The sequence below is a fragment of the Bos mutus genome, chromosome 18, assembly GCF_027580195.1.
Source record: "Bos mutus isolate GX-2022 chromosome 18, NWIPB_WYAK_1.1, whole genome shotgun sequence".
Lineage (NCBI taxonomy): Eukaryota > Metazoa > Chordata > Mammalia > Artiodactyla > Bovidae > Bos > Bos mutus.
This window is the reverse complement of record NC_091634.1, coordinates 13,953,793-14,016,768: the sequence shown is the minus strand read 5'-3', so window position 1 is coordinate 14,016,768 and position 62,976 is coordinate 13,953,793. Positions and strand designations below refer to the sequence as shown.

The following is a 62,976-nucleotide window of genomic DNA, read 5'->3' as shown; positions in this document are numbered from 1 at the left end:
CTGTCAATATGAAATGGTTGGGGCTGACCACATCCTCCATTACAGTCACATAACGGAGGCCAGCCACTCCAGATAACAATGTGACTTAGCATGAAGTATGGAATATGAATTGATCTGGAGGTTAACACATGATAAAGCCCTAGTAAAAACTTGGGTGAGGGCTTCCCTGGCGGCTCAGTGTGTAAGGAACCAGCTTGCCAATGTAGGAGACAGGGGCTTGCTCCCTGATCCAGGAAAAGCCCACATGCCACAGAGGCACTGAGCCCGTGCACCACAGCTACTGAGCCTGAGCGCTAGACCCTGTGCCCTGCAACAAGAGAAAGCCACCACAATGAGAAGCCCGTGCACTGCAACTAGGGAGTAACCCCTGCTCGCCACCGCTAGAGAAGTCTCGTACAGCAGCAAAGGCCCAGCAGACCCTATAAATAAGTAAATAATACAATAAAATAAAAACTCAGGGACTTCCCTGGTGGTCCATTGGCTAAGACTCTGGATTCTTAAGTGGGGGCGGGCGGGTTTGATCCCTGGTCAGGGAACTAGATCCTACATGCCAGCCCGTCATGGTGGAATTAAGACCCAGCACAGTAAAGCAAATAGATATTTTTTTAAAAACCCACTCTTCTCTACAGCTTTTTCTCCACTGAAACAACTGGCTTTGTGGCTGATATATAACCCTGTCTTATGAAGATAGGGAAATGCAGGCATCACTGTGACTTGCCCAAGGCCACAAAGCCAGGAAGCTGGGATTTGAGTGTGAGAGGTCTGGTTCCAGAATCTGACCTCTTAGACAACTCTTCTATCTTGTCCCCTCCTGAACCAAGGAGCATCTCATTTACAGACAAGACTTAGTTGGAAAAAAAAAAAAAAAGACTTAGTTGGACCCAAATCCTCTGCTAGGATCCAACCAGGCATCTTCCAATCCAGGTCCCTTTGGGGGCTGAGAGAGGGTTCAGGGAGAGGATGTTGCTAAGTGCTAAAGCTCTGATGGTGATGAAGTCATTTACCTTCCTGCTTATCTAAGGGGCTGTTAAGAGACCTACATGAAGTCACCCAAACCAAGGCCAATGCTCAGCTAAAGGGCTGTTTTTGTCACCACACTCACCAGTCGGAGACACAGATCTCAATGTTTCCACTATCCAGGAGTTCCCGCCACAGACCCTCCTTCTCCAGGTCCAACACCTGCTTCTGTTGACACCACCTAGGAAAGAGGGAGCAAGGTCAATGAGAACCAAACAAGTACTGGACAACCGCCCTGACCCTGGGGAACTAGGGACATCACCTGTAGGTAGACAGGAACCATCTCTGTCTATAGGCCATCAGCGGGCCCACCCTTGCGTTTTCCTCTGCACCCCGGGCAGCCCCTGCGGTCAGCACCATCCGGTTCAAGAATCCTTCCATTAAAAAAAAAAAAAAAGGTTGGTGACTGAGTTCCCCGCCAGCCCACTCGTCCAGGTACAGGCCTCTCGTCTTTCCCATGCCTGCCCCGTTCGCATCCTCCAACGTGCTCCCACAAGGACCCTTCCCTGGGCTCCCACCTAGGCCTCGAGAGCTCTGAGAGTCCCTGAGGAGGTTGCGTCCTATGGGTCTGCGCTCGCAGAAGCGGCCCAGGATGCAGGGCCCGGGGTCGTCAGCAGGGGGCAGGCAGGTGCGGATGACGGGCCACAGGTCGGGGTGTTTCCAGGGCAGGATGCTCCGCCACAGGTCCCAGCCGTCCACCACGTCTCGCCAGCGCCGGCACACTGGGCGGCATTGCTGGAGCAGCGTGCTTGGGGGCAGGTAGCTCAGCACCTCCTGGAGCAGCTCGTTAGGCAGTCGGTTCAGGTCCAACACCTCCTCGGGTTCCATGTCCGGAGTGGCAACACTGGCAGGCAGGCCCCCAGAGGCCCACAGGTCGTCCTCACCAGGCCAGGCTGCCGCTGCTGGAGACCCGGTGTCAAGACGTCAGAGTTTCCATGACCTCCAGCCTCCACCAGCCCCACCCCTACCAGCCACACCCCAAGGCTGTCACTCCCCCAAACCCCATCAGCTGCCTCCCTATCTTCATCACCCCCAGCCCCGTCCTCAAGTCCCCAGACTCCCAAGCTGTCCTTGCCAGGCTCCCATCTCCTCCACTCTCCACCGTGCGCCCCACAGCCGCCCCCCACCCAGTCCCCTCTGGGGCCGTGCAGCCCCGGAGCCCCACCCTGTATCTCACTCATTGCTCCTTGCAGGCAGCCAAGCTTCAGGTACCCCCATCTCTACATCTGCCCTTTTTATTTTCTGGCCCCTCCTTTCTTCCTACCCAGCACCACCCTTCACCACCCACTCCCACTCCCTTTCTGATTCCACATTCTCTGCCTGCCCCTCCCTTCTCACTGTCCTGCCCCTCCTCCCTCTGCTTGTACTTACAAGCCTGCCCCTCCCTTTCCTCCCTGGGTGATCTCCAGAAAATCCCTCCATTGGGCTGTATTGGGACCACCACTCAACTGAAGAAAAGCCTTGGAGGAGGGAGGGGTTGGCTGAAGTAGTCAGTCTTGTCATTGTCATCCCCACCAGTGACCCCTTGGAGTGTCCCTAACCAGGTTGCAGGACTTCCCCAGTGGTCCAGTGGTTATGAATACACCTACCAATGCAGGCGACACCGATTTGATCCCTGGTCTAGAAAGATCCCACACGCCTAAGCGCAACTAAGCCTGAGCACTACTACTACTGAGCCCACATGTAGTCACTACTCAGGTCTTCGTGTGCCCTAGAGCCCACACACCCTAACAAGAGAAACCACCGAGATGAGGAAGCTGGAAGACTGAAACTAGAGAAAGCCCATGCACAGCAGCGAAGAAGCAGCACCGCCAAAAATAAATGAATAAATTGTTGTTGTTCAGTTGTGTCCAACTCTTTGCGACCCCATGAACTGCCAGGCTTCCCTGTCCTTCACTATCTCCCTGAGTTTGAATCCTTGCTTTTAATCTGTATATCAACTCTATCCAGTGTATGTTGGCAATTTGATCTCTGATTCTTCTGCCTTTTCTAAATCCAGTTTGTACATTTGGAAGTTCTTGGTTCATGTACTGCTGAAGCTTAGGTTGAAGGACTTGAGCATAATCTTGCTGGCATGTGCAACTGTATGGTAATTTGAGCATTCTTTGGCATTGCCTTTCTTTGGGATTGGAATGAAAAACTGACTTTTTCCAGTCCTGTGGCCACTGCTGAGTTTTCCAAATTTGCTGACATAATGAGTGCAGCACTTTAACAGCATCATCTTTTAGGATTTGAAATAGCTCAGCTGGAATTCCATCACTTTCACTAACTTTGTTCATAGTAATGCTTTCTAAGGCCCACTTTACTTCACACTTGAGGATGTCTGGCTCAAGGTGAGGGACCACATCATCATGGTTATCTGGGTCATTAAGAGCTTTTTTGTAACATTCTTCTGTGTATTTTTGCCATCTCTTCTTAATTTCTTCTGCTTCTGGGTCTTTGCCATTAAAAAGAAAAAGAAGGCCTTTGGTGCTGAGCAATTGCTGTTATTTGGGTCAGACATCTCAGTCGGAGGCTTCCTATTCATTAGGTCGCATAAAATTCTTATCACCTTTAAGTACCCAATATCACTAACTCAGATCACATTGCACAGGAGAAAACAGGCTCCAGCAGGAAGCAAATGCATTTCCATCTGACTCCCTAAATAAGGGCTGTTGTTGTTGTTTAGTCATGTTGTAAGTCGTATCCGACTCTTCTGTGACCTCATGGACTACAGCCTGCCAGGTTCCTCTGTCCATGGGATTTCCCAGGCAAGAATACTGAAGTGGGCCACCATTCCTTTCTCCAGGGGAATCTTCTCGACCCAGGAATGGAACCTATGTCTCCTGGTTGGCACGTGGATTCTTTACCACTGAGCCACTGGGGAAGCCCCAGTCCACCTTCATGGAGTCTTTTATTACCAATCAGGGTAATAGTAGATATGGCTATGTCCTTACTTCACTCAGCTCAGAAAACTGAGGCCAAGTGACCTGCCCAAGGTCACACGGCTGGCAGGTGGCAGAGCTGGGATTTGAACCTAACCAGGTACCTCAGAGGACTTCCCTGGTAGCTCAGCTGGTAAAGAATCCGCCTGCAATGCAGGACACTTTGGTTCAATTCCTGGGTCAGGAAGATCTGCTGGAGAAGGGATAGGCTACCCACTCCAGTATTCTTGGGTTTCCATGGTGGCTCAGCTGGTAAAGAATCCACCCACAATGCAGGACACCTGGGTTCAGTCCCTGGGTTGGGAAGACCTCCTGGAGAAGGGAACGGCTCCAGTATTCTTGCCTGGAGAATTCCATGGACTATACAGTCCATGGAGTCACAAGCAGTCAGACATGACTGAGCGACTTTCACTCAGGCTGGCTCAAGAATCTTTAGTTTTAATCTGTATACTGACTCTATCCAATAAAAATAAAAGGGGAGTTACATATATAATTTCAATATCAGCAAGTAGAACTAGACCTGGATTCTTGCCCACATGGAACTTACCTTCTAGGGAGAGACATGGTAAGTAGGAGGCATGATAAGCAAATTAGATACTATTGGGAAATCAGTAAAAAATAAAATCCCCTGGGATTTCCCTGGCAGTCCAGGGGTTAAGACTCTGAGCTTCTGCTATAGCGGGGGGTGAGATTGATCCCTGGTCAGGAAATTAAGATCCCTGCATGCCAAGGATTGTGACCAATAAACCACCCCCCCGCCCTCCCCCACTGCTACCCTTCCCCTCCAATCCTCTCCACAAATGTGCTGCTGCTGCTGCTGCTAAGTCGCTTCAGTCGTGTCTGACTCTGTGCGACCCCATGATCTGCAGCCTACCAGGCTCCCCAGTCCCTGGGATTCTCCAGGCAAGAACACTGGAGTGGGTTGCCATTTCCTTCCAATGTATGAAAGGGAAAAGTGAAAGTGAAGTCGCTCAGTCGTGTCCGACTCTTCGAGACCCCATGGTCTGCAGCCTACCAGGCTCCTCCGTCCATGGAATTTTCCAGGCAAGAGTACTGGAGTGGGGTGCCATTGCCTTCTCCACTCCACAAATGTAGAAGAGAATAAAACATTTTTAACAAATGAAATAAGCATGAAATCAGACTGTGATTCACATGGGCCATCATGAACATAGACTTAACATGGAAATGACCTTGTACGTTGGAAGGTGGTCAGTGCTATGGGAAATCGAGCAGGAAAGGGGAAAGGAGGCCATCAGCAGTCTGGGTGGGAGACCCTGAATTCTGAGACATGGATTGACTCTTACACAGGACAAATTTCTTTTCAAAGTGTACACTTTCAATGCGACTTTTACTGCCGAGGTTCTCTAACATGTCCCAAATTGGAAGAATGGAAGGAGCACCCTGCTCCAACAGTTCACTCCTGGCCAATCTGTTTTCATCTCTATACCCTCTCACTTGCTCCCCCCGAGCAATTTGAAGCAAATCTTAGAAACCACCTCAGTCCCCAGGGTCGCAAAGAGTTGGACACGGCCAAACAACTCACTCTTTCACACTTTAGAAACAACACCCTTCTGTCCATCAGTTCAGTTCAGTCGCTCAGTCGTGTCCAACTCTTTGTGACCCCATGGATTGCAGCATGCCAGGCTTCCCTGTCTGTCACCAACTCCCAGAGTTCACTCAGACTCATGTCCATCGAGTCAGTGATGCCATCCAGCCATCTCATCCTCTGTTGTCCCCTTCTCCTCCTGCCCCCAATCCCTCCCAGCATTAGAGTCTTTTCGAATGAGTCAACTCTTTGCATTAGGTGGCCAAAGTACTGGAGTTTCAGCTCTAGCATCATTCCTTCCAAAGAAATCCCAGGGCTGATCTCCTTCAGAATGGACTGGTCTGATTTCCTTGCAGTCCAAGGGACTCTCAAGAGTCTTCTCCAACACCACAGTTCAAAAGCATCAATTCAGCTTTCTTCACAGTCCAACTCTCACATCCATACATGACCATTGGAAAAACCATAGCCTTGACTAGACGGACCTTTCTTGGCAAAGTAATGTCTCTGCTTTTCAATATGCTATCTAGGTTGGTCATAACTTTTCTTCCAAGGAGTAAGCGTCTTTTAATTTCATGGCTGCAGTCACCAACTGCAGTGATTTTGGAGTCCCCAAAAATAAAGTCTGACACTGTTTCCACTGTTTCCTCATCTATTTCCCATGAAGTGATGGGACCAGATGCCATGATCTTCATCTTCTGAATGTTGAGCTTTAAGCCAACTTTTTCACTCTCCACTTTCACTTTCATCAAGAGGCTTTTTAGTTCCTTTTCACTTTCTGCCATAAGGGTGTTGTCATCTGCATATCTGAGGTTATTGATCTTTCTCCTGGCAATCTTGATTCCAGCTTGTGCTTCTTCCAGCCCAGCGTTTCTCATGATGTACTCTGCATAGAAGTTAAATAAGCAGGGTGACAATATACAGCCTTGACGTACTCCTTTTCCTGTTTGGAACCAGTCTGTTGTTCCATGTCCAGTTCTAACTGTTGCTTCCTGACCTGCATATAGGTTTCTCAAGAGGCAGGTCAGGTGGTCTGGTATTCCCATCTCTTTCAGAATTTTCCACAGTTTATTGTGATCCACACAGTCAAAGGCTTTGGCATAGTCAATAAAGCAGAAATAGATGTTTTTCTGGAACTCTCTTGCTTTTTCCATGATCCGGAGGATGTTGGCAATTTGATCTCTGGTTCCTCTGCCTTTTCTAAAACCAGCTTGAACATCTGGAAGTTCATGGTTCATGTATTGCTGAAGCTTGGCTTGAAGAATTTTGAGCATTATTTTACTAGCATGTGAGATGAGTGTAATTGTGCGGTAGTTTGAGCATTCTTTGGCATTGCCTTTCTTTGGGATTAGAATGAAAACTGACCGTTTCCAGTCCTGTGGCCACTGCTGAGTTTTTCAAATTTGCTGGCATATTGAGTGCAGCACTTTCACAGCATCACCTTCCACGATTTGAAATAGCTCAACTGGAATTCCATCACCTCCATTAGCTTTGTTCGTAGTGATGCTTTCTAAGGCCCACTTGACTTCACATTCCAGGATATCTGGCTCTAGGTGAGTGATCACACCATTGTGATTATCTGGGTCGTGAAGATCTTTTCTGTACTGTTCTTCTGTGTATTCTTGCCACCTCTTCTTAATATCTTCTGCTTCTGTTAGGTCCATACCATTTCTGTCCTTTATCGAGCCCATCTTTGCATGAAACATTCCCTTGGTATCTCTAATTTTCTTGAACAGATCTCTAGTCTTTCCCATTCTGTTGTTTTCCTCTATTTCTTTGCATTGATTGCTGAGGGAGGCTTTCTTATCTCTCCTTGCTATTCTTTGAAACTCTGCATTCAGATGCTTATATCTTTCCTTTTTTCCTTTGCTTTTCGTTTCTCTTCTTTTCACAGCAATTTGTAAGGCCTCCTCAGACAGCCATTTTGTTTTTTTGCATTTCTTTTCCATGGGGATGGTCTTGATCCCTGTCTCCTGTACAATGTCACGAACCTCCGTCCATAGTTCATCAGGCAGTCTATCAGATCTAGTCCCTTAAATCTGTTTCTCACTTCCACTGTATAATCATAAGGGATTTGATTTAGGTCATACCTGAATGGTCTAGTGGTTTTCCCTACTGTCTTCAATTTAAGTCTGAATTTGGCAATAAGGAGTTCATATTGCTTCTGTCCATAGCAATACATTATTTTTTTGATGTAATCTGTTTGCTAATGAGATTATGAAAATTGATTGGATCCAATCAGAGGTTTAAAAAGTGGTTTAAAAAATAGGTAAAAAAAAATCTTCAAGTAAAGCTCAAAGGGAAAATACTGACAAGCAAGTTTGCATCTCCATTCTTCAATTTCCTCCTGAGAGACAATCACTGTTAATTTTTGGAATCATATCCCATGGAGTATGCTGATTAAGAAGAAAAACAAATATAACTGGGTTCCAAAAGGGCTTTCCACCTAGAAGATAATGATTTTAGAGTAATGGCTTCCAGGAGGGGAAGGTGTATAAGGCACCCCAGGGGCCTTTTGAAAAAGTTAGGGCTCCATTTTTGATGTCACAGTAATGGGAGTGCTTTTCAGAAGCCGTGCACGGGACAGCGCCCCCTAGGGGAGAGCCGTCCTGGATTCCTCCTTCTGGTCAATGTTGTGCGTGCTTTCCGATAGGAGGAAAGCTCCCAGATGGGCAGTCACTCCAACTCCATCTGGCTTCATGTACATTTGGAACAGAGCCAGTGCTCGTGAACACTTATCTTAACTCTTAAATGGCCAGGAGGGAGCTTTTTTGACATTTAGAGAAAGTCAGCTTGATAAAACACCTTTTCAAAATTCTGACCCTGAGAGAGTAAACGATCTCCTAGGAGAAACCTTAAAGTTATAACTCTTGGTATGTCCTTGAAAGGTAAAACAGCCCACATCATCTGAGACTACAGCCTTAGCTCAATAAGTGGAGTTTAAAACAGAAAGGGAGAGAAAAAAGTGGGAGAGGGACAGAGGCTTTCTGAAACTTAAGCAGTGAAGGTATGAGATCTCTGTCTGTGCCTATCTAGATGTATGTATGTATGTATTAGTCACTCAGTCGTATCTGACTCTTTGCGACCTCCTGGATTTAGCCCACCAGGCTCCTCTGTGCATGGGATTCTCCAGGCAAGAATACTGGAGAGGGTTGCCATGCCTTTCTCCAGGGGATCTTCCTAACCCAGGTATTGAACCCAGGTCTCCTGCATTGTCAGGCAGATTTTTTACCGTCTGAGCCACCAGGGAAGCCCAATGTCTGTGTGTACATTAAAAATATATGTCCTTATCTCTGGATGGTGCTATCAAAATATTACAACATTAATACTGTTAACAATATTCATTTTTTCCCATCTAAAAGTATGGGATATCTTTCCATTTCTTTGAATCACCTTCAATTTCCTTTATCAATATTTTATAGTTCTCAGCATATAAGATTTTCACCTCCTTTGTCAAATTTATTTCTAAGGTATTTATTTTTTGATGGAATTTTTTGTTTGTTTAAATATTTATGTATTTGGCTGTGTTGGGTCTTAGCTGTGGCATGCAGAATCTCTGCTGTGGCTTTCTAATTGTGGCTCACAGGCTCCGGAGTGTGAGGGCTCAGTACTTGTGTGTGGGCTTAGTTACTCTGAGGTATGTGGGATCTTAGTTCCCTGACCAGGGATCGGACCCTTGTCCCCTGCATTGCAAGGTGAATTCTTAACCACTGGATCACAAGGGATGTCTGTGTTGAAATTTTAAAAGGGCTTTTTTTTTTCACTTTTTGATATTTCATTGTCAGGGTAAAGAAATGCAACAGATTTCTGTGTGTTAATCTTGTATTCTGCTACCTCACTGAATTTGTTTGTCAGTTCCAGTATTTTTGTGTAAAGTCTTTAATGCTTTTTCTATATATTAGCATGTCATCTGCATTTAAGGCAGCTTCACCTCTTCTCTTCCAATTTGGATGTCTTTTATTTCCTTTCTTGTCTCATCCTGGTTGCTAGGACTCCCAATATAATATAGTATAGAAGTGGTGGGAGTGGGCCTCTACGTCTTGTTTCAGATTAGTGGGAAGGCTTTCAGTTTTTCACTGTTGTGCATTATGTTGACTGTAGATTTGTCATAAGTAGCTATAATTATGTTGAGATGTGATCCCTCTATACTCACTTTGACATGAGTTTTTATTGTGGGTGGATGTTGGATTTTATCAAATGCTTTTTCTGCATCTATTGAGATGATCACGTGGTTTCTGTCCTTTGTTGATGTGATGTATCATGTCGATTGACTTGCATATGTTGAATCATCCTTGTGATGCTGGGATGAATCCAGCTTGATAAAGGTGTGTGCTCTTTGTTGGATTTGGTTTACTAGTGTTTTGTTGAGAATTTTTGCATCTATATTCATCAAAGATATTGGTCCGTAGTTTTCCTTTTTGGAGTGGTTTTATCTGGTTTTGGTATCAGGGTGATGGTGGCTCATAGAATGACTTTGCGAGTGTTCTCTCCTTCAGTTATTTGGAAGAGTGTGAGAGCAATCAGTAAAGGTTCTCCTTACGTTTGGTAGAATTCCCCAGTGAAGCCATCAGTCCTGGACTTTTGTTTGCAGGGAGTTTTAAAATTGCAAAATCGATTTCACTTCTAGTGATAGGTTTATTCAAATTATCTATTTCTTCCTGATTCAGTTTTGTTGTATGGGTTGTATGTTTCTAGAAACTTGTCTATTTCTTCTAGGTTGTCTAAAATGTTGGCATATAATTGTTCATAGTATTCTCTTAATTTTTTAAAAATGCCTGTAATATCCATTGCTATTTCTCCTCTTTGGAAGTTTGTTCACTTTATTTTTTGGCTGAGCTGGGTCCTAGCTGCTGTGCCGGGTCCTAGCTGCTATGCCCAGGCTTTGTCTAGTTTTGGAGAGCAGGAGCTACTCTTGTGTGCAGTGTGTGGGCTTCTCACAGCGGTGGCTTCTCTTGATGCGGAGCGTGGGCGCCAGGCAGGAGGCTTTAGAAGTTGCAGCACATGGACTTAGTAGTTGAGGTTCATGGGCTTGGACGCTCCGTGGCATGTGGGATCTTCCTGGACTAGGGGTTGAATCTATGTTCTCTGCATTAGCAGATGGATTCTTAACCACTGGGTCACCAGGGAAGTCCAGCATGTGGGATCTTAGTACCTGGACCAGGAATTGAACTGGTGCCCCTGAAACGGAAGCAGAGTTCTAACCGCTGGACCATGAGGGAATTCCCATTTTTTCCCCATTTCTTCTTGTTGAATTCTTATATTATTTATTTGGGTCCTCTCACTTTTCTCCTTGGAGAGCAGGCCAGAGCTTTGTCTATTTTGTTTACTCTTTCAAAAAACTGGCTCTTGATTTTATTATTCTTTGAAAAAGTGTATGTTATTTTTTTCCTTCTGCTGACTTTAGGCTTTCTTTAGTCTTCCTTTTTCTTAATTCTTTAGGTGCTAGGTTAGGTTGTTTATGTCAGGGCTTGTTGGTTGTTTGTTTTTTGGGAAAGCCTGTGTCACTATGAATGCTCCTCTTAGAACTGCTTTTGCTGCATCCCATAGATTTGCATGGTTATGTTTTCAATGTGATTTGTCTCAAGATAGTTTTAAATTTCCTCTTTGATTTCATCATTGACCCATCGTTTTTTTTTAACTAGCATGTTGTTTAGCTTCCATGGAACAATTATTTTTCCAGTAGTTTTCTAGGTTTCATGCTGTTGTGGCCTAAAAAGGTATATATATACACACACCCATATATATACATACACCTACACACATGCATATATATATGTATATAGTGTGTGTATACATACACACACACACACACACACACACACCTACATATATGGGTGTGTGCTAAGTCATTTCAGTTGTGTCTGACTCTGTGAGTAGCCAATGGACTGTAGCCCAAATGGCTCCTCTCTCTGTGGGATTCTTCAGGCAAGAATACTGGAGTAAGTTGCCATGCCATCCTGCAGGTGATCTTCCAGACCCAGGGATTGAACCTGAGTCTTATTTGCATTGGCAGGTGGGTTCTTTCCCACTAGTGCCACCTGGGAAGCCCGTACATACTTACACATATGCATATATGGACAATAAAAATAGAAGTGTATTTATATGTCCAAATTAAATTCTATGGTTGCCTTTCCTTTTTCTTGTTCGTCGGTTTTGTCTGTACTGGGTCTTTGTTGCTCTGTGCGGGTTTTCTCTAGCTGTGGTACGTGGGCTTCTCACTATGGTGGCTTCTCTTGTGGAGCACAGGTTCTAGAGCATGTGCTCACTGGTTGTGGCCACGGACTTAGTTGCTCCTCTGCATGAGGAATCTTCCTGGAGCAGGGATCGAACCCATGTCCCCTGCATTGGTAGGCAGACTCTTAACACTGGACCAGTGATTACTTTTTCTTTAGGGCAATTGTCTCCACCTTTAATTTTCTGTAAACGCCTGATTCATATTCCTCATATCCAAATTCCTCCAGATGACCCCAAAATATTCTCCAGAGCTAAGTTGTCCTAACTATGACCCACGCCAGAGCAATAGAGCTCATTAGAGCAAGAGGAAGGACCACACAGGATCCTTCAGGACCCACATTACATGTGGTCACAACTCTTAGGTCTGTTTCAACCTGTCAACTCCCCTTTGGATGAAACTGACAAAATACTCCCTCAGGGTGTGTCCCATCTTCTACTGCAGGTGGGGGGGACAGTTCAGGGTAGACACATCAAAGGCAGCAGCGGCTTCATCTGCTTTCCATCCGGAGACCTGGAGCTCCTTAGGGATCCTGCAGCAGGGAGGGGGCAGCCATGACCCCTGGACTGCGGTGGGGACAGCTGGATCCTGCCGTTGCATGGCTCTCTCACCCTTGTGGCCAGAATGTCACAAATGTGGTGTCCCTGTGACACGGTGCCCAGGTCCACCATAGGCCTAAGTCTTTTAATGCTGCTTGATAACCTTTGACCCCATGATTTCCTTAGGGCTTGGGAAATAGGGTTCTGACTCTTCCATTCTCTCCACTGGAGAACACCTTCTCCTGATGCTTTCTTCTGCACAGTTTTTCCTCAACTGAAACAACTCCTTACTCTGAACCAAGTAGTCACCAAGGCAGTAACAATGTATTTCTATTAAAAAAGAGCTGAGACACTTTTGGCAAAATTATATGTATTACCTATGATTTAAAAGATGTTCCTTAATTATCCTCTCCATATTTGAAAATAATTTCAAAATTACAAAGTAATTTTACATACAATACAATCCAGGGTAGAGTTAGGCTCAGGGGACGACTTCATTGTTCACAGGGTGGGCAGAACCCTCTGTCTGTCTCCAAACAGTTTTTGAGGTAGTTTGACTTTCTGCTCTGAGTCCTGGTCCCAGTCTTGAAACCCCACGAGGTTAAGCTCACCACCAGTGGTGGCTGGAATTTTCTCAGCCATGGGGATGAGCTTCTAGATATGAGGAGAGGGCTTCCTACATGGGACCAATAAAACTTCTGATGCAGAACGAGGAGGAGACAAGGGCAGAGGGCATGTGGGTTGAACCAGAGGTGCCTGGCGTTGGGGGAGGGTGAGGAGCCTTGTCCCGCTACAGCATTTCACGGGTTCACTGTTCTCCTGTGGTAGAACAGGAGTTGTCTTAGAGTAGCAGCAGCCAATAAGTCTGATGGAAGAGCTTTCTTCTTGTAGCTTCCGGAATTTAAAGACAGGGCCCAGTAGAAGCTTTGACTGGATTCATGAGGTTCCCAGAGGCCAGGCAGCTACAAGTCCCCGAGTACTGAGATGGCTCAGCCACTGGTCCCAGCTCCTGGAAGGAAGGTCAGGTGGTCTTCAAGGACAGCCCTTGATTAGGGTAGACAGACCCGCACGAAGACAGTGGAGTTCATCAGACACACTCCATACTGCTCATTTCTGAACTCCAAGTCCCAGATGTGGCGTTCAAAAGACACAAAGCGAACGCCCTTCTTGATGTTGGAGAACACGTGGCTGGCCTGTAGACAGAAAAAGAGGTTAACTCTCAGTGTGTTTTCAAAAGCTGAGTTAGAGCTTCTGGCAGGTGGTGTTTTCCCTTGATGGCTGCAACAATGTCTCCACTTCCCCATGTCCTTCTAGAATCATGCCTCTGCTCACCCAGGGGTGGAGTCTAATTCCCACCCCCTTGAATCTGGGAGGGTTTCACTGTAACCAAGAGTGTGGTGGGAGTGATGCTGAGTGATTTTCACCAAGTGACTTCCATTGCGGGGTCAGAGGCAATGCAGCTTCTGCTAGTTTCTCCAGCAGCCTCATGGAGCCCAGAGCCACCAGGAAGCAGCTGCCTGCCCTGAAGCCGCCATGCTGGGAGGAAGCCCCAGCTAGAGCAAACAGGGAGATCCCAAGGCCAAGCTCTGAGACTAAACCCAGAGCTGCCTGGCCAGCCACCAGCTGCTGTGTACACACTCACAGCCCACCTTGCCCTTTGGCTCCAGCCAGTGTCTGAAGGGAACTACACGAGACACCAGAGCCAGAAACTCCCAGAAGAGCCCTCCTCATAGAAACCATGAAACGTGATGAAATGAGTGCTGTTGTTATTAAGTCACTAATTTGAGGGCAATTTGTTATACAGCCGTAGATCATCATAAGCCCCACTGTGCTTTCCCACACCCCTGCAGAGACTTACCCGAGAAGAGACACTGTTTCTACCACGCCGGATGGGAAAAGGCAGTGGAGAGAAATGGTCCAGGATGGCCTGGTTGGCATCTAGAAGATGGACAGTTAGCTGATATATGCAGTCAATTCCTTGTCGGTCGTTCCGCCTGTGGGAGAAGGGAAAACCTGAAGGTTAAACTTGCCTTCCCATCTCGCTGGGGGTCTACCTGCTTCATCTGAATGGCCTTCTCATGCATGCAAGTGCAAAATAGTTCTGTGGTCCCCAGGACTTCTACCATCAGTGTCATGTTGGAGCTCAGCCCCTCTGCATCCCCAATGAATCAGTCTACACTAAAGAAGCTCCCCAGCCACTCTGCATGCACATTCATTTCCGAAGTAATGAACTAGAGCCATGCTCTTCAAGGTACTTCCTCCCATATTATTTCTTATCCTGTGTTCCACTGGCGGTAAAAGATGTGACTTCCAATGTGAACAATGGTGGTGTTTTTAAGATACAATTTTCTTTCCTATCATTTAAACAGATCCAGGGAAATCTACTGGAGAAGAGCATGGCAATCCACTCTAGTATTCTTGCCTGGAGAATTCCGTGGACAGAGGAGCCTGGTGGGCTACAGTCCATGGGGTCACAACTGAAGTGACTGAGCACAGCACAGCATAGAGAAATCTACATAAATTAGTGATGGGATATCCAACAAGATTCAAAGACAGAACATCCCATGTCCTTCAGTGGTAAATGGATAAATTATGGTATATTCCCGTAATGGATATTATAAACCAGTGAAAGTAAAGTTACAGCAGCTCCATACAATTATGGATGAATTTACAAACATGTTATTGGTTAAAAGAAGACCATATACTATATACTGTACAACTCCATATATATTAAATGTCCAAATGAACAAAACTGATCTATGGCAACAGAATTCAGGATGGTACTACCCTTGGGTTGAAAGTGATGGGGAACAGAGCATGAGGCATATGGGGGTGGGGTTTGCTAGCAATGTCCTGTTCTTGATTGAAATGAATGTGTTCACTTTGTGATAATTCACTGCACTGCACAACCAAGATACGTGCTTTTTTGGTGATTGAAATTAAAAATGTAAAAATAAGAGTAATAACTGGTGTAAATACACAGTTATCTCGTTTTACAGAGACTTCCCATAGCCCCACTTCTTTAGACATAGAAGTCCATTCTACTTCTCCCAGAGAATTTTGTCCTAATGTATTCATGCATTTTTATATTCTTCTGATTTGCCATTCATACTGTTCTGTGCCAACCCCACACAGGTACATACAAGGAATATAATTAGAAATTTAAAAAATTTCAAGCCAAGATCAGCGATCAGCCAAAGGGCCGTTTTTGTCATGACACTCACCAGTCAGAGACACAGATCTCAATGTTTCCACTATCCAGGAGTTCGCGCCACAGACCCTCCTTCTCCAGGTCCAACACCTGCTTCTTGTGATACCTCCTAGGAAAGATGGGGAAAGGTCAATGAGAACCGGGCAAGTACTCAACAACCGCCCTGGCCCTTGCGGAAGAGGGACGTTCACCTGTAGGAAGACAGGAAGCTGGTTTGCATATAGGCCCTTGGCATGACCTCCAAGTTTTCCTTCTCCTCCGTCCAGTCATCTTCACGGCTCAGCACGGTCCATTTCTGGGAGCCTCCTGTTAAATGAAAACAGTTAGTGCCCAAGTTCCTTGCCAACCCACCCGCCCAGGGATAAGTCTCCCCGGGGGTTTCCCTTGGGGAAACTCCCACTCTTCTCTTGGGATCCAGTTCCACCCGGTTCACGGAGTCCAAGCGCCCCATGCGTCTGGTGCCTCCCACGTTCTCCCTGGAGTAAGACCTCTTTCCTGGGCTCCCCACCTAGGCCACGAGGGCTCCGGAGGAGGTTGCGTCCTATGGGTCTGCGCTCGCAGAAGCGGCCCAGGATGCAGGGCCCTGGGTTGTCAGCAGGGGGCAAGCAGGTGCGGATGACGGGCCACAGGTTGGGGTGTTTCCAGGGCAGGATGCTCCGCCACAGGTCCCAGTCATCCACCACGTCTCGCCAGCGCCGGCACACCAGGCGGCAGTGACGGATCAGCATGCGTGGAGGCAGGTAGCTCAGCACCTCCCGGAGCATCTCGATGGGCAGTTGGTTCGGGCCCGGCGTCTCTTTGGGTTCAGGCTTCAGAGAGCAAACACCGACTAGCCAGTTTCTGGAAGCTGAGGTACACATGGTCTCCTCTCCAGGCTTGGTTGCCGCTGCGGGCGAGTCAGTGTCCAAATGTTAGGGACCTGCAGCTCCGACGGCCAGACCCCGCCAGCTGCCCTCCAAGAGTGCCATTCCCAAACCCTGCCAGCTGCCTGTCCATCCTCACCACCCCCACCAGGCCCATCCTCAAGTCCCCAAACTCTCAACCCATGCTTTGCCAGCCGACTACTGCAGACCCTCTCCTCCACAGGAAGCACAGCACAGCACAGCCGACCCCCACCCAGCACACCCCCGTGGCCTCGCAGACCCCAGAGTCATACCCTGCATCGCAGCCAGTGCTCCTGGTGGACTAGCCGGTCACCTTGTCTTCTGCGCCTCCAGCGCCAAGTCTGCCCTTTTTATAGGCCACCCCATCCCTAATACGAGCACCGCCCACCACGCCCCGCCCCTTGCCCCACCTTCCCACTGACAATCCAATCTACCCCTCTGCTCCCTTCTCACTGTCAGGCCCACTCCTCCCTCGGCCTTGAACCAATTTACTAGCCAGCCCCTCTGGCCCCGCCCCTCATATTCTCCAGAACCCCTTCATCAGCTTGTACTCAGACTAGGGGAATTAATATGGAGCCAAATGTGACATGGACAATGTTGTCGGACGTTTATTAATACACATGTTCTAGAAGTTCCCCAAATTTTAAGTATTCCAAGATACAGTCATGTTTATAGCTATTGCTGCTGCTGCTGCTGCTGCTGCTGCTGCTGCTAAGTCGCTCCAGTCGTGTCCGACTCTGTGTGATCCCATACACGGCAGCCCACCAGGCTCCTCCGTCCATGGGAGTTTCCAGGCAAGAGTACTGGAGTGGGTTGCCATTGCCTTCTCCCTTCTAGCTATTATTAATATCTTAAAATTTGTATGTCACAGAAATAGCCAAATTTCTTTGACGATTGCATTGTTATCAGGTCTTTAACCACGCGTAAGTCTTTTGCCCTTGTAGACAGACGGTTATTGTCTTACTCCAATGCTTTTACAAAAATGCTTGTCGATGACTTGCTTTTATGCTACAAAACTAAATTAGACTTGGTAGCAAAGGGACTTTCACTTTGTGTGATGGTTATTTCAGAAACGACTCTCTTATGGAAGGCTACTGAAGAAGTAGTAATGGGGTCTCCTTTAACTATGTCTTACAGTCTCTTCTATACTTTCAAAACACGCCACACAATTCTATAAGCCAACAGACTTCTTATGAAGTATTGTTGCTTTAATACTCTGGTTTTTGTGGGTTTGTTTTGTTTTGTTTTTTTGGCCACGTGGTATAGCTTACAGGATCTTAGTTCTCTGACCAGGGATCAGACCTGGATGCCCCACAGTGAAAGCACCAAGTCCTGACCACTGGGTGGCCAGGGAATTCCCAGTACTACTCTGGCTTGATCTACTCTAGTCTTGCAACTTCCAGCATCACAACAGAAAAAAAAAATGATTGCATTTTGTTAACAGATTGGATTAACTTCTTGCTCCCAGGAATGACCTGTTAACACAAGAAACCCCTATTGATAATACTGATATAATTAGTTTATGGATGTGTCCTACGTAAAGGATGAGCAGGGACATTATTGAGCTGGATATGCAATGACACCCACAGTGGACATAATTTGAAAGCTCTTATTTACCAGAAACAAAGGTAGCACAACATGCTAAATTAATTGCCTTAATTTTTTAGCTTGTCAATTAAAGACCAGGTAACAAATATTTATACTGACAGTCATTATGTTTTTGGAGTGGTACACAACTTTGGAATGCCATGAAAACAATGAGTACTTTTAAGAAATTATTTATTTGATTGTGCCCAATCTAGGTTTTGGCAATTGGGATTTTCGATCTTCATTGCTGTATGTGGGATCTAGTTCCCTGACCAGGGATCGAACCCAGCATGTGGAGTCTTAGCCACTGGATCACCAGGGATATCCCAACAATAAAGTTTTTAACATCTTCAGGGCAACCTACCAAAAAAAAAAAAAATAGAAAACCGATTGACAAGTTATTAATTGCTATACAACTGCCAAAGCAGCTATCAATTATTAAAACACCAGGCATTCCAAATCTGACACTATGGAAGCTGAAAGGAATCACTTGCTGATGCTGCAGGCCAACAGGCAGCTTTAAATATTTATTCTGTCCAGCTGTGAAAATGTCCACTTTTCTCCATTAACCCTGCTAACCCAATATAAGGTTTTTTCCTATGGGTTCAAGAAATTGCTACTAATGAAGAGAAACAGATACAGCAACAAAAAGGAGGAATTTTGACCCCAGCACACAAATATGGTTTAGCTCTAATAAAACCAAACCAAACCAAACATTAGTGTCTGTTGAAACCCAATTGTTGATACTTCATCATGTATATTGGACATCTGAGAAAGTAGTTTTATGGGGAAAACAGTGTTTTGAAAATTTTCACCCAAGATGGCTCAAAGGAAACACATTACATTATTGAGATACTTTTAAAAAATTGGGAACTACTTTTACAAAGAGCTCCCAGGAGATGGGGAGGATCATGGATTACAATCCAGAGATTTTGTTTATTGGAAAGGACATTAAAAAATGATTCTTTGCAGCCATTATAGAAAGAAACTTATAAGATATTATTACCAACCTATGCACTGACAAACTGAGAGACATTAATTCATGGATTCACATCTCTCATTCTCCACCTGAAGGGACTCTGATGGCTATTTCTAGCATTTAATTTAAACTAAGACAAGCATCACCAAGCTCAGAAGAGAAGAAAATGACAAGAGTAGCAGGCAGTTGACTGAAGAGTCTGGGCCACACCTGAAAGACACGTTGCACCAGTTCAAATGTGCTGTTACCAAATGTCTGTCTTGCAGTCAAAATTAAAATTTATTAAACTCTTCAGTGACACCATCACTACTGAGGGCAGTGACTGCTGCTGCTGCTGCTAAGTCACTTCCGTCGTGTCCGACTCTGTGCGACCCCCGAGACGGCAGCCCACCAGGCTCCCCCGTCCCTGGGATTCTCCAGGCAAGAACACTTTAGTGACTATCACTACTGCGGGCAATGACTACTGGGGGCAATTTAACCAATCACTGGATTTTGTCATCAAATTCATCGGTCAATAAGACTCATAGGAGCCCCTTGTAATTCTCATCACTGACTTTTGAGATGTTCCTACTCGCTATTAAAGTATTCCCATTGGCATATAGCCCATGTTTGTTTATTACAGTCAATTAATTTATACGATTCTGAAGTTTCTATGATGAAAAGCTGATGCTGCAAAGCCAAATGGCTCTTGATTTTTAAAACTACTTTGCAGGGACAAACTTGTGTGGTAATTCAGACAATGTTGTATTTTCACATCAGATGAGTCCTCTAACATAAACATCTAATGACTCACATACAAAGTAAAAAGTCCTTCAAAGGACACACTTTTTAGTCTAAATGAAATCTTTGGTAAATGGTTCAGTTCTGGTTGGCTTAAATATCTGCTTCTGATTTTGTTATTGTTGTTGGCTCTGTTGATTTTATTCTATATCATTTGTAGAGTAATAAAGTCTTGCACATTGCAGTGTATATTCAAAACTCCAATTAAATAAGGATGTCTAAACGACCTGAAACTATCGATTTTATCTATTGTTCTCTATAAAGGCCATGCATAAGGCACATACAGGATGAAGTTGGCATAAGTCCTATTGGAGAACCTAGAATCGATTATCAGTCCTTGTGAAATATTCTCTAGCATAACCCCCTAAAAGGAAAGGAAAAACTGGGCTCTTAAGACTGGCATCAAAGAACATGATGACTTCAGGGCAGGTGAGCAAGCACCCTGGCATTGGGGGCCAGATCACCTAATGTTTTCTATTGAAATAATAATACTCGAAAGAGGGAAATGATGAAATAAAATTTATATTTGAAACAGGAAGAGAAAAAAAATTAAGCATAAGGGACTTCCTTGGTGGTCTGCTGGGTAAGAATCTGCCTTGCAATCCAGGGGACCTGGATTTGATCCCTGGTTAGGGAACTAAGATCCCACATGCTGTGGCGCGACTAAGCCTGCATCACAACTCCAGAGCCCAGGAGCTCTGGAGCCTGCACACCACAGCTTGAGAGCTGCAAAGAAAGATTCTGTGTGACCCAGCAAGGATCCCACAAGCTGCAACCAAGATGTGACACCACCCTGGAGGCACAAGAGGCCAGGTCTGATTTCTTAGCCATTAGCTGGTTACAGATGGGCTTAGATTGCACTTCTCTGTGCATATCTTATAATTTCAGTACAAACTTAAAACATAACACAAGAAGTGAGCTTGATAACAGTTGAATCTGGGTGATGGGATATGAGGTTTTATTATGCTATGTTCTCTTCCTTTTGTGTGTATGTGTGAAAGCTCAAAGTTAAAAAAAAATTAATTCCATAAATGATCCAGTAATTCCACTTCTGGATAAATACCCCAAAGAACTGAAAGCAGAGTCTTGAGGAGATATTTTTACACCCCTGTTTATAGAAATATTCACAACAGCCATAGGTGGAAGTAAGCCACGTGTCCCTTGACAGATGACTGGATAAGCAGAATGTGGTGTTTTTAAGGCTGGGAATGTTATTCAGCCTTAAAAAAGAAATTCTGATACATGCTACAACATGACCTTTGAGGACATTACTCTAGGGAAATAAGCCAGACACAAAAAGACAAAAACTGTATGAAGCCACTTAGACAAGGTCCCTAGAGTAGGGAAATTCAAGGGACCAAGTGGAATGGTGGTTGCTGGGGGTGAGGTGGAGAGAATGGAGGATTGTTGATTAATGGGTAAAAAGTTTCAGTTTTACAAGATGGAAAGTGTTCTGGAAATTGGCCCCACCACAGCGTGAATACGCTTAACATTTCGTGCACACTAAGTTGCTTCAGTCGTGTCCGACTCTGTGCGACCCTGTGGGTAGCCCATACTTAATATTACTGAATGTAGAGAAGGTAAAGATGGTAGTTTCGGTAATTAAGAATTATTTTGTTAAACAAATTTTAGGGACGTCCCTGGTGCTCCAATGGTTAAGAATCCACCTGCCAACGCAGGGGACATGGGTTCTATCCCTTGTCTGGGAAGATCCCACATGCCTCGGCGCAACAAAGCCCATGTTCCACAACTACCGAGGCCCGAGCACTGCAGAGCTCCTGATCTGTGACAAGAGAAGCCGCCACAGCGAGAAGACTGAGCGCTGAGCAGTCTCTGCTCGCCACAAGTAGAGAAAACCTGTGCGCGGCAATGAAGTCCAGCACAACCAAGAATAAATATAGAAAATTAAAGATTTTAAAGTCCGTTTACAAAAGCCTAAGGTAGCTCAGAAGAAATGTAACAAAAAATATGCAGTATTCTATAAAAAATTTATGAAACGTTATTGAAGGGCACTTAAAAAAGAGTTAAATACTGACACACAAAAGGACAAGATCTCTAGGTAATAATATGGACTAATTCAAAAGCAGGTCCTCAGAGTAAACATGAAGTTGTGGGTTGGTGAGTACAATATTTCCACGTAACTTAAAAACAGAACAATGCTGTATGATAATTGTGGGACAAACATAGGTAGAAAAAGGAGAAAGTAACCCAAAGTGTGTACCTTCCCAGGATAGTAATTGGAAATGGGAAGTGGGACTGGAGGGATGGGACAGATACGGAGTATCTAGTTTGTCACAGCTGGAATTTGAAACCTGGCAGTCTTGGCTTCCCTGGCGGCTCAGATGGTAAAGAATCCACTTGCAATGCAGGAGACCTGGGTTTGATCCCCAGGTTGGGAAGATCCCCTGGAGGAGAGCATGGCAACCCACTCCAGTATTCTTGCCTGGAGAATCCCCATGGACAGAGGAGCCTGGTGGGCTACAGTCCATGGGCTCGCAAAGAGCTGGACATGACTGAGAGGCTAAGCACAGTTTTGGCTTCAGAAGTGATGCTAACGATTCCTCTAGGCTCTATGCCAAGTTCATGGATGGCAGGTGCAGAAGGGTCATGGACTTAGACACCTGCCTCCACTCCCACCCTAGTCACTGCTGGATCAGACATTCCGCTCATAACTGTCACCATTCAGCACATGCAGAAGAATCCAGACCCTTGAATGGACCCAGGAGATCCCAGGAGGCCAGGGAGCTACAAGTCACTGATTACTGAGATGACCCAGCCAGTGGTCCCAGCTCCTGGAAGGTACGGTCAGGTAGGGTAGTCTTCAAGGTCAGCCCTGGACTAGGGCAGATGAACCTGCCTAGCGACACTGGAGTGAAATCATGGAGTCCTAACCACTGGACCACCAGGGAAGTCCCCTTTCAATCAAGGCACACACTGAAGTTGGAGAGCACATGGCTGACCTACAGAAAGGAAGAAGTGATTCTCCTTGAGCCTTCAGAAGCTGAGTTGAGGGCCTTCGGGCAGGCGATATTTTCCACAGATGGCTGCCATAATGTCTCCAGTTCTACATCCTTCTAGAATTGTGCCACTCCTTACCCAGGGGTGGGGTCTTATTCCCACCCCCTTGAATCTGGGCGGGTTGATTCATTGCAACCAAGAGTGTGGTGGGAGTGATGCTGAGTGACTTTCACCAAGTGACTTCCATGGTGGGGTCACAGAGGCAATGCAGCTTCTGCTGGTTTCTCCAGCAGCCTCATGGTAGAGCCCTGAGCCACCAGGAAGCAGCTGCCTGCCCCGAAGCCGCCATGCTGTGAGGAAGCCCCAGCTAGAGCAAACAGGGAGATTCCAAGGCCAAGCTCTGAGACTGAACCAAGAGCTGCCTGGCCAGCCACCAGCTGCTGTGTACACACTCACAGCCCACTCTGCCCTTTAGCTCCGGCCAGTGTCTGAAGGGAACTACCTGAGAGACCAGAGCCAGAAACTCCCAGCAGAGCCCTCCTCATAGAAACCATGAGAGGAGATAAAATGAGTGCTGTTGATACTGAGCCAGTAAATTTGGGGGTAATTTGTTATGTAACATTAGTTCATCAGAAACTCCACCATCCTTTCCCTTCACCCCTGTCAGAGACTCACCACCTAGGAGACACTGTCCACTGCCGATGGGAACAGGCATAACATAGAAATCACCCAGGATGGACTGGTTGGCATTTAGAAGTTGGACAATGAGATGATACAAATTGTCAGAGCCACGTCGGCTGGTCCACCTATGTGATAAGGGAGACCTTGAAGGCTGAACTTGCTGCTTCATCTTTTTGGATGTCTGCCCGTTTCACGTGTATCGCCTCTGCATGTATGCAAATCCAAAATGTGGTCCCCAGGCCAAGCACCATCAGGGTTCCTTGGCAGCTTGGATCTTGCCTATACCCAACAAATCCCAATGAATTGCATTAAATAAGCTCCCCAGGGACTTTCCTGGCAGTCCAGACCCCATGGTCCCAATTCAACAGGAATGGGTTTGATCCCTGAAGAGGGAACTAAGATCCCACAATGAGCCCATTAAAAAAAAAAGCAGCCAGCTGGTCTTCACGCACATTCATTTCAGGTAATTAATTGGAGTCACGGGCTTCAAGGTACCTCCACCCACTGTTGTTGTTTAGTTGCTAAATCATGTCTTGACTCTTTTTTTGCGACCCCATGGACTGTAGCCCGCCAGGCTCCTCTATCCATGGGATTTCTCAGGCAAGAATACTGGCGTGGGTTGCCATCCCCCTTGCCAGGGGATCTTCCTGACCCAGGGATCAAACCTGAGTCTCTGGCATTGGCAGGCGAATTCTCTACCACTGAGCCACTTGGGAAGCACCTCCTCCCATAGGCAGGTCCCAACGTATGGTCTTTGCTCTCTGCTTCTGGGATGTAATCTCTGGACCCTTAGGATTTTATGTCTGACAGGAGTAACCTTGTTTGCCTGGGGACAGCCTGCCACTGTGATTGTCGAGTGCTGGCCATGTCCACATGGATAGTCTATAATGGGGGCTGGTCACTCCAGGAAGACCAGCAATGTGACTTAGATGCTTCAGGCAATATTAGCTGACCTGGAGGCTGAGATTAAACACATGATAAAGCCCCTATAAACTCAGGTGAGCTTCCTGGTTGGCATTACTCCCTGTATACTGTCACCCATGAAGGCCAGGGCAATTGTACATCCTGACTCCATGGGGAGGAGAGGGCAATGGAAGTCTGGTGTTGGATACTTCTCCTGGATGCTTCCCTGTGATCATCCCCTTGGCTAATTTTATCTGTACTTTTTTCTCTTTAATAAACTAATTGTAGAGAGTTTTCATTCAAGTCTATGTCTTTCTAGTCAATTACTGAGGCTGAGGGTGGCTTTGAGAATCCCCCTACCTGGCAGTTGAAAGGTGCTCTTGACATTGTGACCTCTAACCTTGCAGTAGGCTCTAAACTTCAAAGATCTTGACACCTGGCTCTCTCATCCTAGACACTCCTGTTTACTTGGTATGGAGTGTGACCCAGGCATTGGGAGTTTTCAGGGTTGCTGGGTGATGTATGGCAAAACTGAGGCTGCTGCTGCTAAGGTACTTCAGTCGTGTCCGACTCTGTGCGACCCCAGAGACGGCAGCCCACCAGGCTCCCCCGTCCCTGGAATTCTCCAGGCAAGAACACTGGAGTGGGTTACCATTTCCTTCTCCAATGCATGAAAGTGAAAAGTCAAAGTGAAGTCTCTCAGTTGTGTCCAACTCTTTGTGACCCCATGAACTGCAGCCTACCAGGCTCTGTCCATGGGATTTTCCAGGCAAGAGTACTGGAATGGGTTGCCATTGTCTTCTCTGAAGGAGTTACTGATTATTACAATCAACTGGTACACTATTGCTCAAAGCCATACAAATATGCTACAATAGTTTGATAAAGAATTAAAAACAGAAGTTGACTGTAAATACATCTTCTAATGAGATGGATTTGCAGAGGGGGCAGTTTATGGTGCCTTGATTGAAAGTAAGTTTGGGGGACTTCCCTGGTGGTCTTGTGGTTAAGACTCCATGATTCCACCGCAGGGGGCATAGATTCCATGCCTGGTGGGGGAACTAAGATATTTATATTTTGGTGCAGCACAGCCAAAAAATTTAAAAAGGAAAAAAATGAAATAAGCACAGGACTTCCCTGGTGGTCCAGTGGCTAAGACTCTGCACTCCCAGTGTAGGGGGCTGGGGTTTGATCCCTGATCAGGGCACTAGATCCCATGTGCCATACCTGAGGGTTCACATGCTGCAAAGTCAAAGATCCCGCATGCTGGAAACTAAGACCCAGTGCAGTCAAAAAAACAAAAGCCCTTGAGTTTCCGAAATCCCCAACCTTCATCATCAGGCTGTGCACAGAATGGACCATTAAAAAAAAAAAAAAGGAAATTTGGTAAGGCCAAAATTTCAGCTGATCACTCTGCTTATCTCTCAAGTAGTCTTTACATCTGGGGACCATATAACACAATAAGGGGCTTTCTTTTTCTGTAAAACTGGAGGATTATGAGATAGCAATTGGGAAGAATAACTATATGATGCTCCCACCATAGATGTGATCTGTAGCTGAGTTATTTAAAACAGAGAACAAAGATGCGGAGGTTTGGAATTTGCCTTCCTTGAAATTGTCTGAGGCAGGTATCCCATGGAAGGTGCTCACGGACCATCATGGTTTCAAAACCATCATACAGAGCACAAGCTCTGGAGTCAGCAAGCATGAGCCTAATGCCAGGTTCTCCTTTGCCACTAGGGGAAGTCATCTCCCCTTTCTGAACTACTCAGTTTGAGACTTCAAAACACACACTAACCCACAGGATCAAGGATCATGAAGGGCGATGAAACAGGTCACACTTCAAAGCACTGGCTCTGTGGCTGATGTGGAACCCTGTCTTGCACCTGTGACTTCCCCAAGGCCACAAAACCAGGAAGCCACGGTTTGAGTGTGGGAGGTCTGGCTCCAGAATCTGATCTCTTAGCCAACTCTATCTTGCCTCCTCCTGAACCAAGTCCTCTGTATAGGATCTAATCGGGCATCTTCCCATCCAGGTCCGTTTTGGGGGTTGGGCGAGGGTTCAGGGAGTGGACACCGCTAAGTACTAAAGCCCTGGTGGTGGTGAAGTCATTTCCCTTCCTGCTTAATCTAAGAGGTTGTTGGGAGGCCTATATGCTTTGTCACCCATGCCAAGGTCAGCTTTGTTTTTAAAGCTGTTTTTGTCACACTCACCAGTCAGAGACATAAATCTCAATCTTTCCACCATCCAGGAGTTCTGGCCACAGACCCTCCCCTCCTCCAGGTCCAACACTTGTTTCTTTTTATGACACCACCTAAGAAAGCAGAACATAAATCAATGAGAACCCATAACAAGAACTCAACACTGTCCTGGCCCTTGGGGAATAGGGATATTCATTGGTAGGCACCCTGGAAGCTCATCTGAGAAGGGCCCTAGGCATGACCCTCTATTGCCAAGGGGTCCCAACTTTGCTGAACCATGGATTTCTGGAGGTCTTGTGTAAAATGAAAAAGGTGTGTGATGCGGGCGGGGAAAGGGATAGTTAGGGAGTTTGGGGTAGGCATGTATACACTGCTATATTTAAAATGGATAACCAACAAGGACTGATTGTATGGAACTCTGCTCAATAGGTGGCAGCCTGGATGGGAGGGGGTTTGGAGGGGTGGGGGATGAATACACGGATATGTATGACAGTCCCTTCGCTGTTCCCCTGAAACTATCACAACATTGTTAATCTGCTATACCTACAAAATAAAAAAGTTAAAAAAAAGAGAGATTTGTGACCAAGTTCCCGACCAGCCCTCCAGCCCACGGAGAAGTTCCATAGGTTTCCCATGAGGCTACACCTCTCAAGACCCTCCCATCCGCATCCTTGAGTACCCCTTTCCTGGGCTCCCCACCTAGGCCACGAGAGTTCTGAGAGTTCCGGAGGAGCTTGCGTCCTATGGGTCTGAGCTCGCAGAAGCGGCCCAGGGTGCAGGGCCCCGGGTCGTCAGCAGGGGGCAGGCAGGTGCGGATGACGGGCCACAGGTCGGGGTGTTTCCAGGGCAGGATGCTCCGCCACAGGTCCCAGCCGTCCACCACGTCTCGCCAGCGCCGGCACACCGGGCGGCAGTGCCGGAGCAGCGTGCCTGGGGGCAGGTAGCTCAGCACCTCCTGGAGCAGCTCGTTTGGCAGTTGGTCCACGTTCACTGCCTCCCGGGTTTGGGATCTGGAGGCGGGACCCAGGCGGGCAGGCCCCACCGGAGGCCGAGCTATCCATTCTCGTTTTACCAGGCTGGGCTACCACTGCGAGAAAACCAGGGTCATACTTCAGGGTTTCGGGGGCCTGAAACCTCCGCCAGCCCCACCCCTGCCAGCCATACCCCGAGACTTTCAGCCCCTAAATCCCGCCAGCTGTCTCTCCATCCTCACCACCCCCAGTCCCGTCCTCAAAACCCCAGACTCTGCATCCACCCTCGCCAGCAAACTCCTCCTGTCCCTCCTCCGCGTGCAGCACAGCCCCCGCAGCCAACCCCTTGGGACTCTGCAGCCCCCCGAGTCCTACCTTGCGTCTCAGGCATTGCTCTGCAAGCTTTCACCTAGCTAGCTTCAGGCGCCCGCTTTTTATTCCCCGGCCCCTCCCTTCTTAATACCCAGCACCACCCGGAGACACCCCCACTCTCTTCCCTACGTCACATTCTCTGCCCACCCTTCCCTTCTCGCTGGCCTTCTCCTCCTCCCTCTGCCTCGACTTACTAGTCCTTCCCTCCCATCTCCACCTCCAGTGATCTCCAGAAACCCTCTCTATTTGCGGCTGTATTGAGACCTTGGAGGTAGCTGCTCAATTGAGCCGAAACTTCAGAAGAGGGAGAGGTTGGTGGAAGTATTCAGTCTTGTCACCTGCCATCCTCACCAGTGACCTCTGGGAGTGTCCCTAACCAGGCTCTGAGTTCAGTTGGTGCTAAACACTTGCTGTTGTTCAGTCAGCCATTTGGGTGGGAAGCCTCATATCCTTTAGCTCCTGTAACAATTCTCATCACCTTGGAGGATCCAACCTCACTATTCCAGAGATCATTGCACAGGAGAAATCAGGCTGCAACAGGAGCCAAATGCTCTTTTTTAATTTTTAATATTTAATATTTATTTATGTATTAGGTTGTGCTGGGTCTTAGTTGCAGCACTCCAAGTCTTCAGTCTTTGTTGGGGAATCTTTAGTTGTGGCTTGTGGGATTTAGTTCCCTGACCAAGGATCAAACCCGGGCCCCCTGCATCCGGAATGTGGAATCTTAGCCACTGGACCACCAGGGAAGTCTCCCAAGTGCACTTCTATTTGACTCCCTAAAAGAGTGCTGTAACCTCTAATAAACCCAGCCAACCTTCATGGAGCGTTTTACTACCAGTCAGAGGAGCATCACTGACTCAATGGACATGAGTTTGAGCAAATTCCAGGAGACAGCGAAGGACAGGGAAGCCCATCGTGCTGCAGTTCATGGGGTTGCAGAGTTGGACACGACTTAGCTACTGAACAACAACAGGAGCGACCCACTAAGATTGGGGCTATGTCTCCACTTCACAGGTTGGAAACTGAGGCCAAGTGACCTGACCAAGGTCACACAGCTAGTAGGTGACAGAGATGGGATTTGAACCTAGCCTGGTGGGCTCTAGAATTCTTGCTTTTAACCTCTGTACCAACTCTATCCAAGAAAAATGAAATGCAAGCTACACATTTAATTTTAAATATCAGCAAGTAAAACCATCATGGATTTTTGCCCACGTGGAACTTAGGAGAGCGATATGGTGAGCAGGAGACTGAATAAGCAAATTAGATACTTTTGGGAAATCTCCTGTCAGCTCCCCAACATCTTCTTCACAATTGTAGAAAAACTGTTTGATTATGGAGTAATCGTTAAATCAGACTGTGATTCACATGGGCCATGATGAGCAGTAGACGTGACATGTGAATGACATCTGTGTTGGAAGGTGATCCATGCTGTGGGAAATAGAGAAGGGAAAGGGAAAGGGAGCCATAGCAGTTTGTGCAGGGAGACCTTGAATTTTAAGAGGTGGACTGACTATAATACACGGCACATTTCTTTTCAATGTGTATATTTTTCAATGCAGTTTTTCCCAAAGTGCAAGAGTCGAAGGAACACCACTAACAGTTAGCTCTAACAGTTAACTCCTAACTAATCCGGTTTCATCTCTACTCCCACACACTTGCTCCCTCAGGCAATTTGAAGCAAATCTTAGAAATCACACCCTTCTGTCCAAAGCAATACATTATTTTTTGATGTAATGTTTAAACTGTGGGACTCTGTTTAATAATGAGATTATGAAAATCAATTAGGATCCAAACATGAGTTTGGGCTTCCCAGATGGCACTAGTGGTAAACAATCCGCCTACCAATGGAGGAGACATAAGAGTTGTGGGTTCGATCCCTGGGTCGGGAAGATCCCCTGGAGGAGGGCACAGCAACCCACTCCAGTGTTCTTGCCTGGAGAATCCCATGGACAGAGGAGCCTGGTTGGGCTACTGTCCAGAGGGTCGCAAAGCGTTGGACACGACTGAAGCAACTTAGCACCCATGCACACATGAGTTCAAAAAGTGGTTTAAAAAACAGTCTAAAAGTTTCAAGTAGCATAAAAGGGCAGAAACTGACAAGTCTGTTTCCATTCATCAGTTTTTCCTCAGACACCATCTCTGTTAATTCCTGGAATTACTCTCCATGATGTACTCCAGTTAAACAGAAAAAAATCATTGGATTCCAGGAGCCTGCTGCCTGGAAGGTAATGATTAGAGCATAATAGCTCCCAGGAGAGGAGGGTGTACAAAGCACCCCAGGGGCCTTTGGGGAAATTATGGGTGCATTTTGGTGTCACAATACAGGACAGCACCCCTTAAGGGAGAACTGTCCTGGATTCTTCCTCCTTTTAGTCAATGTCCTAGGTGTTTTCTTGCAGGAGGAAAGCCTGTTAAGCTGAGCCTAGAACCTAATTCCAGTTTGTCTGTAAATGTAGAGTGTGTAAATAGACCCTGAAAGGTCCAGGAGTTCAACTGCTGGGTCAATTGGAAGAATATTCTTGGCATTGTGGGCACTTTACTAGTTATTATGCTCCAATTCAGAAAAGGGCAAAATCTCTTCATCTAGGCAGTGCCAGCTGTGGGTGTTATGAAACCTTGCCTGCCCTGCATGCTCAGCTGCTTCAGTCATGTCCAACTCTTTGGAACCCTGTGGACTGTAGCTCTCCAGGCTCCTTTGTCTATGGGATTCTTACCAGATTCTCCAGGCAAGAACACTGGAGTAGGTTGCCATTTCTTCCTCCAGGGGATCTTCCTCACTCAGGGATTGAACCCATGTCTTTTACATCTCCTGCATTGGCAGGCAGGTTCTTTTCCACTAGCGCCACTTGGCAAGTGCAGGTTATGGAGCCCACTCCAGTATTCTTGCCTGGAGAATCTCCATGGACAGAGGAGCCTGGTGGGCTACAGTCCACAGGGTCACAAAGAGTTGGACACGACTGAGTGACTGAGCACACCCACACAAGAAGTCTGTATACCCTGGGGATTTTTCACATATCCTGCAGAGGTTTTAAAATCTGACTCTGAATGAGGTCTGCACTTGTAACAAATTCCCAAGGGGTGCTGATGGCTGTCCTCCATGGACTGTACTTTGAGTAGCTGAAACTTACTGGAATCAAGTTCAGGTATCATTTGCATATTGAAATATGTATTCTTTTACTCATGAATTTCTCTCCTTTTATTTCAGCTTTCCACTATACATAAATACTTTGGGATATTTTATTAACATTTAAAGAATTCTCAGTGGAGGTAGGTTTCATTATCTAGGTATTTCATTTCTTTTTTTAAAAAAATTAATCATTTTTATTGCTCTGGGTCTTCATTGCTGTACTCTGGCTTTCTCCAGTTGTGGCAAGCTGGGGCTACTCTTCACTGCGGTGCTTGGGCTTCTCATTGCTGTGGCTTCTCTTGTTGAGGAGCATGGGCTCCAGGCACACAGGCTTCGGTAATTGCAGCACGTGGTCCATGGGCTTAGTTATTCAGCAGCATGTGGAATCTTCTCAGGCCAGGGATCGAACCCATGACCCCTGCACTGGCGGATTCTTATCCACTGTGCCACCAGGGAAGTCCCTAAGTATTTCATCTCAAGGTGATAAAGGCTGCATGAGAAGCTATTTGCTATAAATGCAGGGAGGTTGTGGTGGGCTCTGACCCAGTGAAGCCACAAGGATGGGCAGGGAAGTGTTGAGTAGGGACCGAGGTGCATCTCTGGAGGTATGCTTGGGAAGTGGGAGGTAGGGACCTGCCAGTCTGGTTTGCAGAAGTAGAAAATTCCTGAACCTTGGAGGAGCACCAGCAGGCTTGCTACATGAATATAATGAAGGCATTAAAACCTCCGTCAACTTGGCTTCCCTGGCCCTGGTTCTCCTATCTTGTTAACAGGAATAGAGTGGTGAGCTGGGAGGTATTTTGATTCCAGGGAAGGAACTGAACTGGGAATGGGCCCTTTTGTGTGGATGGAGGGTCCCAGGGATCCTAGGAGGAAGTGGGTAAGTAGTTAACAAAATCTCCTCTCTCTGGAGAGTGGGAGGGATTAGAAAAGAGCCCCACTCCCTAGAGGTAGGGTTGAGTGGGGCAGCCCTGGGTGTTGGGTTCAAGCCCTTTGCCCAAGGTGGTTCAGCCCTGACGTGCCCATGTCTCCTGGAGTAGTGGTCTGGGGGATGCGGGTTTGGAGCTGGGATTTCTGACAAAGGCTTCTCAGCTCCCCATCCAACCCAGAATGGCAGGGCGGGGGGGATGTTCAGAGCAGAAAAGGGCCACAAAATCCATATAACTTATTCTGCCTCAAGAAGTAATTCCTTCCACTGAAGCCATGCTTGGAAATGAAGTAATCAAAGCCTTAAGAAAACTTCAGGCCAGAGGCAATTTTGTAGGCTTTACAATAAAATAAGAGGCTTTAAACATCAAAGCACCGGGAATTCTCTGGCGGTCAGGGGTTAGGATTCTGAGCTCTCAGTGCAGGGGACCCGGATCCCTGGTTAGGGAACTAAGATCCCACAAGCCTCCCTGTGCAGCCAAAGGGAAAAAAAAAAAAAGATCAAAGCACCAACCTATCTGGAGAGGGACACGCGCACCTTGGGGGTTTTGAAAAGAAAGAGCTGGGTGGGGCAGGGAGTGGGACAGGAGGGTCTGGAGGGAGAGTCTGTTATGGAAGGTCTGCAGAGGGGGTGGGGGATGGGGAGGAGGGCTCCGGCCTGAGGGGGAGATGGGCTTGGTGGGTGTGGAGGGGTTCCCTCCTTCCAGAAGAAGCCACTACTTGCTTCTCATCAAACTGTCTAGCTGGAATATCCAAAATCACAGACTATGTGAACATTCCCAATAAGGGTTCAGCCAAAGTTGCCTGCATCTCTGGCGTATCCTGCCCAGGCAGGATACATATTACTCCATGCTGGCAACTGCTCATTTAGAAAATATCAGTAATGGGTGATCTCATGTATTTTAAAAGACATTAATAATTCCTTGTGTGGGGGACTTCCCTGGTGGTGCAGTGCAATACAGGGGATGTAGGTTCGATCCCTGGTCCGGGAACTAAGACACCACATGTCTGGGAACAACTAAGCCCATGTGCCACCGCTACTGAGCCCAAGGGCTCTCAAGCCTGCAGGACACGACTAGAGAGTCTGTGTGCAGACAAAATTAAATACATAAATAAATCTTAAAAAAAAAATGTATCATGAAGAAACAGTTTAAAAAACAAACAAAAAAAAACAAACCTATGTCTAGAAGTGAAATAGACTCTGTAATTTAAAGACTCCCTACAGGGGCTTCCGTGGAGGTCCAGTGGTTAAGATTCTGCCTGTCAATGGAGGAGACTCGGGTTCAATCCCTGGTCTGGGAAGATCCCACAGGCCATAGAGTAACCAAGCCTGTGCACCACAACTACAGAGTCCACAGCATAAATAAATAAATCTTAAAAAAATAAAAACTCCCTACAAACAAAAATCCAGGACCAGATGGCTTCACTGGGAAATTCTAGCAAACATTCAAAGTAGAACTTAACACTGATCCCTCTCAAACTCTTCCAAGAGATTGAAGTGGAGGGACCACTCCCAAAGTCAATCTCACAACTCATTTGTTTGACCTACACAATAATAATAGTAATAACAATAATGAAGTGATCAGATGGAAAGATCATTTAACCTCTTACTGGATCTTAAGCTGTGGGTACTATGGCTCCTCCCATTTACAAAAGAGTAAACCAAGGCTGGAGCCTCAGTAAACGGGGGAGCCTGGTGGGCTGCTGTCTATGGGGTCACACAGAGTCGGACACGACTGAAGTGACTTAGTAGTAGTAGTAAACTGAGGCTCAGGCTTCCTTAGTGGCTCAGTGGTAAAGAATCCACCTGCCAATGCAGGAGATGTAGGTTCGATCCCTGGGTCAGGAAGAGCTCCTGAAAGAAGAAATGGCATCCCAAGCCAGTATCCTTCCCTGGGAAATCCCATGGACAGAGGAGCCTGGTGGGCTACAGTCCCAGGGTCGCAAAGACTTGGACACGACTGAAGCCACTTAGCACGCATGCATGTTCGAGGAGAGGTACATCCAGGTTCAAACATTGCAGCGCTTTTCAGCAAAGGGTCCCAGGTCCCAGGTCTGTCTCAGACTCACCCCTGAAATATACTACAGGAGTGCAGAAAGGATGCACAGCCGGATCCTCAGGGGAAAACACTAAAGCAGAGACTGGGAGAATCCATGTGCCTCTTCTCTCTGTCCTCCCCCTTCCCTCTTGGGGGTCATGCAGAGTGAAATTTTCCCACAGCAACAAAAAGGCAGTCACACATGAGCGATGTCCTGGGAAGCTCATGAGAGACCCAGCACCTTGGAGTGTCACTGGGACCTGGACATGGAGGACCCTCTTTCTGGCATGTAACAGAATTATGGATTCCCCAAATGAAAGCGGGGGTCAAGCAGAAACCATCTTGGTTGCACAGTCTAAGTATAATGAGCCTTCTTATCAGTTAAGAAACAGTGGGGACACTTCCAAAATTCAAGTTTCCAGCTGCCAGCCAGGGCTCACCTTGCAAACAGGTATTTCCAAGAAGAGAGAAAAGCTATGTTAAGCCTTTCTGTTATTTATTCAACACGAGCTTCATTATTCCAATGGTTGTATTGTAGTTATGTAGAAGAATGTCCGGATTTGCAGAAAATACACACAAAAAGATTTTGTAGTGAGGTTGGTGGTGCATCAAGTTGGAAATTTACTAAATGTTTCACAGGGAAAAAATGTTTATGTGCCATAATTACAATATCTCTTTAAGTTTGAGATTCTGTCAAAATAAAAATATATATTAAATATATATATAAGAGGAGAGAACTGATAGTGCTGTGGATTGAAGACTGGCCATAAGTCAATATATGTTTCTGGCTAATAGATATGTGGAAGTTATAATACTCTTCTCTCTACATTTGCTTATAATTTAGAATTCTCTATGCTGTTGCTGCTGCTAAGTCGCTTCAGTTGTGTCCGATTCTGTGCGACCCCACAGACGGCAGCCCACCAGGCTCCCCTGTCCCTGGGATTCTCCAGGCAAGAACACTGGAGTGGGTTGCCATTTCCTTCTCCAATGCATGAAAGTGAAAAGTGAAAGTGAAGTTGCTCAGTCGTGTCCGACTCTAGCGACCCCATGGACTGCAGCCTACCAGGCTCCTCCGTCCATGGAATTTTCCAGGCAAGAGCACTGGAGTGGGGTGCTATTGCCTTCTCCGAGAATTCTCTATAACAAAGCAAAAAATCTAGTCAGCAAAGATGTCTTCTAGGACTTCCCTGGTGGTACAGTGGATAAGAATCCGCCTATCAACGCATGGGTTCGATCCCTGGTCTGGGAAGATTTCACATGACACGGAGAAACTAAGCCCCTGTGCCCCAACTACTGAAGCCTGCTCACCTAGAGCCTGTGGTCCTCAACAAGAGAAGCCACCTCAGGGAGAAGCCCACACACCGCAACGAAGGGTAGACTCAGATCGTTCCAATTAGAGAAAGCCTGAATGCAACAAGGAAGACCCAGTGCAACCAAAAATAAACTAATCTTAAAAAAAATTAACTCACTTAGAAAAAAAAAAAGATGTCTTCTAAATGTGGTTATATCTGGGGAATGCCCTTGCAGTCCAGTGGTTAAGATTCTGCACTTTCACTTCTGAGGGCATAGGTTCAATATCTGGTCAAGGAACTAAGATCCAGGCAAATGGTGCAGCTCAGGCAAATTTAAAAAACAATAAATAAGTAAATAAGCATAGGTATTTCTGTAAAGGAAGAGAAATTGCATTTGGGGGATGCTTTACATGGTAGGTACAGTCCATGGGGTCGCAAAGAGTCAGACACGACTGAGCGATTTCACTCACTCGCTCACTTACATTTGTCTATAACATTATATTTCTAGACACACAGGTAGAAAGTAAGAAATTCAGATAGGCAAAATCAGTAAGTACAAAACTCACCTCTATTCACTGTTCACCACTGCAGTAAACCCTGTAACACTTTAGTTCATATTCTTATTCTATATACACATATCCAGAAGATAGTCTAGAATACAAACACAAGGCTATGTAAATATACATTAATTTATTTTAGCACATATGGATATGCCCATATATGCACATGGAGAAGGCAGTGGCACCCCACTCCAGTACTCTTGCCTGGAAAATCCCATGGACGGAGGAGCCTGGTAGGCTGCAGTCCATGGGGTTGCTAAGGGTCGGACATGACTGAGCAGCTTCACTTTCACTTTTCACTTTCATGCATCGGAGAAGGAAATGGCAGCCCACTCCAGTGTTCTTGCCTGGAGAATCCCAGGGACGGGGAAGCCTGATGGGCTGCCATCTGTGGGGTCGCACAGAGTTGGACACAACTGAAGCGACTTAGCAGCCGCAGCAGCGTATATGCACATATGTTCTACATAACATATAAGAGTATATATGCTATGCTACACTATGTCGCTTCAGTCCTGTCCAAATTTAATACTGGCATAGGTTGCCATGCCCTCCTTTAGGGGCTCTTCCCAACCCAGGGATGGAACCTGGGTCTCCTGCATTAGTAGGTGGATTCTTTACCACTAGTGCCACCTGGGACTCTTTAAGGAGTATATATATATAAATCTGTGCTTGCTTTTTCCCCAGGCAATGGTCTCCATCTTTCCCTTCCTATAAATCTATAAATTCCTATCTCATTCCTCCTATCTAAATTCCTTCAGTTGACCCAAAAATATCTTTCAGAGCTTAATTGTCCAAACCAGTATCTACTCCAGAACCACACACTACATGTGGTCACTACTCTTAGGTCCCCACAACTCTCAGGTCTGTTTCAACCTGTCAACCTGTCATACTCCCCTTTGGATGAAACTGACAAAACACCCTCCCCTTGGGGTGTGTCCCATCTTCTACTGCAGGTGGGGGGACACTTCAGGGTGGACACATCAAAGGCAGCAGCGGCTTCATCTGCTTTCCATCCAGAGACCTGGAGCTCCTTAGGGATCCTGCAGCAGGGAGGGGGCAGCCATGACCCCTGGACTAGGGTGGGGACAGCCGGATCCTGCCGTTGCACAGTTCTCTCTCACCCTCGTGGCCAGAATGTCACAAATGTGGTGTCACTGTGAAACTGTGCCCACATCCACCGCCTGCCCAAGGCTTTTAACCCTGATTGATAACTTTTGATCCCATGATTTGCTTAGGGCTTGGGAAATAGGGTTCTGACTCTTCCATTCTCTTCACTGGAGAACACCTTCTCTTGGTGTTTCCTTCTGTACAATTTTTCAACTGAAACAGCTCCTTACTCTGAACCCAGTAGTCACCAAGGTTGTAACATTGAATTTCTATTTAAAAAGAGCTGAGACGCTTTTGGCAAAATAATACTACATTTATAATCTATGATTGGCAGAGATATTCCTGATTTATTCTCTCCATATTTAAAAGAATTTAAAAATGTAACTATTTTATACACCACACGATCCAGGATAGGGTTGGGCTCAGGGGACCACATCATTGTTCACAGGGTGGGCAGAACCCTCTGTCTCCAAACATTTTTTGAGTTGGTTCACTCTCAGCTGTGAGTCTTGGTCCTGGTCTTAAAACCTCACAAAATGAAATTCATCCCCCACGGGGGCTGGAATTTTCTCGGTCATAGGAATGAGCTTCCAGTTCAGACATGAGGAGGGGGCTTCCTGCACGGGACCAATGAGCCTCTACAGCAGGCCTGGGAGGAGACCAGGGCAGAGGGCAGGGGGGCTGAACCAGAGGGCCCCTGGTGAGGAGCCCTTTCATGACCCAGCCTTTCCCTGTGCTCACCCATGGGTTTCCAATCAGAAGAACAGGGCCTGCCTTATAGAAGTAGCAGGAGTTTTCTTCTAGTAGGACCCTCAACTGGACCCAAGAGATCCCAGAATGGCCAGGAACTACAAGTCCTTAATTAGAGAAACAGTGTGCCCGCACGCAAAGTTCCTGACATCCGTGGGGTGGTTGTTCTCCAAGGATTAGCTCTTGACTAGGATAGGCGACCTGCACAATCAAACTGGAGTTGAGCAAACTGGTGTTGGTAAGTTCAACTCCACTTGGCTCACTGTTGAGATCCATGACTAAGATCCACTGTTCCACAGACACAAAGCGAACACCCTTCTCAAGGCTGGAGAACACATGGTTGACCTTCAGGGAAAAAAAGAGATAAGCTCCATTGTGCCCTCAAAGGCTGAGTTGGGGGCCCTCTGGCAGGTGGTATTTTCCCTAGATGGCTGCAACAATGTCTCCACTTCCACACATCCTTCTAGAATCATGCCACTCCTCACCCAGGGGTGGAGTCTAATTCCCACCCACCTTGAATCTGGGCAGGTTTCATTGTAACCAAGAGTGTGGTGGGAGTGATGCTGAGTGACTTTCACAGCAGGATCACAGAGGCAATGCAGCTTCTGCTGGTTTCTCCAGCAGCCCCATGGAGCCCTGAGCCACCAGGAAGCAGCTGCCTGCCTTGAAGCCACCATGCTGTGAGGAAGCCTAAATTAGACCACGCAGGGGGATCCCATGGCCAAGCTCTGAGACTAAACCAAGAGCTGCCTGGCCAGCCACCAGCTGCTGTGTACACACTCACAGCCCACCCTGCCCTTTAGCTCCAGCCAGTATCTGAAATGGAACTTCATAAGAGACTGGAGTCAGAAGCTCCTAGTAGCTCCTAACAGGAAACCATGAAAGGAGATAAAATGAGTGCTGTTGATATTAAGCCACTAATGCTTTGGGCTGTTTGTATGTTATACAGTAGTGGATTAACATAGGCTCCACCAACCTTTCCCTTCACCCTTTTCCCCACACAGACTGACCTTCAAGGGCTCTCTCCTTCTGCACCGCCCGATGTGAAAGCTACTCTTAGACAACTGATCCAGGATAGTCTTGTTGACATCTACAATTTGGACAATTAGCTGATATACATGCTTATTGCTTCTTCCTTAGAACCACCTGTGGGAGAAGGAAGACCTTAAAGGCTAGACTTGCCATCCCATCTCTTTGGGCGTCTGCCTCCTCCACCAGAGAGGCCTTCCTATGTCTACAAATCCAAAATGGTACCGTGATCCCCAGGACTAGCACCATCCATGTCCTTTGGAAGCTTGATCCCTCTGCCTCTGCAATGAATCCATCTGCACTAAACCCAGTCCCCAGCTGGCCTGCATGTATGTTCATTTTAGAATGAACCTTGGGGTGGGAGATGGGAGGGAGGTTCAGGAAGGAGGGGACATATGTATATTTGTAGCTGATTTATATATGGAGAAACGCAACACAACATTGTAAAGCAATTATCCTTCAATTAAAAATAAATAAAAATTTTAAAAAAGAAGTAATGACCTAGAGCCATGCTCTTCAAGGTACCTCCTCCCACATTATTTCTTCTAGGTCTCATTGGTGGCAAAGATGTTGAGCTATTTCAAATCCTAAAAGATGATGCTGTGAAAGTGCTGCACTCAATATGTCAGCAAATTTGGAAAACTCAGCAGTGACCACAGGACTGGAAAAGGTCAGTTTTCATTCCAATCCCAAAGAAAGACAATGCCAAAAATGCTCAAACTACCGCACAATTGCACTCATCTCACACGCTAGTAAAGTAATGCTCAAAATTCTCCAAGCCAGGCTTCAGCAATACGTGAACCGTGAACTTCCAGATGTTCAAGCTGGTTTTAGAAAAGGCAGAGGAACCAGAGATCAAATTGCCAACATTCACTCGATCATGGAAAAAGCAAGAGAGTTCCAGAAAAACATCTATTTCTGCTTTATTGACTATGCCAAACCCTTTAACTGTGTCAATCATAATAAACTGTGGAACATTCTTCAAGAGATGGGAATACCAGACCACCTGACCTGCCTCCTGAGAAACCTGTATGCAGGTCAGGAAGCAACAGAACTGGACATGGAACAACAGACTGGTTCCAATTGGAAAAGGAGTACATCAAGGCTATATATTATCACCCAGCTTATTTAACTTACATGCAGAGTACATCATGAGAAATGCTGGGCTGGATGAAGCACAAGCTAGAATCAAGATTGCCGGGAGAAATATCAGTAACCTCAGATATGCAGATGGCACCACCCTTATGGCAGAAAGTGAAGAACTAAAGAGTCTCTTGATGAAAATGAAAGAGGAGAGTGAAAATGTTGGCTTAAAGCTCAACATTCAGAAAACTAAGATCATGGCATCTGGTCCCATCACTTCACGGGAAATAGATGGGGAAACAGTGTCAGACTTTATTTTGGGGGGCTCCAAAATCACTGCAGATGGTGATTGCAGCCAGGAAATTAAAAGACTCTTACTCCTTGGAAGGAAAGTTATGACCAACCTAAGTGAAAAGTGAAGTCGCTCAGTCATGTCCGACTCTTTGCGACCCCATGGATTGTAGCCTACCAGTCTCCTCAGTCCATGGGATTTTCCAGGCAAGAGTACTGAAGCAGGTTTCCATTTCCTTCTCCAGAGGATCTTCCCAACCCAGGGATCGAACCTGGGTCTCCCACATTGTAGGCAGACGCTTTACCATCTGAGTCCTAAACAGTATATTAAAAAGCAGAGACATTACTTTGTCAACAAAGGTCCGTCTAGTCAAGGCTATGATTTTTCCAGTGGTCATGTATGGATGTGAGAGTTGAACTATAAAGCTGAGCTCCAAAGAATTGATGCTTTTGAACTGTGATATTAGATAAGACTCTTGAGAGTCCCTTGGACTGCAAGGAGATCCAACCAGTCCATCCTAAAGGAGATCAGTCCTGGGTGTTCATCGGAAGGACTGATGTTGAAGCTGAAATTCCAATTCTTTGGCCACCTGATGTGAAGAGCTGACTCATTTGAAAAGACCCTGATGCTCAGAAAGATTGAAGGTGGGAGGAGAAGGGGACAACAGAGGATGAGATAGTTGGATGGCATCACCGACTCAATGGACATGGGTTTGGGTAAACTCCGGGAGTTGGTGAAGGACAGGGAGGCCTGGTGTGCTGCGGTTCATGGGGTTGCAAAGAGTTGGACATGACTGAGTGACTGAACTGAACTGAACAGTGGTAATGATTTAAGGTATAATTTTCTTAGTGTTTTAAAAGCATCCAGGAGAATCTAAATAGACAGATGAAGAGATACCCAGCAACATTCAAAGTAAACAATGTCTAATGTCCATCAGTGGTAAATGGATACATTATAGTATATTCAATAAGATATTATACAGTCATGAAAGTAAATTAATTGTAGTTATAGACAATTATGAATGAATTTACAAATATGTTATTGAAAGAAGTCAGATACATACTACATATGACACCATATATAATGTATTCATATATATATTAATATATATGTATATATATATAGTATCACAATGGGTAAAATTGATCTATGGTAACAGAATTCAGGATGGTGCTACCTTTGGGTTGGAAGTGTTGGGAATGGGGCATGAGGGGTGCTGAGGGTGCTATTTGCTGGCAACTTTCTGTTCTTTTTTTTAACATTCTGTTCTTGACTTAAGTGAATGTGTTGAATCTGTGTTGAATCCAACCAGGCATTTTCCAATCCAGCTTCCTTTGGGGGTTAAGGGAGGGTTCAGAGACTGAACTCTGCTAAGTACTAAGGCTATGAGACTGGTAAAGTCATTACTATTCCTTCATCTTAAGAGGTTGTTTTTTAGTCACTGAAGTTGTGTCTGATTCTTTTGCAACCCCGTGGACTGTAGCCAGCCAGGCTCCTCTGTCCATGGGACTTCCCAGGAAAGAATACCGGATTGCGGTGTCAATTCCTTCTCCACATGGGCTTCCCAGGTGGTTCAGATGGTAAAGAATCTCATGGCAATGCAGAAGACCCAGGTTCGATCCCTGGGGCAGGAAGATCCCCTGGAGAAGGGCATGGCAACCCACTACCGTATTCTTGCCTGGAGAATTCCATGGACAGGGTACAGTCTTTGTGGGCTACAGTCCATGGTGTCACATAGAATTGGACACAACTGAGCAACTAACACTTTACTTTTCCTTCTCCAGGGGATCTTCCTGACTCAGGGATCGAACCCAGGTCTCCTGCATTGCAGGCAGATTCTTTACCACTGAGCCACCTGGGAAGCCCAAGGGATTGTTAGGAGGCCTAAATGACATCACCCATGTCAAGGTCAGCACTTAGCTAAAGGCTGTTTTTATAATCACGGTCACCAGGCAGAGACAGAAATCTCAGTCTTCCCACTATCCAGGAGTTCTGGCTCTCTTCCCCTAGGTCCAATACTTCCTTCTTTAGAAACCACCTAAGAAAGAAGGAGAAAAGTCAAAAAGAGGCAAGTTCTCACTACCGCCCTGGTAGTTGGGGAATAGGGAGGGACATTTACTTGTCACCAGGACTGTGGCAGAACGGAGAAAAGACTTCAGGAATGCCTCTATAGGTTCCCTCCATCGTGCAGTGCATCACTAAGCTATGTTTTGGGAAGCCACGTGTTAAGTAAAAAAGACTTGTGCCCAGGTTCGTCGTCCACCTGTGAGCTCAGCTAAAGTCTCATGGGTCTCCCCTATGGTCCCCTGCCGCGCCCCCACCAAATACAAGGCTACCTCACCCTCCCTCCCACTCCCACAAGGACCCTTCCCTGGGCTCCCACCTAGGCCACGAGAGCTCTGAGAGTCCCCGAGGAGGTTGCGTCCTATGGATCTGAGCTCGCAGAAGCGGCCCAGGATGCAGGGCCCGGGGTCGTCAGCAGGGGGCAGGCAGGTGCGGATGACGGGCCACAGGTCGGGGTGTTTCCAGGGCAGGATGCTCCGCCACAGGTCCCAGCCGTCCACCACCCAGCGCCGGCACACCTGGCGGGATTGCCCGAGCAGCGTGCTTGGGGGCAGGTAGCTCAGCACCTCCTGGAGCAGCTCGTTAGGCAGTCGGTTCTGGTCCAGCACCTCCTCGAGTTCGCGGTCCGGAGCGGGGACCCTGGTGGGCAGGCCCCCAGAGGCCCACAGATCGTCCTCGCCAGGCCAGGCTGCCGCTGCTGGAGATCCAGTGTCAAGACGTCAGAGTGTCCATGACCTCCAGCCTCCACCAGTCACGCCCCTGCCAGCCACACGCCTGTCATCCCCCCACCCCCTAAACCCCATCAGCCGCCTCCCAGCCCTCTCCTCAAGTTCCCAGACTCCTCCCATCCCCTCCATTCTCCCCTACTTGCACCACAGTCCCAGGCAGCCAGCCCCCTCCGGGGCCGCGCAGAGCCCTGACTGAGTCCCACCCTGCATCTCGGCATGCTCCTCCTCCCCAGCAGGCCATCACCTTGCTCCACATGCCCCGATTGCCTTCTCGGCCTTTTTCATACTCCTGCCCTCCCTTCTTAAAACCCAGAACCACCCACCGGCCCTCATTTGCTCTTTCTTACTCCGTGGTCTCGCCGCCCCTCCCTTCTCATTGTCCCGCCCCCTCCTCCCCACTGCTTCGACCCCAACTGACAAGCCAGCTTCTCCCATCCACGCCTCCGGTATTCTCCAGACACCCTCTCCTTCTGGCTGTATTCAGATTGTGAATTAATCAACAAACAATCCGCAGAAGAGGAAGGGGTAGGGTCACCAAGATCCAGAGTCTGTCGTTCTTAGTCCCCACCACTTGTCCCTTGGAGAGTCCCTAACCAGGCGCTAAGTAAGGACCTGGATACCTAAGTAACACCTGCTGTTACTTAGGTATCCAGGCAGGAGGTCTTACATTCTTTAGTTCCATGAAGAATTCCCATCACGTTTAAGGATCCAGCATCATCACTAACTTGGAGATCCTTGCACAGGAGAAAACAGGCTCCAGGGGAAGCCAAATGCATTACTATTTGACTCCCTAAATGAGTGCTGCAATCAGTATAATCCAGCCAAACTTCATGGAAATTTTTACTACTGGTCAGGTTAGAAACCTCTGAAGCAGGTATGACCATATCCCCACTTCAGAGCTGAGAAAACTGAGACCAAGGGACCTTCCCAAGGTCACACAGCTAGTAGGTGAGAGAGCTGGGATTTGAACCTAGCCAGGTTCATGGTCATGGTCACTGTTTGGTGGTCTGCTGCCTGACCGATCCACTACAGCTTTCTGAATCCCAACCATTACGTCTGAGAAGCATGCTCAGCAAATCGATGAGATGCACCCAAAACTGCAACGCCTGCAGCCAGCATTTGTCAACATGTCTGCTTGTCACTCAGTCATGTCTGACTCTTTGGGACCCCTTGGGACCCACCAGGCTCCTCTGCTCACGGAATTCTTTAGGCAAGAATACTGGAGTGGGTTGCCATTGGTCAACAGGAGAGGCCCAATTGTTCTCCATGACAATGCCCAACCACACATCACACAGCCAACGCTTCAGAAGCTGAAAGAATTGGGCTATGAAGTTTTGCCTCATCCTCCATATTCACCTGAACTCTCGCCAATCAACTATCACTTCTTCAAGCATCTCAACAACCTTTTGTAGGGAAAATGTTTCCACAATCAGCAGGAGGCAGAGAATGCTTTCCAAGAATTCCTTGAATCCTAAGGCACGGAGTTTTAAGCTACAGGAATAAGCAAATTTATTTCTTGTTGGCAAAACTGTGTTGATTGTAATGGTTCCTATTCTGATTAATAAAGATGTGTTTGAGCTTAGTTATGATGACTGAAAATTAATGGTCAGAAACTGCAATAACATTTGCACCAACCTAATAGTTAACTACAGAGGATGACAGAAAATGAGATGGCTGGATGGCATCACCGACTTGATGGACATGAGTTTGAGTGAACTCTGGGAGTTGGTGGTGGACAGCGAGGCCTGGCGTGCTGCGATTCATGGGGTTGCAAGGAATCAGACACAACTGAACTGAACTGAGGAGACAGGATTTCAGATAAAATCCTCTCAGCTCCCCACCTAACCCAGCCTCTGGGGGTCAAGAGCAGAAAACAACTACAAAATTCACAAAACATCTTTGCCCTAAAGAAGCAATTCCTTCTACTGAAGCCACGCCTAGAAATGAAATAATCAAAACATTAGGAAAAATTCTGCTAAAATTTCTAATCTCTACAACAGAATAATGATCAAAACATTGGCCTGTTTGAAGGAGAAACACACCAAGGGGGATTTGAAAAGAGAATCCTGGGTGGAGCAAGGAGTGGGACAGGCCAGGTGACTGAAGGGAGAGCCCTGATATGGAAGGTCTGCAAAGGGGCGGAGGGCGAGGAGGAGGATTGCTCCAGCCTTAGGGGAAGATGGGCTGGGGGCATGTGGAGGGAAAGAATCCATCCTGTCTAATGTCCTTGGAACTGTCCAGCCAGAACCTCCCTAATCGCAGACCATGGGAACGTTCCTAATAAAGCTTCAGCCAGAGCTGAACATCTACCCGGTAGCATTACTGCTTGCAGGCAACTGCCCATTTAGAAAATATAAGTAATAGGTGAAGGTGAAGTCGCTCAGTCGTGTCTGACTCTTTGCAACCCCGTGAACTGTAGCCTACCAGGCTTCTCCGTCCATGGGATTCTCCAGGCAAGAATACTGGAGTGGGTTACCATTTCCTTCTCCAGGGGATCTTCCTGACCCAGGGATCAAACCCGGGTCTCCCGCATTGGAGGCAGACGCTTTAACCTCTGAGACACCAGGGAAGCCCATAAGTAATAGGTAATCCCATATATTTCAAAAGACATTTTTTTATTTTTAATTTTTTTTTGGCCATGCCATGAGGCACGTGGGATCTCAGTTCCCTGACCAGGGGCCAGAGATCAAATCCATGCTCCTTGCAGTGGAAGCACAGATTCTTAACTGTTGGACCTCCAGGAAGTCCCCAAAAGTGGTTGCTTGTATTTTTTTTTTTTATTGTTTGTTTGTTTTTGGACACGCCACACAACTTGGATCTCAGTTCCCCAACCAGGGGTTGAACCCAGGCCCACGGCAGTGGAAGCACTGAGTCCTAACCACTGGACCACCACGGAATTCCCCAAAAGACGTTAATAATTCCTTAAGTGTGCTAGACTATTGCAGTTTCTTCTTTAAAAACAATTAAAAAATTTTTATTTCGCTGCATTGGGTGTTAGTTGTGGCATGTTAGATCTAGTTCCATGACCAGCAATTGAACCCCGACCCCCTGTATTGGAAGCATGGAGTCTTCCTCAATGCACTGCCAGGGAAGTCCCAATATTGCAGTTTTTCTTTCAAGGAGAGAGATCTTATCTTTTAGAGATTTATACTGAAATGTTTTTGGAGGAAACAATATGATGCTTGGGAGGCATTAAGTCCCGTGGGAGGATGGATGGAAGTATAGATCCAAAAAAGAGTGACCATGTGGAGAAAAGGGAACCCTCCCTCACTGTTGGTGGGAATTAAATTGCACCAATATAAATTGGTGCGGCCAATATGGAAAACACTATGGAGTTTCCTCAGAAACTAAAAACAGTTGCCATATGATCCTGCAATACCGTTTCTGGGCATAAAATCCAAAACACACATGCACCACAATGCTCACTGCAGCACTGTCTACAATAGCCCAGACATGGAGCCAACCTAAACGTCCACTGCCAGAGGAAAGGATAAAGATATGCTACACAGATAAACACAATGGAATACTCAGTTCAGTTCAGTTCAGTCGCTCAGTCGTGTCCGACTCTTTGTGACCCCATGAATCACAGCACACCAGGCCTCCCTGTCCATCACCAACTCCCAGAGTTCACTCAAACTCACGTCCATCCAGTCGGTGATGCCATCCAGCCATCTCATCCTCTGTCGTCCCCTTCTCCTCCTGCCCCCAATCCCTCCCAGCATCAGAGTTTTTTCCAATGAGTCAACTCTTCGCATGAGGTGGCCAAAGTACTGGAGTTTCAGCTTTAGCATCATTCCTTCCAAAGAACACCCAGGGCTGATCTCCTTTAGAATGGACTCGTTGGATCTCCTTGTAGTCCAAGGGACTCTCAAGAGTCTTCTCCAACACCACAGTTCAAAAGCATCAATTCTTCGGCACTCAGCCTTCTTCACAGTCCAACTCTCACATCAATGGAATACTACTCAGCTACAAAAAATGATATCATGCTATTTGCAAGGATGGACCTAGAGATTATCATACTAAGTGAAGTGAGTAAGAAAGAAGAAGATAAATACCATATGATATCACTTCTATTTGGAATCTAAAACATGACACAAAAGAACTTATCTATGAAGTAGAAACAGACTCAAAGACATTGAGAACAGATTTGTGGTTGCCAAGGAGGCAGTGTGGGTGGAGGGATGGATTGCAACTTGGGGATTAGGAGATGCAAAGTATTGTATCTAGAATGGATAAACAACAAAAACCTACTGTATAGCACAGGGAACCGTACTGAATATCCTGTGATGAGCCATAAGGGGAAAGATTATGAAAATGAATGTACAATATATATGTATAACTGAATCCACCACTTTGCTGTACAGCAGAAATTAACGCAATATTGTAAATCAATTCTACTTCAATAAAATAATTGTAACAAAAGATTGACCATGCTCAGGCCAAGGGGCACCTCCCACGACTGCTGCTACCAGGACCCCCATCCCCACGGCGAGCCACTGCTGACCAACACTTCTGCAGGAGACCCTCCAACACTAGCAGATGAAGAAACCGCGTCCAAAAGACAAGAAGAAGTCAATTGCCCCATGGCACAGTTTAGGTCTCACTTCTGTCTTGAATGAACACTTCTGGTTACAACTGGTTAGAAGATTCACCATGGAACCAGGTCATGGCCTTAACCTATTGTGTAGGGGTGGCCTCCTCCATGGAGGCCTCCTCCCATTTTGCAAGATGGGAAATAAATACATAGAATGGTTAAAATAAAATTGACCACAAGTTGCAATAAACACATGAAAAGGTGCTCTAGCTCCTTAATCAACAGGGAAATGCAAATGAACACCACCCCACATCTATCAGAACTGGCTAAGCAAAAATTAAAATCCCAAGAATAAACCAGTAACAAAGAAAAACAACAAAAAACCAATAACAGAATAAATCAGCGTTAGTGAGATTGTGGAGTGATGAAATAAAATGTACATTTCGAGGCAGGACAAGAGAAAATTAAACACAAAATTCTCCCTACGTGTCTGTCTAATGTGCAGTGTTCAACTTCATTACAGCAGAACTCCTGAAAAACATCAGTGTCCGCTCTATCGTAAAGATCATTTGCTTTCTCTTTCTTCTGATGTTAGCAGTGTCACTTCCTGAAGAGCAGTGTTCTCTCCCAGCTCACTTGGGGTCCTGTTGACTTATTGCTTGCTTTGTACATTCTTACCTGGATTATGTATCCTTGGTAAACGTTACGTAAAATATTATATGTCATTTTGTGGTACGATCCTTTGTTTAGAAAATGTATCAATACATAACTCTACCTTCACCTTCTAACAGGTGGTACAGTTCTCAGAGGTTTCTGAGTATCTGCTTCCCCAGCTGTAATCCTGTTTGACTTTAATAAAATTCCCTTTTCCTCTTCTTGAGAGGTGAGGAATTTCCATTGACATTTTTCTTGGAAGAGTCAGCAGGATCTCAGAGACATCCAACAGAGAACATCTGGAGGCTCCCCTGACACCTTGAGCCCCACTAGCTTCTTGGCATTCCTTGGGTGCTTCGGCAAGTTCTGATACCCAGACATCACTGCTTACATGATGTTCTGAATTTTACTCCAGCTCTTTTTCTTGGGACTTGGAGTCCTGAAGGAGTGTGTGTGTGTGTGTGTGTGTTCAGTTGCTCAGTTGTGTCTGACTCTTGGCAACCTCATGCCAGGCGCCTCTGTACATGGTATTTCCCAGGCAAGGATACTGGGGTGGGTTTCCATTTCCTTCTCCAGGGATTCTTCTTGACCCAGGGATCGAAACCACATCTCCTGCATTGGCAGGCAGGCTTTACCACTGAGCCACCAGGGAAACATATATATGTATATTATCTTCTGGAGATACGTATATCCAGAATACCAATGCAGGATATATTCCATTTTGAACTTGGCACATATATATACACACCAACACTTACATATAGTCATAGATGTACAATATATATGTGTATATATATGTGAAAGTGAAAGTTGTTCAGTCGTGTTTGACTTTTTGCAACCCCATGGACTGTAGCCTGTCAGGCTCCTCTGTCCATGGAATTCTCCAGGCAAGAATACTTGAGTGGGTTGCTATTCCCTCCTCCAGGGGATCTTCCCAACCCAGGGATCCAACCCAGGTCTCCCGCACAGGCATAGCAGGTGGATTCTTTACCATTTGAGCCATCAGGAAATCCCATATGAATGTATGTGTATATATATATATATATGTACATATGTATGCATGCACACAAACACACACACACACACACTACTACTTCTACTACTTCCCATCTTCTACTGCAGGTGGGGGACACTTCAGGGTGGACACATCAAAGGCAGCAGCAGCTTCATCTGCTTTCCATCCGGAGACCTGGAGCTCCCTAGGGATCCTGCAGCAGGGAGGGGGCAGCTATGACTCCTGGACTGGTGTGGGGACAGCTGGATCCTGCCGTTGCAAGGTTCTCTCATCCTCGTGACCGGAAAGTCACAAATGTGGTGTCACTGTGACACTGTGTCCATATCCACACCTGCCTAAGGTTTTTAACCCTGGTTGGTAAGCTTTGACCTCATGACTTCCTTTCTAACTCTTCTATTCTCTTGACTGGAGAATACACCTTCTATTGGTATTTTCTTCTGTACAGTTTTCCCTCAAAGGAAACAACTATTTACTCTGAACCAAGTCAGTGAAAAAGCTGACTTAAAACTCAACCTTCAAAAAACTAAGATCATGGCATCTGGTCCCATCACTTCATGGCAAATAGATGGGGAAACAATGGAAACAGTGACACACTTTTCTTGGGCTGCAAAATCACTGCAGATATGAAATTAAAAGATTAAATTAAAAGCTTAGAAGGAAAGCTATGACAAACCTAGACAGCATATTAAAAAGCAGAGACATTACTTTGCCGACAAAAGTCCGTCTAGTCAAAGCTATAGTTTTTCCAGCAGTCAATATGGATATGAGAGTTGGACCATAAAGAAGGCTGAGCACTGAAGATTTGATGCTTATGGATTGTGGTGTTGAAGACTCTTTTGCGAGTCCCTTGGACAGCAAGGAGATCAAACCAGTCAATCCTAAAGGAAACCCAACCCTGAATATTCATTGGAAGAACTGATGCTGAAGCTGAAGCTCCAATACTTTGGCCACCTGATTCAAAGAGCTGACTAATCGGAAAAGACCCTGATGCTGGGAAAGATAGAAGGCAGGAGGAGAAGGGGATGACAGAGGACAAGATGGTTGGGTGGCATCACTAACTCAACGGACATGAGTTTGAGCATTCTCTGGGAGATGGTGAAGGACAGGAAAGCCTGGCGTGCTGCAGTCCACAGGGTTGCAAAGATCCAGACACAACTGAGCGACTGAACAACAATGTAGTCAAGTAACATGGTATTTCTATTGAAAAAAGCTGAGTTACTTTAGGCAAATATTATATTTATTAACTATGATTGGAAGATACATTCTTGATTTATTATCTCCATATTCAAAAAGAATTTCAAAGTAACAAAATAATTTTGTCCACCATAGAATCCAGAATAGGGTTGGGCTCTGGGGACCAAATTCATTGTTCACAGGGTGGGCAGAAGGCTCTGCCTCTAAACAAATTTTTTGAGCTAGTTTAACTTTCAGCTCTGAGTCCTGGTCACAGTCTTGAAATCACAGAAGGTTAGAGACTGGAATTAGCCAGAGGGATGAGTTTCTGGTTCAGACACGAGGAGAGGGTTTCTTGGAAGTGATCAATGAAGCCTCTGCAGCAGAAACAGAAGACAAGGGCAGAGGGCATGGGGGCCGAACCAGAGGGGCCTGGCATTGGGGGCGGCGGGTGAGGAGCCCTCTCACCAATTCCTTGTTTTCACCCGTGTGTCTCCACTCCGTAGAACAGGGGCTGCGTTCAGTCAGTAACCCTGATGTAAGAATGTTCTTCTCATAGTTTCTCATAGAATTTAAAGCCAGGGCCCAGTAGGACCCTTGATTGGACCCAGGAGAGATCCCAGGATGCCAGGAGCTACAAGCTTTTGATTACTGAGGTGGTCTGGCTGATGGTCCCAGCTCCTGGAAGGCACAGTCAGGTTGTCTTACAGGGACAGCCTCGGGACGGATCCGTACGATGACACTGGATTGGGGCCTGCAGACTCCACACTGCTCAGGCCACGAATCATAGCCCTCGACACTGTGGTCAAACAACACAAAGCGGACGCCCTTCTTGATGTTGGTGAACGCATGCATGATCTGTAGGCAGAAAAAGAAGTTAAGTCCCATTGTGCCATGGCCTTCCCCTCAAAAGCTGAGTTGGGGGCTTTCCGGCAGGTGGTATTTTCCATAAATGGTTGCAACAATGACTTCCACATGTCCTTCTAGAATCATGCCACTCCTCACCCAGGGGTGGGGTCTAATTCCCACCCCCTTGAATCTGGGAGGGCTTCACTGTAACCAAGAGTGTAGTACCCTGAACCACCAGGAAGCAGCTGGTTTCCTCGAAGCTGCCATATTGTGAGGAAGCCCAACTGCTCCCAGCAGGGAGATCCCATGGCCAAGCTCTGAGATTAAACCAAGAGCTGCTCGGCTAGTTCTGTACACACTCACAGCCCACCCTGCCCTTCAGCTCTAGCCAATGTCTGAAATGGAACTACATAAGAGAACAAAGTCAGCAACTCGCAGCAGAGACCTAGTCATAGAGACCACGGGAGGTGATAAGATGAGCCTTGTTAATATTAAACCAGTAAATTTGGGCCAATTTGTTAGGCAACAGTAGTTCATTACAGACCCCACCATTCTTTCCCCTCACCCCCGTCAGAGACTCACCCGAAAGGAGAAACTGCCTGTCCGCGGCCGGACGGGAAAACGTTTATGGAAGAAATAATGCAAGATGGCATAGTTGGCATCTAGAAGCTTGACGACTAGCTGATACATCCGGTCACTGCCTTGTTGTTCTGTCCAGCTGCCGGAGGAGAAGATCATCCCATTTCTCTGAGGGCCTGCCTGCTTTACCTCAATGGCCTTCCCATGTGGAAATCCAAAACGGTGGTGCCCCCAACAAGTACAATCATTACCTGCCAGTGCTTGTTACAGGGGAGCTTGGAACCTCTGCATACCAAGGAATGCATTTGGACTAGATGAGCTCCCTAGCTGGTCTGTACGCTGTGACCGGGAGCTGTGCTCTTCAAGGGAGCCCTCCTGTATTATTATTTTTTTGCCCCTCCTGTATTATTATTTTTCCCCATATTGTTTCTCATTCTTTCGCTAGTGGAAAAGGATGTCATTTCCGATGTGCTTTTCTTAGTCATTTAAAAGGATCCAGGGGAAATCTGAATAAACTGGTGATGGAGTACCCAGCAACATTCAAAGGAACATCCAATGTCCATCAATGCTAAATGGACAAATTGTGGTATATTCATATAATGCAATATTACACAGTCATAAAAGGAAACCGCAGCTACCTATAATTATGGATGAATTTACAAACATGTTCATTGAAAGAGGCCAAATATAAACTATATTCTGCATGACTCCATATATATTAAGCACCAAAATGGCAAAACTGATGTTAGTAGAATTCAGGATGGTGCTACCTTTAGATTGGAAGTGATGGGGAATGGGGCGTGAGGGATTCTAAGGGGAGGTTTGCTGGCAACATTCTGTTTTTCATGTCACTTAAGAGTAAGGGACCATATAAATACACAAACAGGTAATTTCCTTTACAGAGACTTAGCATCACTTCAGTTTTTAGGTGTACATTCTACTTCTTCCACAAAAGTATCCTGCTGCTGCTGCTGCTGCTGCTAAGTCACTTCAGTCATGTCCAACTCTGTGTGACCCCATAGACGGCAGCCCACCAGGTTCCCCTGTCCCTGGGATTCTCCAGGCAAGAACACTGGAGTGGGTTGCCATTTCCTTCTTCAATATGTGAAAGTAAAAAGTGAAAGTGAAGTCTCTTAGTCGTGTCCAACTCTCAGCGGCCCCATGGACTGCAGCCTACCAGGCTCCTCTGTCTACGGGATTTTCCAGGCAAGAGTACTGGAGCAGGGTGCCATTGCCTTCTCTGCAAAAGTATCCAAGCATAGTACTAATATATGTTCTTTTGACTTACCTTTCAAACTGTTCTGTGCCAACCACATACACAGTTATAAATACCTATTCAAAATTTTTTCTGTGACCATGAAACACTAAGTGTGGAGTACCTTTGTCCACCTGGGGACTTTGGGTCATACTGGACAGACTACAATGCAATTTGGTGGAGGCTGTCCACATCCACGTAGTGTAAACTGGGAGCAAGCCACTCCAGTAAGACCAACATGACTTAGGATGACCTGGAGGCTGAGGTGAAACCCATAATAAGGCCCCAAAAGAACTTAGTTCAGGGGTTTTCTTTTTCTATAAAACTGGAGCCTTGGGAGTCCCTTCAATGCAAGGGACTCAGATTGGATCTCTAGTTGGGGAACTAAGATCCCACATGCCTTGGAACAACTAAGCCCATGTGCCACGACTAGAGAGCTGCAACTAAGATCCGGCACAGATGAATTAAGGAAAACAAAACAAAACTGAAGCATTATGGGATAGGAATTGAGAAGCATAAACAATGATGCTCCCACCATAGGTGTGATCTGTAGCTGAGTAATTTTACAACAGAGAACATAAAAGTGTACAGGATTTGGGATGCACCTCGCTTAAAATCATCCAAGTCAGGTATCCCTTGGAAGTTCTTTCATGGACCCAAATTTCAAGACCATCATACAGAGCACAAGCTCTAAGAGTCAAACAAGTTTGAGCCTAATGCCAGATCTGGCCAAGCCTTTAGCTATGCCACTAGGAGAAGTCACCTCTACTTTATGAACTACCCAATTTGAGATTTCAAAATACACATTCCCGCAGGATCAAGGACCATGAAGGGTGCTGAAAGAACTCAAACTCCACAGCACTGGCTTGGTGCCTGACATATAACCCTATTTTTAAGAGGCACACTGTGACCTGCCCAAGGCCACAAAACCAAGAAGTCAGGGTTTGAACGTGAGAGGTTCTGGCTCCAGGATCTGACCTCTTAGCCAACTCTATCTTGCCTCCATCTAAACCCAAGAAACTAAACCCATCTAAACCCTGTAAACTCATTCACAGATGAGATTTAGTTGGGCTCATGCTATGCTAAGTCACTTCAGTTGTGTCCGACTCTGTGAGACCCCATAGACGGCAGCCCACCAGGCTCCTCCGCCCCTGGGATTCTCCAGGCAAGAACACTGGAGTGGGTTGCCATTTCCTTCTCCAATGCATGAAAGTGAAAAGTGAAAGTGAAGTCGCTCAGTCATGTCCGACTCTTAGCGACCCCATGGATTGCAGCCTACCAGGCTCCTCCGTCCATGGGATTTTCCAAGCAAGAGTACTGGAGTGGGGTGCCATCGCCTTCTCCGTTAGTTGGGCTCAAGCCCTCTATATTGAATCCAATCAGGCATCTTCCAATCCAAGTCCCTTTAGGGGGTTATCAGAGGGCTCAGGGAGTGGACTTTTGCTCTATGAAGGTGGCCCAGTCATTTCCCTTCCTACTTTATCCTAAGGGGTTGTTTAGCTGCTAAGTCATGCCCCACTCTTTTGCATCTCCATGGACTGTGGCCCACCAAGCTCCTCTGTCTATGGGATTTCCCAGGCAAAAATACTAGAGTGGGTTGCCATCCCCTTCTCCAGGGGATCTTCCTCACCCAGGGATCGAACCCACATCTGCATTGGCAGGCAGATTCCTTACACCACTGAGTGACGTGGGAAGGCCCAAGGTGTTGCTAGGAGGCCTAAATGACATCATCCATGTCAAGCTCAGCACTGAACAAAAGGGCTGTTTTTAGCCTCACACTCACCGGCGACAGACAGAAATCCAAATCTTTCCACTATCCAGGAGTTCCCGCCACAGACCCTCCTCCTCCAGGTCCAAAATTTCTCCTTTGTACCAACACCTATGAGAGAGAGCAAGATCAATGAGACCCAGCAAAAATGCACCACGGCCCTGACCCTGGGGACTAGGGACATTCACCTGTAGGCAGGACTGTAGCTCGTCTCCCCAGAAGTCTTCAGCCTGGCCCCCAAGTCTTCCTCTTCCTCTGAGCTATCGCTACCACTCAGCACCATACAGTTCCAGAGGTCTTTTGTTACATGAAAAAAGTTTGTGACCAAGTTCCTTGCCTGCCCTCCAGCCCGAGTTAAGTCCCAGGGGTTTCCAGGGTGGCCTCGCCCCTCCGATCCTCCCAACAGGCTCCATCTCTGCCCCAGCCACCAAGTTTTAGCTGCAAAAAAAAAAAAAAAAAATCCCTCCCACCCTCCCGCACGAGGATCGATGCCTTTCCTGGGGTCCTCACCTTTGCCCACGGGGTTCGCGGTGAGCTTGCTTCCTATGGGTCTGCGCTCACAGAAGCGGCCCAGGATGCAGGGCCCGGGGTTGTCAGCAGGGGGCAGGCAGGTGCTGATGACGGGCCACAGGTCGGGGTGTTTCCAAGGCAGGATGCTCCGCCACAGGTCCCAGCCGTCCACCACGTCTCTCCAGCGCCGGCACACCGGGCGGCAGTGCCGGAGCAGCGTGCTTGGAGGCAGGTAGCTCAGCACCTTCCGGAGCATCTCGATGGGCAGTTGGTTCGGGCCTGGAGCCTCCTGTGGCTCGCGGTGCGGATCTGGGACGCGGGCGGGCAGGCCCAAGGAGGTTGAGGCGCCCATGGTCTCCTCGTCAGGCCCCGCGGCTGCTGCTGCTGGAGAGCCAGCCTAAGACATCAGTAACCTGGAGCCTCCGCAAGCGATGCCCCTGCTTCCCGCACCCAAAAGCTGTCGCCCCCACACCCCAGCAGCCGCCCCTTCAAGTCCCCAGACTCCCAGCCCGTCCTTGCCAGCAGACCACCGCAGCCGCTCTCCGCCCGGCGCATCCCAGCGCCCGCAGCCAAACCCGCTCTGCGTCCCGAGTCTTACCCTGCATCTCAGCCAGTGCTCCTCACGAGTGGGCCTTCACCTTGCCTCACCTGCTCCCACCGCCACCTCAGCCCTTTTTATTCATCCGCCCCTCCCTTCTTCATACCCAGCAACCAGACCACCCACCCACCCTCCACTCCCCTACCCCCTACCCCACCCCCGCCCTGGCCTCGTTCTCCCAATGACTAGCCATATCTGCCTGCCCCTCCCTTCTCCCTGTCTCTTCCTCCCAGGCCTACTTGCCAGCCCCCTCTTGCCCTCCTTCGAACTCTAGTTACACCTGCAGGGTAATTAAGGAACCAAATCACTGAAGCAATAGTGGAGGGAGGAGCAGGAGATGCCAGAATCCAGTCTGTCTGTCAGCCCACCATTGGTCCTCTGGAGCATCCCTTACCAGGCTGTAAGACCCTTGGTGCTGAACATCTGCTGTTATTCAGTCAGGCATCTGGGCGGGAGGCCTCATATCCCTTAGCTAATGGAACAGTTCCCATTACCTCTAAGGATCCAGCATCACTATCTTGGAGATCCTCGCACAGGAGAAAACAGGCTCCAGCTGGAACTAAATGCATTTCTTTTTGACACCTAAATGAGTGCTGTAACCAGTAATAATCTAGTCAAACTTCATGGAGCCTCTTACCACCAGTCAGGTTAGCAACCCCCTGAGGTAGGTATGGCTATGTCCCCACTTCACAGCTGTGAAAACTGAGGCCAAGTGACCTGCCCAAGGTCACACAGCTAGTTGGTGACAGAGCTGGGTTTTGAACTTAGCCTGGGTGGCTCAGAAAGTAAAGAATCTACCTGCATCGCAGGAGACCTGGGTTTGATCCCTGGGTTGGGAAGATCCCCTGAAGAAGGGAACGGCTATCCACTCCCATATTCTTGCCTGGAGAATTCCATGGACAGAGGAACCTGGCGGGCTGCAATCCATGGGGTCCTAAAGAATCGGACATGACTGAATGACTAAGGCTTTCACTTTTGGGTGGCTCTAGAATTCTTGCTTTCAACCTCTGTACCAACTGTATGCGATGAAAATAAAATATGAGCTATGCATGTAATTTGAAATATCAGCAAGTGAAACCAGCATAGATTTTTGCTTAGAACTTGCCTTCCAAGAGAGAGATAGATGGTGAAGAGGAGACAGAATAAGCAAATTAGATGCTTTGGGGAAATCTCCTGCCTACCCCTCAACATCATCTTCACAACTGGAGAAAAATGGTTTTATTACGGAATAAGCGTGAAATCAGACTACGATTCACATGGGCCATGATAAGCAGTGGACGTCATATGTGAATGATATGTCATGTGTTGGAAGGTGATCAATGCCACGGGAAATAGATCAGGGAAGGGAATAGGGGGCCATAGCAGTCTGGGTATGGAGACCTTGAATTCTGAGAGATGGGGTGACCATTATACAGGACAAATTTATTTTCAATATGTATACTGTCAATACAATTTTTCATCTTGAGGTTTTCCATCGCGTCCCAAAGTGGAAGAGTGGAAGGAGCAAGCAGCTCCGACAGTTAACTCCTGACCATTCCGGTTTCATCTCTACTCCCACCCACTTGCTACCCCAGACAATCTGAAGCAAGTCTTTGAAACCACACCCTTCTATCCAGCGAAATACATTACTTTTTAATGTAATGTTTAAACTGTGGGAATCTGTTTGATAATGAGATTATGAAAATTGATCATCACCCAATCATGAGTTCGAAAGGTGGTTTTTAAAAAAGTTTAAAGTCCCTGGTGTGCCAGTGGTTAAGAATCTGCCTTGCAATGCAAGGGACACGGGTTTGATCACTAGTCCAGGAAGATTCCACATGCTGTGGAGCAACAAAACCTGTATGCCACAACTACAGAGCCCAAGGGCTACTGAAGCTGGAGGGCCTAGAGTCCGTACTCTGCAACAAGAGAAGCGACTACAGTGAGAAGCCTGAGAACCTCAACGAAGGGTAGCCCCTACTTGCCGCAACTAGAAAAAGAAAGAAAGAAACAGAAGTCACTCAGTTGTGTCCGACTCTTTGCGACCCCATGGACTGTAGCTGAACAGGCTCCTCCATCCATGGGATTTTCCAGACAAGAATACTGGAGTGGGTTGCCATTTCCTTCTCCAGCTGCAACTAGAGATAAATCTAAAAAAAAGTTTTAAAACTTCAAGTAGGATAACAGGGCAGAAACTAACCAGCCAGATTCCATTCTTCAATTTCCTCCTCAGACACAATCTCTGTTAATTCCTGGAATTACACTCCATGCTGTACTCCAGTTAAAAAAAAAAAAAAAATGATTCGATTGCAAGGGCATACTGCCCGAATGATTGGAGCATAATGGCTCTCAGGAGCCAAGGGGGTACAAAGACCACAGGAATATTTGGGGAAAGTTATGGGTGCATTTGGGCTTCCCAGGCGGCTCAGTGCTAAAGAATCCGCCTGAGATGCAGGAGACATAAGAGATACGGATGCCATCCCTGGGTAAGGAAGAGCCCCTGAAGGAGAAAATGGTGACCCACTCCAGTATTCTTGCCTGGAAATTCCATGGACAGAGGAGCCTGGCAGGCTACAGTCCATGGAGTTGCAAAGAATCAGACAGGACTGAGCGACCGAGCACACACACGCATGGGTGCATTTTGGTGCCACAGCAGTGGGAGTGCCACTGGGTAGCTGTGCACAGGACAGCATTGCCCAGGAGAGAGCCGTCCTCGGTTCCTCCTTTTAGTCAATGTCCTGTGTGTTTTCACACAGGAAGAAAGCCTGCTAATATGAGCCTATAATCCAGTTCAGTTTACATGTAAATGTAAAGTGTGTTAATAGACGCTGAATGGCCATCTCCAAAAAGTAAATTGGAGCTGGAGGAATCAGGCTCACTGATGTCAGACTATCGTACAAAGCTATAGTAATCAAAACAGTATGGTGGGACGTCCCTGGTGGTTCAGTGTTTGAGAATCCACCTTCTAATTCAGGGGACACAGGTTTGATCCCTGGTCAGGCCACTAAGCCCATGAGCTACAACTACTGAGCCAACATGTCACAGCTAGAGACAAGCCTGTGTGCCGAAATGAAAGATCCCACATACACGACTAAGATTTGACACAGCCAAATAAATAAACACTAAAAAAAAAAAAAAAAACAGTATGGTACTGGCACAAAAGCAAAGAAACAAACAAAAGGTCCATGGAATAGGATAGAAAATCCAGAGATAAACCCGTGCTCCTATGGGCACCTAAACTATGACAAAGGACGCAAGAATATGCAATGGGGACTTTCCTTGTGGTCCAGTGGTTAAGAAGCCAGTTGCCAATGCAGGGGACATAGGTTCGATCCCTCGTCCAGGAAGATCCCACATGCCATGGGGCAACTGAGCCCGTGTGCCACAACCACTGAGCCCACAGGCCTAGAGCCCAGGGTCTGCAACAGGAGAAGCCACCGCAATGAGAAGCCTGCACACGGCAACTAGCGAGTAGGCCCTGCTCACTGCAACTAGAGAAAGCCTCAGGCAGCAAGGAAGACTTAGTGCAGCCAAAAATAAAATACATTTAAAAAAAGAATATACTATGGAGAAAAGACTGTCTCTTCAATAAGTGGTGCTGGGAAAAGTGGACAGCTACATATAAAAAAATGAAATTAGAATACTTATTAACGCTCAACATAGATTAAAGACACAAGTGTAAGGCCTAAATTCTTAGAGGAAAAGACAGGCAGAACACTCTTTGACATAAATTGCAGCAGGATATTTTTTGACCCACCTTCTAGAGTAATTGGGACTTCCCTGGTGGCTCAGACAGTGAAGAGTTTGCCCACAATGCAGGAGACCTGGGTTTGATCCCTGGGTTGGGAAGATCCCCTGAAGAAGGAAATGGCAAAGCACTGCAGTATTCTTGCCTGAAAAAACCCATGGACAGAGCAGCCTGGCAGGCTACAGTCCATGGGATTGCAAAGAGTTGGACACAACTGAGTGACTTCACTTTCCTAGAGTAATGAAAATAAAACCAAAAATAAACAAATGGGGCTTAATTATTCTTAAAACCTTTTGCATAAGCAAAGGAAACCACAAACAAGAGCAAAAGACAGCCCTCAAAATGGGATAAAATATTTGCAAAGCAACTGACAAGGCATTAATCTCCAAAATATACAAACAGCTCCTGCAGCTTAATAAAAAAAAAGAATGCAATAAAAAAATGGGTGTGAGACTAAATAGACATTTCTCCAAAGAAGACATATAGAGGACCAAAAGGTATGCAAATCTTTTGGTCAGCCATGTGCCCGTGTGCATAGGGTGTAGGTGGAGCAGGCACTGGTAGGGCAAAGTGTGTACAGAGAGCAAGAGAACAGCCATCTTGAGTGACCTGACCATACAGTCTTACTGGGAGCAAGCCCAGGTATCATTTGCATTTGTAATATTTGCATATTGTATAGCACAGGGAACTCCACTCAGTGCTCTTTGGTGACCTAAGTAGGAAGGAAATCCCCAAAAGAGGGGATACATGTATATGTATAGCTGATTCAGTTTGCTGTACAGCAGAAACTAACCCAGCTATATTTAAGCCAATTATATTATTGTTGTAGTGAAATGAAAGCAAAAATCACTCAGTCGTGTCCAACTCTTTGCAACCCCATGGACTGTATAGTCCCTGGAATTCTCCAGGCCAGAATACTGGAGTGGGTAGCCTTTCCCTTCTCCAGGGGATCTTTCCAACCCAGGGATCGAACCCAGGTCTCCTGCCTTGCAGGCCGATTCTTTACCAGCTGAGCCACAAGGTTGTAAAGTGACTATAATAAAAAAGTAACAATAAGCTTTAAAAAATAGACACTGATAAGTCCAGGAATGCAATTACTCTGTCAATTGGAAGAATGTCCTTGAGTTTGTTGGTACTTTGCTAGTTATTATGCTCCAATTCAGAAAACCACAAAATCTCCTCATGTAGGCAGTGCCAGCTCTGGGTCTCATGGAGCCTTAGGCATCCACAGAGAAGTCTGAACACCCTGGGGATTTTTCACATGCCCTGGGAAGGTTTTAAAATCCAGGCTCTGAATCAGATCTGTGTCTGTAACAAATCCCCAAATGATGCTGATGACTGCCCTCCACACTTTGAGTAACTAAATCTTTTTGGGCTACCCCTCACAGGCCTACAAGGCCTGTGCTTTCCCAGCCTCAAGACCAAAGAAAGAGCCCCGAGTCAGCAACAGAGACATAAGTAGTTTAATGGATGGGGAAGCGACAGCCCACCGTGTGCAGAGGTTGGTGGGCAGAACACGGGGGCATGATGTGGTGGCTGTCTTTCCTCCCAGGGTGGGGGTCAGGGTTAGGGGGAAGATTGCCAGTTACAGGGGCATTGATGTCAGGTGGGCCAGGGAAACCAGAAGGGCAAGTTCCTCACTGCCCCTTTGATAAGAACAATCACTAGATGGGGCCTGGGTAAGTACGGAGGTAGGTCAGCCATGTGCCCGTGTGCATAGGGTGTAGGTGGAGCAGGCACTGGTAGGGCAAAGTGTGTACAGAGAGCAAGAGAACAGCCATCTTGAGTGGCCTGACCATACAATCTTACTGGGAGCAAGCCCAAGTATCATTTGCATATTGAAAAACATATTCTTTTTTTGTTTTATTATATTTATTTTTTAATTGGACAATGTTGTGTTAGTTTCTGCTGTGCAACAACTTGAATCAGCTTGATGCATACATACGTGCTTCCCTGATGGCTCAGATGGTAAAGAATCCACCTGTAATGCAGGAGATCCTTGGGTTGGAAAAATGCCTTGTGGAAGGGAATGGCTACCCAGCTCCAATAATTTGGCCACCTGATGTGAAGAGCCAACTCACTATTAAGACCCTAATGCTGGGAAAGATTGAAGGCAGGGGGAGAAGGGGACGACAGAGGATGAGATGGTTGGATGGCATCATTGACTCAACAGACATGAGTTTGAGCAAACTCCAGGAGATGGTGAAGGACAGGGAAGCCTGGCGTGCTGCAGTCCATGGGGTGGCAAAGAGTCAGACACAATCAAGTGACTGAACAAAAAACCCACTCCAGTATTCTTGCCTGGAGAATCCCATAGACAGAGGAGCCGGATGGGCTATAGTATATGGGGTCGCAAAGAGTCAGACACAACTGAGTGACTAACACTTATATCCGATTCCTTCTGAGCCTCCCCCTAGCCCCAGTTCCATCCCTCTAGGTCATAACAGAGCAGGGAGCTAAGCTCCCTGTGCTATTCAGCAACTTCCCACTAGCTATCCATTTTATACATGATAGTGTATATATCGGAGAAAGCAATGGCACCCCACTCCAGTACTCTTGCCTGGAAAATCCCATGGGTGGAGGAGCCTGGTAGGCTGCAGTCCATGGGGTCGCTAAGAGTCGGACACGACTGAGCGACTTCACTTTCACTTTTCACTTTCATGCATTGGAGAAGGAAATGGCAACCCACTCCAGTGTTCTTGCCTGGAGAATCCCAGGGACGGGGGAGCCTGGTGGGCTGCCGTCTCTGGGGTCGCACAGAGTCGGACACGACTGAAGTGACTTAGCAGCAGCAGTAGCAGCAGTGTATATATAGGGATATATCAGTGCTATTCTCTCAATTTGTCCCATCCTCTCCTCCCACTACATGTTCTTTTAATTATGAATTTCTCAGGAATTCCTTGGAGGTCCAACACTTTCCCTGGCAAGCCATGTGGCAAAAAAAAAAAAAGGAAAAAAAGAAGAATTTTAAATAATTATGAATTTCTCTCCTTTTATTTCACCTTTACCCTGTATACATTATATTTGGGACATTTTATTAACATTAGAAGAATTCTTTGTGGATACAGGTTTCATTATCTAAGTATTTCATTCCAAGATGGTAAAGGCGGGCTTGATACATCATGTGTCTGTGTTAATCGCTCAGTCATGTCTGATTCTTTGGGACCAAATGGACTGTCACCCGCCAGGCTCCTCTGTCCATGGAATTTCCCAAGCAAGAATACTGGAGTGGGTTGCCATTTCCTCCTCTAGGGGAACTTCTTGACCCAGAGATCAAAACCATGGCCCCTATACTGGCATGTGGATTCTTATCCACTCTGCCACCAGGGAAATCCCTAAGTATTTCATTTCAAGGTGGTAGAGGCTGCATGAGAAATTATTCTCCATAAAAGCAGGAAGGTTGCAGTTGGCTCTGATCCAGTGAAGCCACAAGAATGGACAGGGAAGTGTTGAGTGGGCATGCAGGCGCATCTTTGAAGGTGTGTTTGGGAAGTGGGGAGTATGGTGCAAGGGGGGAGCCCTGCAAGTCTGGTTTG

General features: G+C 46.7%; 1 protein-coding gene across 1 annotated transcript; it reads right to left on the bottom strand.

Moving 5' to 3' along the window:
• Nucleotides 1-22,908: 22,908 nt before the first annotated feature.
• On the bottom strand, nt 22,909-42,988 carry LOC138991650 (F-box only protein 27-like). Its single transcript, XM_070386739.1, has 4 exons — nt 42,982-42,988; nt 42,617-42,747; nt 27,117-27,389; nt 22,909-23,004 (listed from the first exon to the last, which is right to left on the bottom strand). The coding sequence occupies exons 1-4, from the start codon at nt 42,986-42,988 to the stop codon at nt 22,909-22,911; spliced, it is 507 nt and encodes a 168-aa protein (XP_070242840.1).
• Nucleotides 42,989-62,976: the final 19,988 nt, after the last annotated feature.

Coding starts and splice junctions, on each gene's coding strand:
- LOC138991650 (XM_070386739.1), bottom strand. Junction 27,390..42,616: donor CTAACGAGCTGCTCCAGGAG/GTGCTGAGCTAC, acceptor CTGCTCCAGGAG/GTGCTGAGCTACCTGCCCCC. Junction 23,005..27,116: donor GTGGGGAGCCCAGGAAAGGG/GTACTCAAGGAT, acceptor GCTTCCTCACAG/CATGGCGGCTTCGGGGCAGG.